At 40.9% G+C, this 72,089-nt stretch overlaps 4 protein-coding genes and 1 long non-coding RNA gene across 5 annotated transcripts; 4 read left to right on the top strand and 1 right to left on the bottom strand.

Annotated features, from left to right (window-relative positions):
* Positions 1–3,782: 3,782 nt before the first annotated feature.
* Positions 3,783–4,923, top strand: LOC131528406 (uncharacterized; the record flags this gene model as incomplete). Its single annotated transcript, XM_058757487.1, has 2 exons — positions 3,783–3,930; positions 4,127–4,923. Coding segments are annotated over 2 exons (945 nt in total), but the record flags the coding sequence as incomplete, so codon positions are not given.
* A 20,764-nt stretch (positions 4,924–25,687) lies between these two features.
* On the top strand, positions 25,688–28,033 carry LOC131529176 (uncharacterized). The gene is made up of 2 exons (XM_058758745.1): positions 25,688–27,463; positions 27,601–28,033. Exon 1 carries the CDS (start codon positions 25,762–25,764, stop codon positions 26,512–26,514), a length of 753 nt encoding a protein of 250 aa, XP_058614728.1. The 5' UTR covers positions 25,688–25,761; the 3' UTR covers positions 26,515–27,463; positions 27,601–28,033.
* Positions 28,034–44,277: 16,244 nt separating this feature from the next.
* On the top strand, positions 44,278–47,397 carry LOC131528405 (uncharacterized). Its single transcript, XM_058757486.1, has 3 exons — positions 44,278–44,383; positions 45,967–46,039; positions 46,645–47,397. Exons 2-3 carry the CDS (start codon positions 45,998–46,000, stop codon positions 47,395–47,397), a joined length of 795 nt encoding a protein of 264 aa, XP_058613469.1. The 5' UTR covers positions 44,278–44,383; positions 45,967–45,997.
* Positions 47,398–48,023: 626 nt separating this feature from the next.
* LOC131528925 (uncharacterized) lies at positions 48,024–51,969 on the top strand. The gene is made up of 5 exons (XM_058758394.1): positions 48,024–48,793; positions 48,880–48,949; positions 49,451–49,619; positions 49,933–50,095; positions 51,218–51,969. The coding sequence occupies exons 1-4, from the start codon at positions 48,044–48,046 to the stop codon at positions 50,090–50,092; spliced, it is 1,149 nt and encodes a 382-aa protein (XP_058614377.1). The 5' UTR covers positions 48,024–48,043; the 3' UTR covers positions 50,093–50,095; positions 51,218–51,969.
* Positions 51,970–52,099: 130 nt separating this feature from the next.
* Positions 52,100–53,910, bottom strand: LOC131528926 (uncharacterized). Its single transcript, XR_009267954.1, has 3 exons — positions 53,725–53,910; positions 53,329–53,525; positions 52,100–53,093 (listed from the first exon to the last, which is right to left on the bottom strand). It is a non-coding gene; the product is annotated as an uncharacterized LOC131528926 (long non-coding RNA).
* Positions 53,911–72,089: the final 18,179 nt, after the last annotated feature.

Raw genomic sequence — 72,089 nt, 5'->3', positions numbered from 1 at the left:
TTGTACTGATCTGCACTACAGTAAAGGAATAAAGAAAAAGTCTAATCTGCAGCAAATCAGTACATTAATAATACATTTGTAGTGCAGTGTGTTCAGAAGGACAGTGGGATAGAAAATAAAAGTACTTGAGCAAACCTGTTCAGCTTGAAAGGTAGGCGTTGTAAACCAAAGAGAAGTGTTTAAAGAAAAAACATGAGCAAAGTCACAAAACTCATGACTGTCATGAAAGGCACAAACAGTGAAGAGAATTTTATATATATAAAATTCATTTGTTTTCTTTTTTTTTTCTTTGGAGTTATTTACTGGAGTCATCTTGAAGTGCAGTAACTTGCCTGAAGTTGTTCCTTTTGTTTAAACCTTGTTCTCTGAGGAACACATCACTCCTGATGAAGATACAGTAACATAACATATCACAGACATGTGAGGAACTAAAACTTCTGAGGGAAAACTGAGGAATACACCTGAGCCAATAGTTCCTGTTCGATTAAAGAATTACATTTACTCCATGACTAGAAGAGAGTGGGTTTGCCTGAATAATCATGTATGAGAACGCTGTGGGTTTTTTTAGGTAACCTCATCACAGCTGTCTTTCATCCCAATGTGAGAACAACTCCATTACTTTCATTAAACTTTTTATTATATATAATGTTTTTTTAATGGTAGTGTGAGTATTGTGAGTACACTCGGCCACAAATCATGAGCCTTTATTTAGTAATGAAGATTACCAGATGTTTTTTTAATTTTTTTTTTATCTACAGTCTCTCCTGATCTAGACCGATAGATCTGAAATATTGATGAGAATGGAAAGTGTAGAAGTTCAGCTGGAGGAGGAGTCAAAGTACAGTATCAGTACGTGTCAGTGTCTGCACATCAGCAGATCTCAGAGCTGCGCTGGATGCTTCCTCTCTTCAGCTCATCACAAGGTGATTACATATTTAGTTTTGTTTAATCGCTTTGTAAATATATTTTTATTAATTTAAATCTCAATGTTTCTACAATGTATGCATCATTATTATGAAAGTTGATATTCTTATCATATTTTCTTTCCAGGCACATTTTATAAATTCCAAACCACATCAATCATAGTAACTACTATTACTTTTGTAGCTCCTAAAACTTTCTGCCAGATTCTGGAAGATAATTTCTTCAAACAGTGGCACAAGAGGATGTGATGCTGGTCCTTCAAGAGTCACTCTCAGCTTATCTGTCCATAAAGCCTATAAAATATCAGTCATCATGTATTTTACTGCTCTTCAGCATGTTGTTCTTATTAAGTGAAGATCATTTTTTTAGGATTCTTTACCCAAGCAAAGTCTCTGAGAACCAGACACCTTGCTCTTCTGGAGACTCCAGGAAGGTTGCAGTTCTGGAAAATGGTGGCGCTGGAGACTAAATGGTTCCTGATGGTTTCACACCTAATTCTTCAACTTAATTCTTAATTCTTTTGCAGTTAACATGCGTCTCTTCTTTTTTTTCTGACCATGCTGACCCAATGAGCATTTTGCTGTCCATGGTCATGTCTTAACTTTGCAATTTCTGAATTACTTTATTTTTTTATATTTCTCATGGGGATTTAATCATTTTTTTACTTTAAATATTTCTTTTTTTTTTTTTGTTGTTGTTGTTGTCTCATTTCATTTGTAAAAGAAAACATGCCTAATATTTCTGCACACCTGAATATGAGTGTTTCACTTCTAGCCTTCATGGACAATTATATATCACTTTTAATTGATTACATACAAAATTAATAGTAGTCACTGAGACTGATCACTGGAATGATGATTAACTAATAAGAACCAGAACCAAACCAAATAAGGGAAAACAGGAATTTAGGAGGGCAGACACGTGACATGTGGTTTGTAATTGGTAAAATTGGTAAAAGACCGACGAGGGTAAAGACCATCGACTTTTCCTGCGCGACTTTAACCGAGCAACGACACCGAGCGACACACTTAAGTATCTTTTCTTTTTTCCCCCTTCCCTTACACACTCTCCGTTTCCATCCTCTTTCCTGCCACCTCTATCATGTGTTTCCAAAACATTCCGGTTCTCTCTCAGCCACGCTCTAACGTCCCACGCAGACGGCAACGTAATCCTGCTAACCTACGCCCTATCTCTACATCTTCCACTACACCTCTGGCTTTCTCTGTGGATCTCTGGAATTGTCAGTCAGCCGTCAACAAAGCTGACTTCATTTCTGCCTTTTCTTTAAAATCCACTCTCAGCATCTTGGGCTTGACTGAGACCTGGATTCGTCCAGAAGACTCAGCAACCCCAGCTGCTCTCTACTAATCTCTTTCTCTCATACTTCTTGTCAAGTTGGTCGGGTGGGGTACTGGCCTGCTCGTTTCACACAATTGGAAATACTCAACCCGCTCTACCCTATGCAATTACAACTCATTTGAATGTCATGCCATTACTGTATCAGCTCCGATAAAACTCCAGATTGTGGTAATCTACCGTCCCCCTGGACAAATTCTAGCCACCTTCCTAGAGGAGCTGGACGGGTTGTTGTCCTCTTTGTGGAGGATGGCACTCCACTCTTAGTCTTTGGTGATTTCAACATTCACCTAGACAAGCCTTATGCTACAGACTTCCACTCACTCCTAGCTTCATTTGATCTCAATCGCCTTACCACTACTAGCACGCACAAATCAGGCAACCAACTTGATTTAATTTACACACGCAATTGTACTGCAGATAACATTCTGGTACAACCGCTACATATCTCGGACCATTTCTTCATTACATTTACACTACATTTTGCTACCCGTGTGCCACCAACCCCCCTACCGGTTACTTTTAGACGAAACCTGCGCTCCCTTTCTCCTTCCCATCTTTCCTCTGTAGTATCCTCCTCTCTTCCCTCACCTACCCATTTCTCATCTCTGGATGTAAACGCAGCTACTGAAACTTTATGCTCTACCTTAACTTCTTGTCTAGACGACATTTGCCCTCTCTCCTCTAGGTCAGCATGGGCTGCCCCTTCTAACCCCTGGTTATCTGATGTTCTTCGTGAACATCGGACTAAACTCAGAGCGGCAGAGAGAAAATGGCACAAATCAAACAACCCGTCGGACCTGAGTAGGTATCAGTCTCTGCTCTCATCTTTCTCTGCTGATGTCCACACTGCCAAATCCTCACATTTCCACAACAAGATCAACAGTGCTCCAGACATGAGTAATCTCTTCAGAACATTTAATTATCTCCTCTGTCCCCCTCCACCTCCTCCCACCACTTCTATTACAGCTGATGACTTTGCTACTTTTTTTACAGACAAAACTAGATCGATCAGTGATCAGTTCTCACCTCCACGCACACAGGACCCCCAACCAACCACATCCACTGCTATACCTCCCATCTTCTCCTTCTGTCCCCTGACGGAGGCTGAAGTATCCAAACTTCTCCTCTCCAACCATCCTACAACATGTCCTCTTGACCCAATCCCCTCGCACCTTCTGCAAGCAATCTCTCCCATGCTCTTACCGGCACTCACACACATCATCAACACATCCATCCTCACAGGCATCTTCCCCACTGCGTTCAAGCAGGCTCGGGTAACCCCACTGCTCAAAAAACCTACATTAAACACTTCTCTTATAGAAAACTATAGACCTGTCTCTCTCCTTCCATTCATAGCGAAAACACTTGAACGTGTTGTCTTCAACCAGGTCTCATTGTTTCTTTCACAGAACAACAAACTGGACGCTAAACAGTCAGGTTTCAGGAGTGGCCATTCAACTGAGACTGCGCTTCTCTCGGTCACTGAAGCCCTGCGAATTGCAGAAGCCCGTTCCAAATCATCAGTCCTCATTCTGCTGGATCTATCTGCCGCGTTTGACACTGTCAATCATCAGATACTCCTCTCCACTCTCTCATCACTGGGCATCGCTGGAATTCCACTTCGCTGGTTTGAATCCTATCTCACTGGTAGGTCTTTCAGGGTGGCCTGGGGAGGGGAGGTATCCAAAGCACATACACTGGTCACTGGGGTTCCTCAGGGATCGGTTCTTGGACCCCTCCTCTTCTCCACATACACTACATCACTGGGTCCCATCATACAGGCACATGGATTCTCCTACCACTGCTATGCTGATGACACACAGCTCTATCTCTTTTCAACCAGATGATCCAACGGTAGCTGCAAGGATCTCAGGTTGCCTGGCGGACATCTCGGCATGGATGAAAGAACATCACCTCCAGCTCAACCTGGCAAAGACTGAGCTTCTTGTCTTTCCTGCCGCTCCAACTCTACAGCATGACATCACGATCCAGTTAGGTTCATCAACAATTACCCCATCAACTTCGGTCAGAAATCTTGGTGTAATCTTTGATGACCAGCTGACCTTCAAAGACCACATTGCAAAGACTGCTCGATCTTGCAGGTTTGCACTACACAACATCAGAAAGATCAGGCCCTTTCTGACGGAGCATGCTGCACAACTTCTTGTCCAGGCCCTTGTCATTTCTAGGCTGGACTACTGCAATGCTCTTCTGGCTGGACTTCCATCAAACACAGTCAAACCTCTACAAATGATTCAGAATGCGGCGGCACGACTGGTCTTCAAGGAACCCAAAAGAGCCCATGTTACACCTCTCTTTATCTCATTGCATTGGCTACCAATTGCAGCTCGCATCAAGTTGAAGACACTGATGCTTGCTCATAGAACAACCACAGGCTCAGCACCCGCCTACATGCACTCACTATTAAGAATCTACATCCCCTCCAGAAATCTGAGATCTGCTAGTGAGCGACGCCTCGTGGTACCATCACAAAGAGGCTCAAAATCACTCTCCAGAACATTCTCGTTCACCATTCCTGGCTGGTGGAATGATCTTCCCACCCATATTCGGAGTACTGGATCCCTGTCAATCTTCAAGCAACAGCTGAAAACTCATCTCTTTCGACACTACTTGACTTCAACCTACACATAAAAAATAAAAAATAAAAAAATAAAAACTCTTTCTCCTTATTTATTCCTTCCCTTGCTAGCTTGTACTTATTTAAACAATGCCTGAGACTTGGTGTTACAAGCACTTCCTTTGTCGGATTGCCTCTTCAAGATGAATCGCTTCATGTGTTCCCCAAATTGTAAGTCGCTTTGGATAAAAGCGTCTGCAAAATGACTAAATGTAAATATGTAAATGTAAATGTATATTAGAAAATAAAGGCGTCAAGCTTGAACAAGTTTATAAACACCTAGCTTATTACAATTAATGTATCATGTAATGAACAACAGCCTAATCAACCAAAGTAACATAACCCATTGTAAACAACATATTTTAAATACTGCAATGGTTAATAATATTTGACAAAGGTTTGTACATTGTAAATGTAAAAAATGTTTTTCAAAATATCGTACTTTTCCAAATACTAAAATTATAAATACATAAATATTTAAAATATAACCATGTGTAGGCCTACTGCAATATAATGTACATTAAAAACCTACTAAAAGTGTAATCATTTTATGTTCTTACACAAAGTACACACAAAATATATTTTAAGTAAGAGTAACATAAGTGTGTTTTTTGTAAATACACTAAAACATCACTAAAAGTATGCTTGTGTTTAGTATATTCCTTAAAAGTGTAACTAAGAATATATTTATTAACATAGTATTTCTACTATACTTTTTAGAAATATAGTAATATTGTGCTTGTGTTTAGCATATTCCTTAAAAGTGTAATTAAGCATATATTTATTACCAAAGTATTTCTAGTATACTTTTTATAAACACATTAAAAGTATGCTTCTGTTTAGCATATTTCTTAGAAGTATAACTAAGCATATATTTAATACAAAAGTACTTCTAGTATACTTTTAGAAATATATTAAAATGCAATTCAGTATATTTTTAATGCACTTCAAATAAGCATGTTGGGAATACAAATTTATTATAAACATACTACTTGGATTTCAAGTATATTTTGAATACATTTAATACTATGTCTTTTTCACCTGGGGAGTATAGTAACATACTGTAAATGTATCAGGCTATATGAACACTTATTAATAAATTAATCCTTTCTTGTTCTGTACATTGATAGATTTAATTTAAATGTCTGTGGGGGGAAAACATCTAAAGTCTGATATGATTTGAGGTGTTCTTTGTGATTTTTCTCTGTCAGCTGTTGATCTGCTGTAATACTGATGATCTGACTTTACTGTCTGTCACTCAATCATGATCTCATGCATGACAACTTTATAGAGAAACTTATAGAGAAACAGCCTCGACTTTATACGTATTGTTCTGTATCTGTCATTTAAAGCATCAAAAACAGCCTCGACTTTACTGTGATAGTAAATGTTTGGGAGTTTGGCTATGAAAACTTCACAACTGAAAAATGAAGTGTAGAGATGAACAGCAGTTGTGTTATTCTGAAATGATCAAATGTATTTGATTGATTTTCAAATTGTTCTTTAAAGGCATTTATTTGATCATTTATTTTTGACGTGTTTTTTACATGCTCTGGTAATTAAAAGATGTGTTTAGGACTGTAAATGTGAATTGTAAAAGTGCAATCAGTGTAGTCATGTTGTGATTCTGATATCAGGTTTCCAAATGTTATGAAATGAGGTTTTGATTTCCTTAATTGTTTCCAAAATTAAACAAAATTGCATGGATCATAAAGGCTGTATATGCAAATATTTATACCATCTCAGATTTTTAATTTAGTGTGAACTATATTTAATTTAAATTCTGATTGCTTCTGTTCTGATGGCTCATACTCCTCCCTCTACTGGACGCATCAGGAACAACAGGGTGTAAAACTGTCTGGCTGTAGAGCTGCCTGCTCCAGGGGTCTGCAGACTCCCCCTACTCGTTTTTTTTTCTTTTTTTTTCTTTATACAAGCTTCGGAGCTTCTGTGTTGAGCAACATCACTAACGTTAGTCGCAGGACCAGTTACTGACAAAGTAAGTGTAATTCTTGACTTGTATTACTGGATGGTAATGAATACTTCTGAAACTATTGCCTGTGATGTCGTTGGTGTTTCGAGATCTTTATGATTATTAGTTCATCTCGTGAAGCGCATGTGGAAGTGTTGCTGGCATTGCTGATTATCTTGATAAAATTGGCAATATTTCACTTAAACATAGGCCTATTTATGATTCTGTAATATATCCTACATTTGTTTTACTTTAATTTCATAATGAGGACGTTTTATAATGTACCTTAAGTTGTTTGTATGTTGCTTTATATTCTGTTTAGATCCAGTAATTATTAGTCTGCTAACCGCCCTTTAAGAATTTGTTTGATATTGTTTAATTTGAAATGCGACTTTTACTGTAACAGTATGTAGTATCAGTATCAGTATGATGTGCATTTATGGTGATGAAGAATGATTCCTACTCTCTGATCAGAGTGCTTTAGTGATGACCACCATTAACAACAGGTAAACAGAACCTGAATTTAGCGCAGCAGTCCCCAGCAGCAGGAGGTACAATGTTAAACAACTCATTGAAGTCACAAGACTTCATCACATATAATGAATGGTTATGCTCAAATTATTCTTGACATTTCATCTGAACATCAGGTTTTCTGAAATGTATTCTGTTAGACCAGTTTTGAGATGATGGTCTATTTTTGTCTTTGGATAATGATCTGTTAATTTTTTAAGTTTGTGAGATCTCAATTAACTAAGATGAGTGACAGTAATTTAATGATTATAAGGAAGTTTGCAAATGTGATTTTGATTTTATACAATAGTTCAATAAGTTAATATTAAGTGACTTTCATTTTTGTAAGACTGTTATCTCATTTTGCTCTGTTTAGTCCAACAGTTCCAACAAATTCACAGCTGAGCACCACACATCTCAGAGCAAACACAACGGTGTTTCATTTCTGAATGATTTTTGAACGAATCTAGTGAGTCAATGATTAAATAACTCTTTCATAAAAACAGTCACTTGCTTCGTTCCTTAATTAAACAGCTGTTTAAAAGAATCGATTGAATGAATGATTTAGTAACAATGACAGTGACTTGCCGCTACTTACTAGCGGGTTTAGTTTTTGTCTTAAATTAAAGTATCATTTCAGTTATTTAAATGTAATATTTCTATATTCAGAACTTTATATTTAAAACATTAATCTCGTAACATTGTTATTATGAAAAATATTATTTGGCCATTTTTGAGACCCCCTTCTTAAATCAGGCATGTGATTGGCTAAAGTCAAAAAGAAGGAAAACTGGACACTTTGAGCAGCAAATCAGTATATTATAAAGATTTCTGAATGATCATGTGACACTGAAGACTGGAGTAATGATGCTGAAAATTCAGCTTTGCAACCACAATCAATCAATTACACTTTACTATATATTCACATACAAAGCATTTATTTAAAATTGGAATAATATTTCACAATATTACTGTTTTTGTATTTTTTTTACAAATAAATGCAGCCTTTCTGAGCAGAAAAGACTTCTTTTAAAACATTAGAAAATATTGCAGATCCCAGTTTGAACACTATGTGTGAATGTTAAAATAAATGTATTAATAGAGCTGTTGTAATTATTATTATCATTACTATCTTACTTTTTTTTTTTTTAAAGAACAACTGTAAAATGACAATACTAACATTTATGAATGTTGATGGAGTTCTTGCTTTTTCTCAGCTTTTATTTTGGCGTAAACCCGCAGGAAGACCTCAGCGCTTCTTTTTGTTGACAACAGCAGATTTATAAATTATTCTCATTACGAATTTGGGAAGATGTTTGTTGCAACTATCACAGTCACATCCATGCCTTGTAAAAATTCATAAAAATGTTACTGAGCGACTGATGAGTAATACTGTTTCAGCGCAGATTTTCCTCGTGTTTTGGACTTTGAATCCTGGCTAATGAGCTCATGCAGTGCTGTTTGAACACATGCAATCTGTGTGTGTATAAGAAAACATAACATTCTGCAGTTTATTTACTAATTGTTTAAGGGCATTTCATGATTTCAATCATCATACAGTAACCAGCAACAGCCACCCTTCCTCTTCTCATCAAAGACATGTGATGCAGTGCTAAACAGTCTCTCGCTGTCGGTGCTTGTAGTGATTTTTGCATCTTTCTCAGACAGATCTGATGTTCCCACACAGATGTGGGCAGTGTGGAACATTTAAACGCTGCTCACATGTTTGCTGCATTATAAAGAGTACGTGCCTCTCTCTCTACGCTGGTTGCTATTTGATCTTGTCACCAAAAATGTCATTGTTTGGAACAATTTATTCTGTCTTTTCGCTTAGGCCGAACACCGAAAGAGCTTTTTTTGTTATTTTTGGCCGAATAATGTCTGTTGCCGAACATTCGGTGCATCCCTAGTATTTACTTTAACTTCTCAGGTAATATCAATGGTTTGTCTTATTTCAGATGCGGACAAAATTACAACAACAGTCGTTACATATACATATATTTAATTATTTGATCAAAATTATTGCTAGGGACAATTTAGTAATTACTGGATTTTGGTAGCGACATGTTCCTAGCTTCCTACTAAATTTTGTACACCCTTGGATTATAAAGATTTTTATAATTAAATAAATCTGAAAGGTCATCTAAAATCAGTTCATGTAGCAGAAATGCTAAAAGTAGAAGAGAAAGTTGTTGTTCCAGTTCTGTGGGGGAAATGAAATCTGTGTTCTATTAAAAGTGGGGCAAACAAGTCTATAGCTACACTGTTTTGCAATTATTGTGAGTTTCTTAATTTGTATTCTTGTTCGTCTCAATGCTAAATTTTTTTTAGCAGTGATGCACATGCTTAGAGACTGTAGTGTCTCAAAGACTATGACTGTAATCAGTGGTGTAGTCTAGTTTTTTGTAGTGAGTATACTGTGATTTTCCCTCCCAGCCTCATACTCGCTCGTCCCAGAGCGACAACCCATCAGCACCACCACACTCACTAAATACAGTATGCATCTACATATAACTGAGAGCATTCTGAAAGACTGCTTATGTTTTATCAACATTCATTATAAGCAACATTATAAGACTTTAACAGCCAATGACATTTACAGCTGGGGAGACTGCACTGATTTTCTACTGTTTAGTGTTAATAACTCAGCCAGTTACTGTAAGAGCTACATTTATCCTTAGATGTTATATGAACATGGTGCCTGGAGCACAGGTTTTATCAGCTGGGAATTTTCAATGCACATTTAAATGTGCCTGTTTTATACTCCGTAGCCTGACTTTGTCCACAAGGCTGGCCAGTAGTTCTCATCTCTCTCATCATCTGAAACAAGGAGATATTTAACATTGTATTCGGTTTACTGCTGTACACAGACACACACATACACAGTATCTAAGTTATCTCTCCCCTTCTCCCGCATACATTGATCCACCACACTAACATTAGTGAAGTTATTAGCTAGTTATGTTGGCTTGAGAAAACTATTTAAATGTTTTATTATTCTTAGACCGGATCTGTAGTTTGTTGCTTTATCTTTTCTAACTGATTGGTCTTACAGCTTTTCGTATAAATAATTATCAATATTCAAAAATTTAGCATAGACTTACATTGGCTGAGCAAATATTGTCCCCTATAGAGGACAACTGCAGTCCACTACAGAGAGCCACATAAGAAATCATTCAACTGCCCTCATTTACTTTTTTCAATCTGTTAAATTTACAAATAAATGCAAGGCAAGGCAAGTTTATTTATATAGCGCATTTCATACACAGTGGTAATTCATACATTTCCTTTATGCTGCCAAGCAAAAAAATATTTGTTCATTATCAGGTCAGATTTCTAGAATAATGACTGTCCAGAGGCCAGTGTGAAAGACACTCGGGATTCGGGACAGATGACTGATCTGTCACTGCTCCGATCCGGGCAATGCTGCATCCTCACATAAATTAGTTATTTGCACGTCTTTTAAAGCCTTGCTAATTAAAACATTCAAGCGATTTTACACCATTTAAGCACAAGATCACATGAAATAACTCAATTCAGTGCTTGCGAGCTGTGTTGTGTGACACAGAGAGCCACGCCGCATAGCTCTGACAGAGCGCGAGACCCAACGAGCGTTCAGTTTCATTTCTTCTGGCGCTTCATGTCAAAATACATGATATCATACCGAATATCATCAAAAACAGTTGTGTATTACTCAAGTAAACAAACTGTTGAGAAATAAATGGGATGGATCATTGGATTATTAAAGCGACCAGCTTTTTTTTACCTGCTGCTGGCTGTATTTAATGTTTATCCAACGAAAAAGAGAAACTCATTCTTATATGCCAACAGTCCCCTGCTGTTACGTTAATGATAACATATATGCTACATCTACTTGCCAGGTAATGTTACTATAGCATCGGGCTCTTTTTCTGCACTGCCTATAGCATCAGCCTCACATCTGGCTAATTTTCTGTAGTTTCTGTAATGTTCATGCCATCTGCTGCAGCTGCAATAGGCACATTCCCATTACAGATTTACGCATAACTTTGGTGATATTTTGTAAATGTCGATAAAAAGTATTGCAATATGATGACTTTTCTATTAACCAATGTTATGTGACTAAAACTTTTTTCCTCTCGCGATAAGTCATGGCAACGGATTTTGATGGGATTTTGGCTACACTAGCCATTATATTTAACCCTCTGGGGTAGAAGCCTGCACCGGTGCGGTCTGTCTCGTGTTTTTTTTATGACTAAAATACTCCGGCATTTTTGATCGTACAGATAAGAATAAGTTATCGTTTGAAACTGCAAAGGGTCTGCTTTTATTTGTGTATAGTCATAATAACAACAAAACAATGTGCTTTTGTAAAATAAAGAAAATGAACAGTGTGCATTCTCTGCCGTCTCGGTCTCTGTCACCTCTCTTCACAGACAAGTAAATAAAACAACCTGAATCTCAGTGAATACTTGCCTCAAAGACATGATATATATATATGTATAGAAAGCTTGAAATGTCTACTTTTAAATGAAGTAAATCATGCCAAAACAAATATTCTCTGATGAAGTAATCCATATAAAACCAATGTGATGTCCAGTTTTTCCCGTCTCAACTTATTATCACAATTTGAAGTGTAATGTCACCCGAAGTAGCACCGGCTTCAAGGCAGGCTTACAAAAACATTAGCCACATTTCCATTACCCTTCAAATTTCACAAATTGAAATTGCGAATGAAAAATATGCCTAATGGAAACATGTCAATTTTCCAAAAAATGTTAACGCTCGCATGAGGTGCGACCTTTCCTAGTAGGTATACGGTGTATACCTGCGTATCACGTAGACTACACCACTGGCTGTAACTTGACTGTAGTTTTAAACCAGTCTGTAGTGTAAAGACTGTAATTTCCTTAATATCAGGAAAGAACTTTATATTTGGACATTCCCATTTGACGCATTACCCCGAGAATGTGTCAATGTTATGAAAATGTCAAAAGCTCGCTCCCTCAACCAGTGGGAAATTACAGCATTGCTTGTAGCCAACTGATCGTGTGTTAGGTGTTGGATGACATTTCAGTGGAATCTACTCACAGGCTATGTGTGTCATTTGTCATCAGATAAGCGATATTACCTTGGTTATAGCAGTCCATTGTCTATTGTCAATAGTGTAGCGATGTATGAAGCACAGCATAGATAGAAGTACTTTCAAACCATTTCCGTCTGAATCTGCCAGGTCTGTGTTTTTCCTCACACAACCTCTGTAAAAAATTCTACTTTTACCGACAAATTGGTCCACTAAGAAATCTAATCCCATTCAAATGTGAATAGGCATTTCCTGATCCCAATGGTTATTCCGCCCTTATCGGAAAGTCATACATAGCAGCTGGTCAGGCAGGCATGGCTCTTCATACTATGGCCATTCTCCAAGCCGACCATGTGGATGTCCTTAAAGGGGTCATATGATGCTATTTTTAAAGATTATTATTTTGTGTATTTGGTGTAACAGAATATGTTGACATGCTTTAATGTTCAAAAAATGCATTATTTTTCAAATACTGTAGATTATTATAGTTGCCCCGCCTCTCTTAAACAGATTTTTTTCTACAAAGCCCCTCCACAGTCTGCTCTGATTTGCCAGCTGACCCATGTGGTGAATCATTCTCAAAGTCTTGGGGTTTTGATGCCAGAAGAGATACTTTATTATCATCAGGGACAATAAGGCCGAGAAAACTCTGCATAGAAAATCTCCAGAATCTATTTCTGTAACCTCTTTTAATTTTTTCTCAAGGCGTGTTCAATACATTGTATACATGTTTGTTATGAGATCATGATGCAGTCAGGAGGCCTTAATTTTATGTTCCGTGAAAATAATGGCCCCATTATATATTTTGCCTAAAGGATAAACAGGACACGCAGCCTCACCATATGTCTGCATATTCCATTCATGCAGGCTTCTACACACAGGCAGATGCATGAATGATCATACTTGATTCATTTATATTTTGATTAATAAAACTCTTCGTCACCCATTGCATTGTGATTGGCCGAACACCACAAGCACACATCGGAAATGTAACACCCCTTACCATAATCGCGGGCTTCAGCTTTCAAAGTAAATATCAAGACAGTTAATAATGTTGTTAGTTTTACCATCAGTTCAAGCCTGAAAGGGGAACGAAGTCGCGTGACAGACGGAGTATGCTGGATGATGCTCGTATGTATTTGCAGTACACAAGCCGACGTGCTGTGATTTCTGACGGGCTGTACACTCCGCTGTGATGTGACCCTGTTCCCTACACACACACACCCCTGTGAAACTTCTGCTCAAGTCGCACATGTAAAGTTGGTTCCCATCGATCAGCTTGGTCATCTGCATTTTCAGGATATGATAACTGAACTGACATGGTCAAACTGACGACAATATGAACTGTCTGAATGGCTGCATATGACAATGCTCCAGTGTTGCTTCAGCTCTGCTTGACCGGCCAGTGTGAAACAGAACACAGTGCATCTATGTTTGTCATCTTCTCGCCGCCAGTTATAAGCAGAGAACAGAGGATATTATGTTCGTAAGCATAAATCCATCTCTGCACATGTGATCGTAAAACGACACGTGCAGCCAACGACAGAACATTTAGCATGTTTTCCGCGAACTTTGACCATGGCGTCAGAGAAAAAAAAACGATGGAGGCTGAGCGCCATGGGCGGAAACGTGCAGATTAATGGGCGGTAATATTATAATAAGAACCCCTTCCTATGTCAGAAGGGGAGAGAAATCTGATCGTCTAATTTTCTCGTGGGCTTGCAGAGAAAGGCTTACAAAACCTTACAAAATTTACTGGGTTCTTCTTTTTCACATTTTCTGAGTTGGTAGATGCACCGGGCACTCATTTATAGCAATTAAACATGACCCAGGAGATGGACGAGGGCGGCGGTCTGACCCCAGAGGCAGTCAAGGAGCTCCGCAGAGCCACAGACTTGGCCCTGAGAGCCACCAAGCACACCGCGCTCACTATGGTGGGCTCGGTGGCTGCAGAGCGCCACCTGTGGCTTAATCTCACAGAGATGAGAGAGTTTTTTTCTCATTGACGCCCCATCTCTCAGTCTGGGCTATTTGGGGAGGCAGTCTACTCTGTGGTTGATCAATTTCGGGAAGCCAAAACCCAATCAGTGGCAGTTTATTCCCAGGATGGCACGGGAGCCCCCTACCCAGTCAGCAAACAAATTTGGCCCAGACTTGGCATGCATCTGGCACAGTTGGCATTCATCCGGCACTGGCATACAGCATGTGGGCCAAACATGGCCCGGGTTTGGCAGAGGTGGTACCGGGTTTAAGACGGCACACAAGACATGGGCCAGATGTCAAATGTAGTATTTGGCCCAGATGTCAAATGCAGATATGTGGGCCACATAAGTATTGCCGATCTTGACCCACATTTAAAATCCATTTCAAATATTTTTGAGTAAAATGCCAATGTTTTCCCATACAGAAAGGTAATATATTCACATATATGTGAAACTGTTAAATATATTTTTAAAATATATTTTTAAAATGCATAACATAAAGCTCATACTGTGTGTTATTATGTGTTTGTATGCAAAATTATATTCATGCCTCGCGATATTATATAATATATGATATTATATAATATATGATATTATATAGTAGGGGAGCGCGGGGAACAAACTAACGCGGGGCAAGTTGAAACACGGACTTTTTATCCGGACGCACAAGTCAATTTCCACCTACTTCCGCCCACTGGTCCGTATGAGTGAGGAGATACGTGTGGAGAATTTTCAGAAGTTTCGACGGCGATTTCACAGAATTATTCGAAAAAGTGTGTTTTGGCACCATGTAAGTAAATTTTTCCATGTCGCTAATTTTTTGTTTAGTGAAGCATGTGTGCAGGTCACCAAAACCATTCATATATCATCATCTACCGCGTTTTCTTAGGTAAAAATTGTACCATGCTAAAGCTTGTAGCTAGCTCGTAGCCAGTGCCAGCTAGGTAAGAGTCAGGAGACTACATGAGGGGTTAATTGTAACACAGTGTTACAACTAGGGCGACATAAAATAGGGATGCAAACCTGTCACTTTTGGTGAAAATAGCCATTTTAAATGCAAAATGGGCCATTAGTGTTAACAATATTGTATTTTGTCATCTTTCTTTGCATGTTGTCATCTTTTTAGTGGGTGACCATATTTTGTCTACCTCCTTTTATTGTCAATATAAAGCACATCATATTGAAGCGAATACAGTTTAGAACAATACAAAACTGAGCACAATCATAACATTAATTAATTAATTTATTAATTAATTACACAAAATAAAAAGTAAATAAAATAAAAAGTAAAAAAATTAAGATAAAAAATAAAATATAGGCTAAATAAAAACAAAATCTCCCAACTTTGTTTTCACAGAATGAGGTCAAGAAAACGCACCACAGAGAGAGGTGTGTCTAGGGAGCTGCTGATAGCTGCTGCCAGGGATGTTGAGAGTAGTGGCAGGTCAATCAGAGGGTGGCCAAAGCACTTGGCATCTGCCATGTCACCCTCCACCGTTTTATCAGCAAGAGGAAGGAGATGAAGGGTGGGGAGGGAAAGTGAACAGCAGGCTACTTTACAAATGGTGACTGACCAAAGTCAAAGTTTTTGTTAGATTAGTTTTCTGTTCAGTTTTGGAGAGCTTTTGTCATTGTAATGACTGATAAATGCAAATTATATTAAAGCTTTTTTAAAGGTCCTCTTCATCTTTTATTTTCTAAAAATACCAATGTTTTGTTTACAGAGTGTCTGTTAGTATCATAGATGGATAAACAATCAGTCTTTAGATTAAATTGTACTGAATTAATTGTTTAAACAAATCTTTCCAGCATGCGTTACAACTAACACCCCCGCCGTTACAACTTACCCCACCAGTGGGGTAAGTTGTAACATTTCACTTCCTCCACTTCTGGTGAAATTGTAAAAGAATGGTAAGTTTTAGAAACAAACTTTCAGTGCTCATTTGTAGCAGAGATGTGTGCGTTGCTTGTGTAAAAAAAAAAAAGATCTAACTCAAATATATCTTTAGATATCAACCCAAAAGCAAAATCTGTTAGGTTGTGCCCCGCTCTCCCCTATATTATAGAATAATATATTCTGTTGTTATATATATATTCATATATTCATCTGCCATTCATCCAGCACTGGCATACAGCATGTGGGCCAAACATGGTCCGGGTTTGGCAGAGATGGTACCGGGTTTAAGACGGCACACAAGACATGGGCCAGATGTCAAATGTAGATATGTGGGCCACATAAGTATTGCCGATCTTGACCCACATTTAAAATCCATTTCAAATATTTTTGACTAAAATCCCAATGTTTTCCCATACAGAAAGGTAATATATTCACATATATGTGAAACACTGTTAAATATATTGAAATACATTTTGAAAATATATTTTTAAAATGCATAACATAAAGCTCATATTGTGTTTAATTGTGTTTGCATGTGAAATTATATTCATGCCTCATATGATATTATATGTTATATTTATAATAGTATATCCTGTTGTTTTATTTATATGCAACTGACTTCAAACGTTTTGCATTCACTGCTTTCATATTCTCATTCAATTTACAGTTTGATGTAGGCCTACTAAACAATACATGATGAAATTTCAGGACATTTTATTTGACTTTTGTACTATTTATGTAAATGCGTAACTTTGATGTGTTTTAGGCCATGCTGGCCAATCAGAAGCCTGACAAAGTTTCAAGTAGGCGGAGATAACAGTGCAGGCTCTGGCGTCACAAGCCAAAAACTCCGGTTCCCTATCTGTCGGTCACTACGAGTTATGTCGTGACGACATAGGGGATTTACTTGGGAGCCCCAATCATCTCTGACTTAAGAAAACGCCAATGAATATTGGCTAGTGGATTTGCATACCTCGCCACTCCCGTGCACACGGGTATAAATAAGGCGGCAGGTGCATCCACTCATTAGATTTTTGCTTCGGAGCCGAGTGGATGAACGTGTTGATCTCCACAAAGAGCCATTCATCATCTGTCTGGAAGCTGTTCTGGTTGGCGTTACGGTGCGAACAGCGGTGTCCCTGTCTGCAGCGATTCCCCTGGGCACTTCAACTAAAAAGAGCAGATTTCCTAAAAGAGCAAATCACGGTCGGTTCGCGTCTTTTTAAAGACGCCGTTCCGGCCGTGTCCTCTTGGTTGCGGTCGTTTCCTATCCTCCATCCACGGCCACGATCATTGTCTTCAGTGTCTGGGCATCCAGCGCGCTGAAGCTGCGTTCGTGGATGGTTTATGCGTTCGTTCTGAGCGTGTAACCATGGCAGCGCTGCGATCGCGCCTCTCTCCTCACGGGATGGGAGGGGCTCCCTCTGTCACTACCCGCGCTGGCTTCTCTGCCACGAGCAGAGAATCATCGGCTAGTGCTCTGGGCGATCTGAGGGTTACAGTGAGAGCCTTTCCGCCGGGCCAGTCCCCACGGACCTCTCACTCCTCCCGCAGCAGCTGTTCTGTGCGGCTCCCCGGTGATTCTGCTGTGCCATCTCACGGCGTGCCCAGCGTTTCATTTGGTGCGCCGATAGAGGATCAGACGTCGATCGCAGCATCGGGGGATGGGCAATCGTCCTCTGAGTATGAAGATTCGGCGGGGCTGCCTCCCTCGGGAGTCGCGGCCGCCGCCGAATCGGACCCAGAGTTGACGGCCGTGCTTTCCCGGGCCGCCGCGAGCATCGGGCTGGAGGCGTGCACACCTCCTAGTCCTGAGCCCTCGCGGTGAGATGATTGGTTCCTCGGCACGGGCCGTGGTTCGCGACCACGCCCTGCCCCGGTTCCTTTCTTCCCGGAAGTGCATGGGGAGCTGACGAAGTCGTGGATGGCCCCTTTTTACGGCCAGAAGCGGCTCGTCTGCCTCCCCCATCCTCGCTACCCTCGACGGCGGGGCAGCTAGGGGGTACGTTGACATTTCCCAGGTGGAGAGTGTGTTTGCGGTGCACTTGTGCCCGCAATGCACCACCACTTGGAGGAATCGTCTCGTCTCCCGTCCAAAGCCTGTAGGCTGACGGCCGCCCGCGGCCAAAGCTTACAGTGCTGCGGGCCAAGCTGCCTCTGCCCTGCATGCCATGGCTGTCCTGCGAGTACACCAGCCAAAGGCATTAAAATGCACGAGGGTAGTACCAACCCGAGGTTGATGCAGGAACTGTGCTCGGGGACTGACTGTGCCCTTCGGGCGATGGAAGTCACAGCGCAGTCCCTCGGGAAGGCGATGTCCACACTTGGGGTCCAAGAGGGCCATCTATGGCTCAGCCTTGAGAAGAGCGGTGTCGCCGCTCTCGTCTCCCAGGCTGGACTGTTCGGCGACACTGTCGAGGACTGTGCCCAGCAGTTCTCGGCAGTACAGAAGCAGACCGAGGCCAATTGGGTAACAGGTAAGTAGCTTGCCCCGGCGTGATGCACCGCTCCGCCGCAGGGCAAGCCCCAGTCTGCTTGTCGCCGTGGGCGCCCTCCGCATCCTCCAGAGCTGCTCCGCCCGTGCTGAATTGTCCCATATGCCGGTCGTCGAGCCTCGCAGGAGTGCGGCGCCTCCCGTGTCCCAGTTGGCCCCTAATCGCCCAGATAGGCGACAAAGCGGCCCTGACACGGGCAACCCAGTGATGTGGGAAGCTGCTCTTTCTCAGGAGACGGCAGGGACAGCGCTCCTTCCCGGAGGAGGGCCGGTGGAAAATCTCTGGTTCTGTTCCGCCGCTGGCTCAAGGGCCAGCGGCCCCACTTTGTCAAAAGAAAGAGCAATTTCCCTTTCCTCTGGGTTTTCAGGTCCACGGGCCGACAGTGTGCGACGCGTTGCCTCCTCACTCTCGCCCACGACCCATCTTGCCAGCGGCCAAGAGAGTGCGGTTCAGGGGACGCAGTGCCTCCCCACGCACCTCTAGCCAGTCCCCTCTGGGACCCAGGGAGTTTTGCGAGGATGCCTCAGAACGCACAGCCTTCTGTAACATCCCGCTCTACTCCCCTTCGCTGCACCACCACAGGTACGTCGATCGTGCCGTTGGAGCCACTTGCACGGCGTTTGGAGGCGTGGCTCACGCTGCCCAGCCCATCTCGTTGGCTCACGCGCACGATTCGACTCGGCTACGCGATTCAGTTCGCCAGGCGACCTCCCAAGTCCAGCGGCGTTCTCGAGACTTCAGTGGTAGCTCAGAACGCTCCTGTCTTGCGCGAGGGGATTGCTGTCCTCCTGGCAAAGGATGCAATCGAGCCGGTCCCTCCAGCCGAGATGAGGCAAGGGTTTTACAGCCCTTGCTTCATCGTACCCAGGAAAAGCGGTGGTCTTCGACCAATCCTGGACCAGCAAGTCTTAAACCGGGCCATGCATACAGGCTCCCGTTCAAGATGCTGACGAACAGGTGCATGTCAAATGCATCCAGCCCCAGGATTGGTTTGCAGCGATCGACCTGAAGAACGCTTACATTCATGTTTCGATCCTTCCGCGACACAGACCGCCTACAGTTTGTGTTCGAGGGTCGGGCATGGCAGTACAGGGTCCTCCCCTTCGGGCTGTCCCTATCCCTCCCGTGTCTTCGCGAAGGCACGGAGGCGCCTGCCCGCTACGGGAAGTGGGCATCAGGATCCTCAACTATCTCGAGCATGGCCCGCGTGCGAGAACAGTTGTGTGATCACAGGGACCCAATGCTTCAGCACTCAGCCAGTTGGGGCTTCAGGTCAACTGGGAAAAGAGCAAGCTCTCCCCTGTGCAAAGAATCTCTTTTCTTGGTGTGGAGTTAGACTCGGTGAGTATGACGGCGCGCCTCTCGGAGGATCGCGCCCAGTCAGTGCTGAACTGCCTGAGTTCCTTCAGAGGCAGGACTGTGGTTCCTCTGAAACAGTTTCAGAGGCTCCTGGGGCATATGGCATCCGCAGTCGCAGTCACGCCGCTCGGATTGCTTCATATGAGACCACTTCAGCACTGGTTGCACTCCCGAGTCCCGAGGTGGGCATGGCGTCGCGGTACACTTCGTGTGAACATCACACAGGAGTGTCGCCACTCATCAGCCCCTGGACGGACCTTGCCTTTCTACGGGCCGGGGTGCCCCTAGAACAAGTGTCCCGGCATGTCGTTGTCACGACGGATGCCTCCAGTACGGGTTGGGGCGCTACATGCAACGGGCAGGCAGCCTCGGGGCCCTGGACAGGGCCTCGACTGCTTTGGCACATCAACTGCCTAGAGTTGTTGACAGTGCATCTAGCTTTGCGTACGGACAACACTGCGACTGTTTCGTACATCAACCGGTTGGGAGGTGTACGATCACGTCGCATGTCTCAGCTCGCCCGCCATCTCCTCCTCTGGAGTCAGACGCTGCTCAAGTCGCTGCGTGCTGTCCATATTCCGGGGGAGCTCAATCGTGCGGCCGACGCGCTCTCACGACAGCTCACGTTCCCCGGAGAATGGCGACTCCATCCCGAGACAGTCCGGCTGATCTGGAGTCGATTCGGGGAAGCTCAGGTAGACCTGTTTGCTTCCCGCGAGTCCTCCCACTGCCAGCTGTATTACTCCCTGACCGAGGGCCCCCTCGGCACGGATGCACTGGCACACAGCTGGCCTCGGGCTCTGCGCAAGTATGCGTTTCCCCCAGTGAGCCTGCTCGCACAGACACTGTGCAAGGTCAGGGAAGACAAGGAGCAGGTCCTGCTGGTCGCGCCGTACTGGCCCACCCGGACCTGGTTTCCCGAACTCATACTCCTTGCGACAGCTCTTCCCTGGCGCATCCCTCTGAGGAAGGACCTCCTTTCTCAGGGGCTTGGCACCATATGGCACCCGCGTCCAGATCTGTGGAACCTCCACGTGTGGCTCCTGGACGGGACGCGGCAGACTTGAGCGGTCTCCCACGGACTGTGGTAGAGACCATCACTCAGGCTAGAGCTCCTTCAACAAGGCAAGCCTATGCACTGAAGTGGAGTCTGTTCGCGAACTGGTGTTCTTCTCACCGAGAAGACCCCGAAGATGCGATTGGAGTAGTGCTTTCTTTCCTGCAAGAAAGGTTGGGCGTAGGCTGTCACCCTCCACCTTGAAGGTGTATGTGGCTGCTATTGCGGCCCATCACGATGCAGTGGATGGCGGTCCCTGGGAAAGCACAATCTCATCGTGAGGTTCCTGAGGGTGCCAGGAGGTTGAACCTCCTAGGCCACCCCTGATGCCCCCTGGGATCTCTCTATTGTCCTGGCTGGGCTTCAGAGGGGTCCCTTTGAGCCGCTGGACTCAGTTGAGCTTAAGTTCCTGTCTGCTAAGACAGCGCTCCTGACAGCTCACTTCCATCAAGAGGGTCGGGGACCTCCAAGCATTTTCGGTGAGCGAAGAGTGCCTTGTGTTCGGGCGGTCTACTCTCACGTTGTCCTGAGACCCCGGCCTGGATCGTGCCTAAGGTTCCCACCACGCCCTTCCGCGATCAGGTGGTGAACCTGCAAGCCCTGCCCTCGGAGGAGGCAGATCCAGCCTTGGCGTTGCTGTGTCCCGTAGGCGTTGCGCATATCGTGGACCGCACACAGAGCTTTAGAAGCTCTGAGCAGCTCTTTGTCTGCCACGGAGGTCAGCAGAAAGGGAAGGCTGTCTCCAAGCAGAGGTTGGCCCACTGGATAGTGGAGGCCATCGCCTTGGCGTACCAATCCCAAGGCGAGCCGTGCCCCTAGGGGTGAGGGCTCACTCCACGGAGTGTTGCCTCCTCCTATGCGTTGGCGCCTCTCTGCCAGACATCTGTAGAGCTGCGGGCTGGGCGACACCGAACACCTTTGCGAGATTTTACAATCTCCGCATCGAGCCAGTTTCTTCCGTGTGTTGGGTAACAGGTAAGTGGCGGGAAGAGCTGGCGGTGTCACGCTTGCTGCGCCATTCCCCTCACCCGGGATACGGCGCCGTTTTCCTCCTCCAGTTCAGTTCCCGGACGGCAAACCCTGGTGGAGTTCCTCCAGCACCCCGGCAGTCAGACTGGGCGGAGCAGTCTGACGCCAGGCCCAGTATTTGTGTTAGCTCGCCTGGGTCTCCGGTCAGCCCCTGTACTGGGCTAGGTGTCCGTATGGCTTGATTCCCTTCGGGTAATCCCATATGTGTATTCTACCATGGTAAGGTTTCCCTCACGGTAAACCCGTGTCTTCCCTTTGACAGAGCCTTCTGTCAGGCCCTGCTGGCAGCTCTCCTCCCTACCCTTAGGTAGGATCTGCCCCAGGGTCCAGTCGTATGTAGTACTGCCCCAGGCCTGGGTCAGTCCATATCAGTGTCTCCACATGTTACCTCCCTTCGGGCAGGATGTGGCCTCCGTAGCGCCCTTCTCTGGAAGGCTCGCTTCCCCGTCGTTACTGCCAAGCTGTAACAACAAATAGGAAATACTTGAAGCTATCTTTCATTGAAGGTCGAAATCCCTTCCGACTTCTGTGGGAAAAGGAACAGCGGCAGCTATCTCCAGCAGCGATGTACTCAGTGGTCCCTGCGGGCACCCAGGTTAGCGAATTTGCGCTGGGCGATGGGAAGGTTGCGACCTTTCGCATGGCATTTGTCTGTCACGCCGCTTGTCAGCATCTGCATGCCACAAGGTTGTGACGGGGTTCAGGTTGTGGCGCTTTCCATAAGACCCCTATGTCGTCACGACATAACCGTAGTGACCGACAGATAGGGAACGTCTCGGTTACGTCGTAACCCTCGTTCCCTGATGGAGGAACGGAGACGTTATGTCCCCATGCCACAATCTTGAACCATCGCTGGTTGCCAGGGACTCGTTCTCTGCTCCTCAGCGTAAAACCTAATGAGTGGATGCACCTGCCGCCTATTTATACCCGTGTGCACGGGGAGTGGCGCAGGTATGCAAAATCCACTAGCCAATATTCATTGGCGTTTTCTTTTAAGTCAGAGATGATTGGGGCTCCCAAGTAAATCCCCTATGTCGTCACGACATAACGTCTCCGTTCCCTCCATCAGGGAACGAGGGTTACGTACGTAACCGAGACGTTTAGCTGTCTACATGATAACACTGCAGCCAGAGTTTTTTTAAATCTTCACCCTGGCAGGAGTTTTTTCAAAATGTTCGGTTTCAGTGACCTGGTGCAGCGCTTGCGTGAGGACGAACGGAACAAACCGCACAGAAAAAGCTGCTGTTTTGAAAATAACCGCGTTCGTGTGGACGACCAATGAGCGTGCGCGTCGAGCATTCAAATCACATTTAAACTGAAGCTGAGGAGGTTACCATGGTAACAGTGACTTAGATAAATGGAAGTCACTATAAGCTAATTAATTTAACCTAAAAGTCTGCACTGTGGGGTCAATCGGTGACGTCACTTACATGAACTAATGGGCTGAAACTATTTCAAACACATTTTGAACTTTCATTGCAAACAAATATTGATCAATTGTACTATGATTTCAGGAGCGTCAGAAAAAAATACCTAAAACAGGGGAAGTTACAAAACAATTTGTAATGAGAGCTGCTGACAGAAATACAGGAAACACAGGTGATCTGAGAAGTCTTATTAAATAACTTTATATGAATTTTTCACAGTATATTTCAACTATATCATCATGCATCTGTAAAACCTAAAAATATGAATTCTGGTATCTTAAGATTTTTGTATGTTTTGTATATTATTATTATTATTATTATTATTATTATTATTGCATTTCACCTCTCCTGTAGTTTGTTTATTTCTAATAATCCTGACATTGAATACTACATTTGTTGGCTATGTGACATATTGTTCCTATTCTTCCATGCTGATGGCTGTGCTGCAGAGCTGGAGCGGAGCAGATCTCCTGTCGAAGAACATCTCCAAAGCACCATGAACCATCTGACTAGTAAGTAAAACCTCAAACATTCAAAGTTTGTCTAATATTCAAAAAATATATCAAATAAATATCAAATATTTCCCAGACAGCAAGCAGTGTCGGCCCAGATCCGGCCCACATCTGGCCGCATGGATTTCACGCGGGCCAGATGTGGGCCGGATCTGACACTATGTTGCTGTCTAGGAAATATTTGATATTTATTTGATATATTTTTTGAATATTAACACTATGTTGCTGTCTGGGTTCCTGTATGTCCTACAAGGCCATCTTGTTTAACTCTGCTCTGAGGACACTTCATATACAACAACCTACAGAGGGTCAATCATAATTCAAAAAGACACAGATGATAATAAAAAGTTCTTTGAAATTAAAATTTATAACAGTAAGACAGAACCAGTATTGTGAATGCACCTCACTTCAAACTGTAACGGTCTGTATATTATTTTCTAAACTTTAAATGTAGTGAAATTTTTGTTCAAGCAGACTTTGTTGCTCGTGGAAACCTCACGAGCCTGAAAGATACTTAAAACTTAAAATATTATTTGCACTCTTGAAGACTGTTCACCAAATACTAAATTTCAGTCCAGCAGAATTTTCTGCACACTTCACCACCGAGGCCAAAATGAGCATTGTGAATGTAAGAGCCTCACACTATATTGTTTGTTTGAATTGTATTTCAGGGCAGTTCGTGAAGACAGATAACCTGGACAGAAGTCGGTTCCAGATCCAGCCTCCACACCAGACTTCTCACTCACAAGGATTGCTGTCTACTAGATATTATGTGTACTCTTCAGACTTAGGTTCATGCAGATATTATTCAGGGACATGAACACTTGAATACTGCAAAAATAGAGAAACTACCTTATTTAAGAATTTTGTGTTAATTGCGTGAACATTAAACAAATATATTTATTTTACTGTTTTTTGTTTTGTATTCCAAAGCACCTAAAAGCCAATTCACACTGCCATACTCCAACAGGGTGAACACACTGACCAAGCAAAACAAATAAGCATGTTTTTATAGTTTTGTGAAAGTGTGAACTGACAATGCTGTATGTTAGGTGTGAGATTCATTCAACTTGGTTTGCTGATTAAACATGATTAAATATTTGTTCAGAATATTTTGTTGTTGTTGTGACTATTTATCTAGGAGGGGTGTGTATCAAGTGGCTTGGTTATGGTTTTGTTGAGGCTGACATGTGGAACCCATCTGATCCAGCGTATAGGACCAGAACAGGGCCAGCTATGGTCATACAGAACCTCAGATCCCACATAGCAATTTTCTCTGGCCCAGCTCCGGCCCACACAATCAGCTTTGCTTGGCCCACATACCGCAATGACTTACGGTCCTAGTGTGTACCAGGTCTGGATTCCAGACAAGGGCCACACATAGGCCAGAACTGGCCCAATTCAGGGCCAGTTATGGGTAATTAACTTGGCTGAGACTGTTTGCTCCTAGCTCCCTCCAACAAAGTAACCATCGTGTTTTCCCCTCCGTTTTGTTTCCGTGTTTAACCCAGTGTTTTTTGTTTCCGTTTTGTTTCCCCATGGACCCCCTCCTTCGCCCGGAATATCTCCTCCTCCTGCTGGAGCAGGGGGAGAGATCGCTCGAGGGCCACACCAAACTGTTTCTGGTCCTCGCAAGCCTCACCACCTACCCGGATGACGCGCTCTGTGCGTTCTACGACGCGAGTTTGAACATCGCGTACAGAGCGCCGTCATCCGAGGACGGCCTTCGAGCGAACTTTACCGCCTTTGTGGAGTGGACACTGGTGAGAAACCGATCTCTGTTCCCCGCCTGTTCCCAGGAGAATCTCGCCAGTGCCACTCTCGACCCAGTGCCCAGCCCACCATCTCCCCGCTGCGCGGAGCGCATGCCTGAGCCCACCGGTGACGGAGAGCCATCGCCCGCCGCGACCGACGAGCCACGGAGCGACAGAGCTGAGGTTCGCACGGAGCCAGAGCTGCAAATGACGTCAGTCAAGGTGCGTGAGCCGGCTACAGCGCCCGCCTTGAGGGAGAGCGCCACGGACTGTGTGAGCACGGAGAGGAGCTCCGCCCCCTGCACCGCGGCTGAGGGTGAGCTGAGTATGGCGTGTGGATTGTGCCACCGTGAGGGTCGGAAGGCTCCTGTGCCTGCTCTCCGTAAGCGTCCTCCAGAGAGCCCCCCAGTGCCTGCGCCACGAAGGTGCCTTCCTTGCTCCGCGCTTCCAGAGCGCCCCCCCAGTGCCTGCGCCGCGAAGGCGCTCACAAGAGTCCGCGCCTCCAGAGCGCCCTCCAGTGGTGGCTCCTTGTCCTGAAGTCTGCCCTGGAAGTCTGGAGGCTTTCATATGCCCACTCCTGCCTCCTCCACCGCTGTCGTATGGCAGCCCCTCTGCTCGCCCTCAGCCCACCATCTGTGCGGTGCGAGCTTGGCGGGACTACCATCCTCCAGCGTTGCCGTGGTCAGAGTTTCCCTCGACTCCGCCTCCAGCCTCCGAGGCGTTGACCCGTCGGCTCCACCATGGCTCCTAGCTCCCTCCTCTCCGCCGTGGCCCGGTAGTCCACTAGCTCCGCCGGGCTCCCTCGTCCTTCCGGCTCCACCTTGGTCTGGCGTCGACCATCCTGCACCTCGGGACTCCACTCCTCTGGCTTCGCCTCGTCCCTTCGTCCCTCTGGCTCCGTCAGGCTCCTTCATCCCCTCGGCTCCTCCTCTCTCCTCTGTCGCTCCGGCTCCACCGCGGCCTCCCGTATCCACGTCCTCCGCCTTTGTTCCCACCCGTTCCCCCCCCCCCCTCTCTGTTGTTCTACGGTGCGAGGACGCACCTTCCGGGAGGGGGGAGTGATGTCACACCCCTGGACTGTTTTGTTGTGTTTTTGCTCCCCGTGTGTGCCCTGTGACCCAGTTTATGTCTCCCTTTGATTGTTTAATTTGATTCCAGGTGTGTCTCCTTAGTTCCTTGATTGTCCTGTCCTTTTAAGCCCTAGTCTGTTCAGTTTGTGTTTGTCGGGTCTACCAGTTACGTTCGTGTGTCTTCCCTTGTTCCATGTGTGGATATACCCTGTGTATTGGAAATAAAGTCAACTCCGTTTATCCACGGCTCCGTGTTCCTTTCCGGCAGCGACCGTGACAGTCACTGCTTTTATTGCTCATGTACTGAGACTGTTTTTTAATTGCGTTTGTATAGGAACAGAATTCAGAGATACAGTGTGTGATGTCTGTCCTGGCGGTTCATATTCAGATGGTACATTCTGCAAATTGCATACAAAGTAAGTATTCATATTTTAAAACACTGACACCTTCCTTAAATTAAATTTGTTGTTTTATAATTTGCTTCAGTAGATTTTTTTTTCTCACAAGAGATATATTTGTAGTTCAACTTGAGTACTGTATCTCTCTCTAACAGCTGTGAATCTCTTGGCACAATAACAATCAAGGAAGGAACCAATACGGCTGATGCTGAGTGCAGTAATAGAGCACCTTCTTATTTACTGACACTGATTCTGTGTGTGTGTGGAGTGTGTTGGTTGTTTATTGTCATAATTGTAATTATTGTAAAGAAAAAATATATGCGAAATAGTGGATTAAATCTAGTTACAACCCAAGATGTGGACCTGTAAACTTTTTTAATCATGTAATTTTTTTATTTTTTATATATATGGTAAGTTGCATAGATCCCCCAACAGATCTTTTAAAGAAGATTCAGTCATGTTTAGTGGACATTTTTTGGGACAAGCTGCACTGGTTACCAAAAAGTGTATTGAACCTTCCTAAAGGAGGAGGACTTGGACCGGTGCATCTACAAAGTCGAACAGCTGCTTTCAGAATTCAGTTCATACAAAGACGGGATTGGATATACAAAAAATGTATACTGTATTTTTATTCAAACACATGCATATCCATATATTTGTGAAAATTACATGATGATCCTGCTGTGCTGGACTGTATATGATACATGATGTAAGTCTGAGTTTGTGCACAGATGCATCTCAAAAAACCGTGAAAAAGTTTTTTCTTAACTTATTTCAAAAAGTGAAACTTTCATATATTCTAGATTCATTACATGTAAAGTAAAACATTTCAAAAGTTTTTTTGTTTTAATTTTGATGATTAGAGCTTACAGCTCATGAAAGTCAAAAATCCAGTGTCTCAAAATATTAGAATATTTCCTAAGATCAATCAAAAAAAGGATTTGCAAACCAGAAAAGTTCAAGTTCTTTAAAGTATGTTGATTTATGCACTCAATACCTGGTCAGGGCTCGTTTATCACAAACTCCAGCATCAGTGAGGTGCGGCATGGAAGCGATCAGTCTGTGGCTCTGCTGAGGCACTATTGAGCTTCAGCTCGTCTGGATTGTTGGATCGACTGTTTCTCATCTTTCTCTTGAAAATATCCCATAGATTCCATATGGGTTTCAGGTCAGGCATGTTGGCAGGCCAATCAAGCACAGTAATATCATGGTCAGCAAACCACTTGGAAGGAAATCAGCATCTCCATGAAGCTTGTCTGCAGATGGAAGCATAAAGTGCTCCAAAATCTCCTGGTAGACAGCTGCATTGACTTTGGACTTGACAAAACACAATGGACCAACACCAGCAGATGTCACAGCACCCCAAATCATCACTGACTGCGAAAACTTCACACTGGACTTCAAGCAGCTTGGATTCTGTGCCTCTCCACTCTTCCTTCAGACTCTGGGACCTTGATTTCCAAACGAAATACAAAATTGACTTTTATCTGAAAAGAGGACTTTGGACCATTGAGCAACAGCCCAGTTATTTTTCTCCACAGCCCAGGTAAGACACTTCTGACGTTGTCTCTGGTTCAAAAGTGGCTTGGTAGCTCTCTTCCTGAAGATGTCTGAGCGTGGTGACTCTTGAAGCACTGACTCCAGCTTCAGTCCACTCCTTGTGAAGCTCTCCCAAGTGTTTGAATCGGCTTTGCTTGACAGTATTCTCAAGCTTGCGGTTGCTGTTGCTGGTGCACCTTTTCCTACCCAGTTTCTTCCTTCCAGCCAACTTTGCCTTTAATATGCTTTGATACAGCACTCTGTGAACAGCCACCCCTTTCAGTAATGACCCTCTGTGACTTACCCTCTTTGTGGAGGGTGTTAATGATTGTCTTCTGGATCATTGCCAAGTCAGCAGTCTTCCCCATTATTGTAGTTTCAAAGAACAAGAGATACCCGGAATTTATACTGTAGTTTTATGGTCATTTAATGAAACTCAAATGTAAATATTCTAATATTTTGAGATACTGGATTTTTGACTTTCATGAGCTGTAAGCTCTAATCATCAAAATGAAAACCAAAAAAAACTTTTGAACTGTTTTACTTTACATGTAATGAATCTAGAATATATGAAAGTTTCACTTTTTGAAACAAGTTACAAAAAAATTTACTTTTTCACGATATTCAAATTTTTTGAGATGCGCCTGTATGTATTTGTGTGTGTAATTGTAATAGACATTGTGCATTTAACTAGTCCACAACCATTAATCAGTGCACTAATATAACAAATAATTGCCTGTGTCTGTGATGTTCCTCATTTTTAAGATACTCTGAATAAAACTATGTGCTAAATGAATAAATGTCAATATTTTTTTTTTTTTATAAAACTTTATGTACATTTTTTCAACAAACTACACAGAATCTTACACCAACTGTGGTAATGGAGACCCATTTGGTGAGAGCAGCAATGCAGATTTTCCTGATGGTGAGTGTGATGAACCCACTATGGGTCATATTGGTTAGTTGTTGGTTCTTCCCTTTATTTGTTTTGCAGGATGGAGATTGGGTGAGTGACATCATTATGGCTGAGGACTTACACCTGTGTTTGGAGCTGATGCCGGCAGATTTAAGCAGTTCCCTTCAGTTGTGAAAGGGCTCGTCTTCCTTCCTCGTGTTGTGTTTTGTCCCGTCTTCCTAATTTAATCTTACTTTAATAAATGTAATTATTTTTATTTACCATGTTCTAACGTGTTATCTCCTTTTTTTTAGTTTTAGCAGTTTTAAAAATGCTCCCGCAACCTTTCAACGACTTATGAATAGGTTTGTTTTTGGGTTGGAGGGAGTCGCGGTTTATTTAGATGATGTGGTGGTTTTCAGTGATTCATGGGACCAGCACTTGAGTCGTATTGCAGACCTGTTTTCTCGTTTTGGAGAGGCTGGTCTGACGGTGAATTTGGCTAAATGTGAGTTTGCCAAGGCCACCGTGACTTTCTTGGGTAAGGTTGTTGGACAGGGCTGTGTGCGCCCAGTTCGGGCCAAGGTTGAGGCCATTGATCAATTTCCTCCTCCTACAACGAAGAAGGAGTTGATGCGTTTTTTGGGGTTAGTGGGTTACTATCGGGGTTTTTGCAGGAACTTTTCTACCGTCGTAGCCCCACTCACTGATTTTCTTAAAGCAAAAGCAGTTTTTGTTTGGACTCCTGTCTGTCAGGAAGCCTTTGAGGCAGCTAAATCATTGCTCGTTTCTGCTCCTGTTAGCAGCTCCCCAATTTGATCGTCCTTTTAGCTTGTGTGTAGATGCTAGTAACGTGGGTGTGGGAGCTGTATTGTTACAGGCTGATGATGTAGGCATTCTCCGTCCAGTTAGTTTCTTTTCTAAAAAGTTTTCCTCTTATCAATTAAATTATTCAGTGGTTGAGAAGGAGGCATTAGCTTTGATTTGGGCCCTGCAAAATTTTGAGGTGTATGTGGGATCTGTGTTGAACCCATTGGTCGTGTATACTGACCATAATCCGCTCGTAATTTACATAATCGACCATAATTTATTTACACTCTTTGAGGTTCCCAAACCAGCGATTGATTCGTTGGTGCCTCTTTCTGCAATCATATGCCCTTGATATCCGACACATCAAAGGGACGGACAATGTGGTAGCTGACGCATTGTCTAGAGCTCCTTACTCCTTTTAGCTGTTGACTTGTCCATGTTTTGTTTTACTCCTTTAATTCTCTTAAATTGCTTCTACAGGGCCCGTAGTTGCTGAGGACATTGAGTATGACAGAGTGATTGATGCTCTCCAGTGTGTGAGGGGGTTATCGGGTTAGGTTGGGTTTCATAAATGGACACCCTTTTCTATGGGGGAGGGTGTTATGAACCCACTATGGGTCATATTGGTTAGTTGTTGGTTTTTCCCTTTATTTGTTTTGCAGGATGGAGATTGGGTGAGTGACATCATTATGGCTGAGGACTTACACCTGTGTTTGGAGCTGATACCGGCAGATTTAAGCAGTTCCCTTCAGTTGTGAAAGGGCTCGTCTTCCTTCCTCGTGTTGTGTTTTGTACCGTCTTCCTAATTTAATCTTACTTTAATAAATGTAATTATTTTTATTTACCATGTTCCAACGTGTTATCTCCTTTTTTGTCGCGGCTTGCGAGCCGGCCATGACAGTGAGGAGCTACTTGCTGACGAACCTACCAACATGAGTTCACCTTATAAGTGCCTTTGTTCTATTCAACATCATACAGAAAAGCTGTTAAACGTACAGTAAAGTTTCACTATTTTTCTGTTGGATAATTCAGGAGATCATCAAGTTACCTACAGCTGTCATGAGGCTTATCAATTTCTTAAAATGTCCTGTGTGAATTTTCCTAATCTGTGACCTCCATTTAGAACAAAAAGAATATGTTAAAATTGACTGCAATGTACATTAAATTTGAATTGTACTATTTTTGAGGGACATGAAATGTTTTAAAGTTCTAAGATATTAAAGAACTGGAATTGGGAAATGGTGCCTCAAAACACCAAGGTGGTTCCTGACCATTCTTAATAAAAGGGTTCTTCCAGGAACTGTTAAAGTTCCTCAGAGAACCACCCCTTTTGAAAGGGTGCCTAGAGGTTCCACAGAGGGTTCCGCCGGTGTGGCAAAGTGAAGAACCCCAAAAGGTGCTTCCAGGAACCTATAGTTTTTACAGTATTGTCTTAATGTTTTGAAACAATCTGTTTTGCATGAAGCACTGTGACTTGATTTGTGCTCCCTGTTTCATTTAAGGATTTTTGCTCAAATAAATTCTGTTTTTGCTTTTTATTATAAGGATTATGTCTCATACCTGGCGGAAGTGTGAAAGGTTCTGTTTCCTTAAACGAGTTTGTCATGCATTTCTTTTTCAACAGATTTACAGGTAAATCCTAGTATTTTAAATTTGTGATTAATCATCATTAATCGCAGTCCGAGACTGTGATTAACGCGATTAAATTTTTTAATCGATTGACAGCACTAATTCAAATATAATATAACTATGGTAAAAGTGAAAGTGACATGAGGCCAAGTATGGTAATCCTTACTCAGAATTAGTGCTCTGTGCTAGTGGGACTTCCCCACATTCCCCACATAGTCATTTGGTAAAATATGCAGACGATACTGTGCTTCTGTCTTTGCTGTCGTATCCAGATCAGGAATATAGTCTGGTTTTGGGTGATTTTATTCAGCAGTCCACAAAAGTTATCAGAAAAGTTCACTTCAGGGATTAACAAAGTTGCGTAAAAGAGTTTGAAGTTTGGTGTTTGACAAAACAGAGCAAACGGAAACAGGTGGTTTCATAGGGTCCAGGAAGGGGCCAGCTAGCAGTCTGGGGTGGCACAGAAATCTTCATTATTTCAATATAAAAATGTCTATAAATGACTATAAAGAACTGGACTGTTTTGGTGCCTACAACACAACTGAATACAATCAATTTGTACTTAATTGTAATTGAGATATAGCCTATAGTTGTGAATTAGATCAAGTACTGAGTGAATATGACAATTTTTGTATTATTCTTCACCTCCAGGTATTTTAATAAAGGGGCTCACTATAGTTTTATTGCTCAGTCAGCTTGGTTCTGGTTCTCAGCACCTCCAAAAGCTTGTTCTCCATCACTGTATACTCATACATGAGGCATGATGCAGATAACTACATAGTTCAAAGTTTAGTCAACCTTCACTGAATTTGATATAATCAGTGAACTCTGAAAAACAAGGGTGTTGTTTTGGTTTGAACATTGAGGGGTTGAAGTGTGAACTGTGTTTTTTTATTTTTTTTATTATTATTGTTTAGAGTCTTATACACTATAGTTTGACAGAATGTTCTAATTCAACCCAATCGCATGAAAGTGCGTATAAATAGTACGCTAAATAAAAATGAAAACTCATATTTATATGAGTATTGAAACGCAAAAATTGAAATTAGGGTTGTGGGGTAGATGCGTATCATATGTATGCGAAAACATCCATCACAACTCTGAGATCCCTGCTGATGTTGTGCTGTCTGAGCTTCAGAAGGGGGATTTTTATCACCTCATGATAAGACGCACATTATGGCTTCGATTGTAAGAACAGGAAGACTCTGAAGTTCTTACTCTGATATTCTGCAAACAGAAAAAGGCTTTAATACAAAGAACAGGAAACATGCCAGAATGGAGAGGGTGTCTCCAAATATCATCATTGTGTCATTTGCACAAGAAGAAGACATTCTGAAAAATGCTCGTAGTTGAAACCATACAGACACAGTGGGCTATACTTTCTTCATGCAAAACATATAATTTACTTTCCTTCTTGTGGCAAAGTAGAAATAAATTAATCAGTTCCTTATAGGAATTAAATATTGTTCAAAATAAAATGTTTCTATAACAATCATGTAAAAGATATATAAAAGCATTAAAGAATATTGGTGCTGCCCTAGTTCAGAAGCGTTTTGTTCCAATGCTTTCCACATGAAATAAGTCCAATCATCTCTAGCCTGCCAGACTGTTGTTCTTTTGTTGTAGTTATTATAATAGACTGCTATAAGTAAGCAATTCGTATAGGCCGTGCTGTATTTTGATAGAGAGAGGCAATACTATAGTGATGGTGGCCGTACTGTATTTTCATTATAAGTCATAAATAATGACAGCATATGAGTCACAGCTGAAGGGCATTGTTAGGTCTATCTTTATTCATGAACTGCATCAAAGGTTTTGCCTTTTGGGTTGCAGGCAGGGGCGGACTGGCCATCGGGAGCACTAGGACAAAATTACCAAAAGGACATACATTACCATTGTAAAGAGTAGAATTTAGCAGACAAATATTCACATCGTTTTGTAACAGGTTTAGAGGGAGCTAAGGCAGACAACAACACAATCCTTAAAGGGTTAGTTCGCCCATTTAAGACATGAAGTTGTATGCAATCCTTACCAGCACTATAGTGCATACACACTGACCCACCCTTTAGTCACCTCCCTGGTCAGAGTTCTGGCCGCTGGAAGTTTTTCAAGATAGTACTCCCGGTTAGTTTCCGGGGCCTCAAAACTGTGCGTGAAAAAAGTATTTGCGTTTCAAAGCTTGAATAATTTACATCACAAAAAACACGCCTGACAAAATTCATACCTCAGTTTTAATCGGCACTATTTTCTTTCCATTTCTATCAATCCGCGCTGCTGTCAACGTCAACAGTGCGCACGTTCAGATCAGCTGTTGATAGCGCGACTCGCTGACAACATGTCTGACTACGAAACTTCTGATGACGAAACCAATTTTAGCACAATGTCAGACGGAACAGATGATGATGAAAGTAATTATCAGCTTGTTTACCGTACAGTTTAGACATTGGATCATAAAGTTAGTAAATAGAGCTTACCCGTGGTACTGGTACAGCAAAACTCTTTAAAATATTTTTTTTTCTTTTTCCTCCTTGGTTGGGGATGTAATCGTCTTCGCTGAAGTGAGCACTGCACACACGGAAATCCTTGATTCTCGATATTTTAGCTCCCGCAGAGTAGCCGATGGCAACCAGCCAAAGCTGTCTCGTAGCTATATCCGAAACTGGAAAACGATGGAATCTGAACGGTTATCCCGGCACATTCTTGTGGTCACAGCCTGGGAATTTACAAGTTCACACCATTGTTCATTTTCTACTTTTTATGTCGTTGTCATTCGATTGTGTAAACACTATGGAACAGCTGATCTGAACGTGCGCACTGTTGACGTTGACAGCAGCGCGGATTGATAGAAATGGAAAGAAAATAGTGCCGATTAAAACTGAGGTATGAATTTTGTCAGGCGTGTTTTTTGTGATGTAAATTAATCAAGCTTTGAAACGCAAATAATTTTTTCACGTAAAAACGCACAGTTTTGAGGCCCCGGAAACTAACCGGGAGTACTATCTTGAAAAACTTCCAGCGGCCAGAACTCTGACCAGGGAGGTGACTAAAGGGTGGGTCAGTGTGTATGCACTATAGTGCTGGTAAGGATTGCATACAACTTCATGTCTTAAATGGGCGAACTAACCCTTTAAAACCAAAAACCATGGATAGTTAAACCATGGTAACCACAAATTAACAATGGTTTTGCTACACAATAGTTTCAACATGGTATTTGTAGTAAAACTCTGGTTACACAAATGGTAATCAGTCCACCTTTGGTCTTTTGGTTCGGTGTGCATGTGTGCGTGTACCGTTATAACACTATTGTTTACATTCCTTATTCTGCGACTAGATTTACAGTGATAAGGGTCTTAATCACATTGTGTTGAGCTGAAGAGAGGAGACATCCATCACAACTCTCTTGTGATGAAAAACAAAACAAAACAAAAAGGATTTGATGCAAACAGTAACGGGCGAGAAGGCGTGGTTATGGATGAAGTTTGTTTTGATTGGCTGCTTGTGGTGTTTGCTCTACATTTCAACAGCTCTGTGACCATGAATAACACTCCAGAGCAAGAACTTCCTTCTCAAGACAAGGAAGTATAACGCATGCGTTCACAACTGAAAAACCAACACCATTCGAGGTAACGGAGCATTCAGCCGCGTCTTCTCTCTTTCACTCTCTCAAAGCCACATCAGCACATCTCGTCTGCAATACAACGAGCTGCTGCAGGCTGTGCTGATCCAAGACTTTCGCTCGCATTTCAGGACAGTTCACAGAATTGTCACTTGCTTAATCGGGTCATTGTTGCATCTTCACAAAAATACAGGTCTTTTTAAACTAATCGGTACTCGCGCTCCAGAGGCGGTCTCAAGGCTGAGCGCTCACAGTCGCTAGCGAGTATCATATCGAGTTATTTTTCATAGTTTGTTGTTGAGCCTAAGTGGCCAAATACACACAAAATTACGGTCGAAAATGGGCACAACACCGGATCAGATTTCGGAGGTGCAAATTAAGCCCTGCTGATGGCTGATATAATGCTGATATTGAAATTTAACTGAGAAATGATGTACAAATTAGTGAAATACACTCTCAAAAAAGATGCTTCTTTGAAGGTTCTTTACATGCAGTAACGGTTATATTTAGACCCACAGCATCCTGAAGAACCCTTTTATGCTGAAATGGTTCTTTGTGTTTCCTGCCCTTTTGTTTTTCAAATCTGTAACTGTCAAAGCTGGAGTTCAGTGACACAGCTACACAGACTCAACACACTCTCAACGGGTACATGACTTCATTCTTAAATTTAAATACAAATTTAAGTTTAAAAATTTAACTGGTTTCCAAACAAACATGTTCTTTTCTCTTTTTAGTTTTTTGGTCACACGTAAGTCCTCATTCATCTTCAGATCAGATCTCTTCTCATACTGTAACCTGAAACTAAAGGCCTTTGAGATTGCGGTGAAAAATCTACTTGCGCCATCTACCGGACAAAGATGGAAACAACAGTTTCCATCCTCAATGCATTACAAAAAATATAAATATTATTAATTACACATTTTTATTTACAATGCCTTTAATTCTATTTAATACAAGTTACATTTTTGATAGTTAATTCAGTGAATGTCATCCAAAAAATAGGCCTTATGGTGATTTTGCATTTTGCATTAAATGTCAGCAAACAAACTTTTAGCAGTTTATGCTATATTATAATAGACACTCTATTGTTTTTAAACATTAGACCTTGATGTGAATCAGGTGTGTTTCATCACATATTTACATCTTCAGCTCTGTGTCGCAAATTAAACCTTCAGACTGAGATCTGAAACTCTACAAACAATATGACTGTGTCTGAAATCAGAAATCAGAGTAGATACATAAATAATAATTACTACACAGCCAAAAACTACTTCACAGCCATGTTCTACATAGTATGAGTGTATCAATTTATTTCCTCTTAGATTAAAACACTTCTGTATAGAAAGATTTGCATTATTTTACTTTAATATTTGTAGCTTTGAAATGAGGAAAACTTATAACTAAAGCATTTATGAATGAGCCATGATTTTACACATATTCTTCATTTAAGAGATGATGGAGATTTGCTTGATATGAAACATCATCTACATCATCAGATGAATGCAGAAAGAGTGTCTGGTAAGAACAGAAGTGCTTCTCTTGATTTGTGATGTTTTATTAACAAATTTCGGGAGGAGCACGCGCAGATAATTAACGCAGCCAATTCATCATCAGCAATCACACCATCTATCCAATCAGCTCGACAGAGAACCCCTATAAATAATCAAAGCAGTCTTACCTCCATCAGTTCTAGTCTTTCAGCATTCGGTTCGCTCCTTTGCCATTATATCACAGACCCAATTTTTTCCCATCCAAACAACGTGACCTATACTCAAGATTTTCGGATCCTCTGCAGCAAATCTGCCGGCCCCAGGATCACTCCTCCTCCGCCAGTCAACGCCGTCGAGCCCCAGGCTCCATCGCGGCCGCCGCTCTGCTCGACCAGCCACAAGAATCCCCCGACACCGAGGTTTAACCTCGCCTCCACTGCCTAACTTCCATCTTCCCCAGCATCCTCGTATCATTCGGCTGCGCCAATAAATTCCTCCGATCGGAAGTGGTGAGTATTTAATCCAGAGGCAAACGCTGATGAATTCCGACGCTCCATTCTCGCAGAGAACAAACAAACGGGTTTGTACGATCTATTCGTCACCCCACAAATCAGCCAACCTCACTCCTAAATCCACTCCAGCCGCCAAGGCGACTAATAGCTTGAGCAAGCCCCGAACTCGTCTTGCTTGACACCATCATTGTCCCGCACAAAACCCGGCTCTCCGCGAGCGTCGGGTCGCAGAAGCAGGCCTTCAACAAGCCTGGGCCGCGCCCAGTCCTTACCGCAGCAAAGCCTCACTCGCTTCCTGCTTCGGCTCAGCCTTCACCGTGGCTCTTCCGGCCGCAGCGCCGCATGCAGCCGGGCCTCTAACTACCGTTTCTAGACGCAAGCGCGAGGCTGCCTCCGCTAGCGGCACAGGTCACCAGTCTTGCCAAACAATGTTCAAGGTAAAAATCGCTAAAGGATTTGTCATTTGTTGTTTTGTTGTTAAATGACGTCACGACATCATCGGATGTTAATGTCATTACGTAACCACGACGCAAGTGCTGAGAATACACACTGAAATTACTCTTATTTTCACCAGCATTTTACCCGTATTTAATTCACTCATTCCATTTTGATAAATGGATAAGTCAGATAATCAACAGTGAATCTTCTTTTCCACTGTTGATCTTAACCAGGAATTAAAAAATTTATCTCAGTGGACCAACAGTAATGATTAACAATCATGAGTACAAACGAAAAAGTTAAGGCTTAAATAAACATTATTGAGCAAATGCAACCTGCAACTTAATTCATATATGAAGTGCATACTGCTAGGCACCTCCCTCAAAGTGTCTACGTTACCAGCCGATGTGCCGCTCGGCTGGCCAGCTGTTTCAGTATGTTTTCCTTTCGTGTGGTTAAGAGGAAATCGCATGCCTTTTACCATTTATCACTTTTCAAAGGTTTCCAAATAAAAAATTTTTTTTAAATGGCTACATTTGTTGCTAGTTGCTTCGAAAACCAGTAGCTAGGGCAGTCCGAGAAATCGTTAGGTTGGCAACGCTGCAGACTACCCCGACATTTCAGCATGTCCCGCCAAAGTCACAAACCACTCCCCTGTTTTCTGCAGCTGACAGCTGCAGAAGCAAGCATGTGGCTGCCTTCGCTTGCAACGCAGGCCATCTCAGACTTTCCTTCTACTTCCCCTAACTCCTTTTCTTTTCAGCAGCCTCCAGATCCTGTCGCAGGTACTAACGCGAGGCCACCTCTACTAGCATTGCAGGCCGCACAGGCTCTACAGCCTTTCTCTCCAAATGCCACAAACCCCCGTGTCATGCAGCTGAAGCAAGCGCAAAGCTGCCTCCGCTTGCAACACAGGCCCTCACATGTCTTTTGTCTTTTTCTCCTGTTACTCCTAACCCCTTTCCTTTTCAGTTGCCTCCAGCTCCCATAGCAGACGCTAGCGTGAGGCTGCCTCCGCTAGTGGTACAGACCACAGGCTCTCCAGGATGTCACAAACCCCACTCCCTTCCCATGAGTGAGCTACAGCAGCCGAAGCAAGCGCGTGGCCCCCTCCGCTGGCAACACAGGCCCACATATCTTTGTCTTTTCCTGCCACCACTAATAACCCCCTTTTCCTTTTCAGTGACCTCCAGTTTCCTTAGCAGACGCTAGCGTGAGGCTGCCTCCGCTAGTGGCGAAGACCCATCCATATCAAAGAATCTCACCGAACCCTCATCAGCAGACCCTTTCAACGCCAGTCCATCCCTGTCCACTCGAACCTCGGACCCACCATAGCCATCCTCTCTAACACCACGAAATCCACCCATAGTGGCTCACTCCACTCCAACCATCCCAGCAACACCCCGCTCCTGCAGGAGACTTATCTGATTCTTCTCCTTGCCGCAGCAGTACTCGATTCCGCAGAAGCCGCCTTCTCTTTTTAGATGCTGTAGCAGCGACCGCTCCCCCAGAAGCCTCCTCTTTTCAGATGCCTCCGCAGTGACGGCTCCCGCAGTTGTGACCATTTCCACAGAAGCCTCCTCCTCTTTTCAGGTACCGTAGCAGTAACTGCTCCCGCAGGAGCTTGCATCTGCATTTCCCTACTGCCGTAGCAGTGACCGCTTCCTCAGAAGCCTCCTTCTCTTTTCAGATACCGTAGCCGTGACCATTTCCACAGAAGCCTCCTCCTCTTTTCAGATACCGTAGCCGTGACCACTTCCACAGAAGCCTCCTCTTTTCAGATACCGTAGCAGTGACCACTTCCTCAGAAGCTTCCTTCTCTTTCCAGGTACCATAGCAGTAACTGCTCCCGCAGGAGCTTGCATCTGCATTTCCCTACTGCCTTAGCAGAGCACGCTTCCTCAGAAGCCTCCTTCCCTTTTCAGAGGCCGTAACAGTGCCCTGCTCATTTCATACTGCCGCTGCAGTGCCCGCTTCCGCAGAAGCTACATTCTCTTTCAGATGCCGTAGCAGTGCCGTCTCAATAGAAGCCACATTCTCTTTTCAGATCCCACAGAAGTGCTCACTCCCGCACGACCTTCTACCTCTACTTCCCACTCATCTCTATTTCCCACTGCCGCAGCAGTGCCTGCTCCCGCAGGAGCCCGTATCTCTACTTCCCACTCATCTCTACTTCTCACTGCCGCAGCAGTACCTGCTCCCGCAGGAGCCCGTATCTCTACTTCCCTCTGCCGCAGCAGTGCCCGCTCCCGCAGGAGCCTGTATCTCTACTTTCCTCTGCCGCAGCAGTGCCCGCTTCCGCAGAAGATACATTCTCTTTCAGATGCCGTAGCAGTGCCGTCTCAATAGAAGCCTCATTCTCTTTTCAGATCCCACAGAAGTGCTCACTCCCGCACGACCTTCTATCTCTACTGCCCACTCATCTCTATTTCCCACTGCCGCAGCAGTGCCTGCTCCCGCAGGAGCCCGTATCTCTACTGCCCACTCATCTCTATTTCCCACTGCCGCAGCAGTGCCCGCTTCCGCAGAAGCCACATTCTCTTTTCAGATGTTGCAGCAGTGCCTGCTTCCGCAGAAGCCACATTCTCTTTCAGACGCCGTAGCAGTGCCCATCTCAATAGAAGCCACATTCTCTTTTCAGATGTTGCAGCAGTGCCCGCTTCCGCAGAAGCCACATTCTCTTTCAGACGCCGTAGCAGTGCCCATCTCAATAGAAGCCACATTCTCTTTTCAGATGTTGCAGCAGTGCCCGCTTCAGAAGCCACATTCTCTTTCAGACGCCGTAGCAGTGCCCATCTCAATAGAAGCCACATTCTCTTTTCAGATGTTGCAGCAGTGCCCGCTTCCGCAGAAGCCACATTCTCTTTCAGACGCCGTAGCAGTGCCCATCTCAATAGAAGCCACATTCTCTTTTCAGATGTTGCAGCAGTGCCTGCTTCTACAGAAGCCACATTCTCTTTTCAGATGTTGCAGCAGTGCCCGCTTCCGTAGAAGCCACTTTCCTTTGTTTTCCAGATGCCGCAGCAGTGTCCGTTCCCACAGTAGCTAAACTCTCTTCTCTAAAGGCCACAGCAGTGCCGTTACTCCAAGCGACGTCCAGCACCCCACCAACATTAAGCTCTGCCGATTTTGGGGGGTATCAACACACCTCTTTGGCTGCTGTCCCGTGCTTATTGCATCTTTGGGGGGAACGCTCTGGGTCCGGGCTAAACGCAGAGCTCGGACCCCTCTCCCCGTACAGGGGGAGTACCCTGGGCTCGGGGGTAAGTACCGAGCTCAGGGCCCTCTCCCTGGACAGCACGCCAAATACGCATAACCTTTACTCAGTTTATTATATGTAAGTGTGAACTCGTGAAGCTGTAAATCTGGAGAAACAGAGAGATGTTGTGTGTGAAATGAGAGATGAAGCACATGAGAAAGCTGAGAATAAAAGTGATTCTTCTGTCAGAAACAGCATCGATACACAAAAGCAAAAGCACAGATGAAATACTGAGCAAAGGTTTGGAGTGAATCATGAACAGAATTGAGTGGAAATGAAAGAGATCTGGATTCTGATCAAACCATTCAAAGCTTCAGAAGAGATGAAAACAGCAGAACTGATCCATCAGAGTCACATTTACATCTTTGTGTTTCACAAACTTTTCTGTCTGTGTTTAGTGATTTCTCAGAAACTCTTTATTAAATGAATCCAGTAGATAACATCATATCAGCTGATGAAGTGTGTTTTCATTGCTGTTGCTGTAAAATACTTTCAGATATATTTGTAGATCTTTAACTCTGCTGTGATTCTGATGATCACCTCACTGTGTTACAGGGGTCAAAGTCAGAATGGTGTGTGTGTGTGTGTGTGTGTGTGTGTGTTTACTATTGTGTGTGCACTTGGATGGGTGAAATGCAGGGCACAAATTTCAAGTATGGTACACCACACTTGGTCAGTTTCTCTCTCATTTAAAGAGACAGAAGCAGACAGTAGCGCAGCTGCTTTGTTTACGGGATGCTATGCTTCGCTTCCCTGCTGTAAGAAAGTGAATGTGCTTATTTACACGCAGCATTACAGCCGAGTTTTAACTAGATGACTGAAAAAGTATTCTTAAAATGCATTCTAAAAACCTGAATAAATAATTATTCACAGTAATTGTCCATGATAATATCATGCATGTTCATTATTGTGATATTTTGTTTGTGAACAATGACACGTCTTCTGATACCACTGATATGACATAAATACTTTTGGGGGAAAAAGCTACATTTTCAGGCTTTTGCAGGTGATCTGCTGTTGGTGTGTGCTGCTGTTGGTTACAAATAGTTTCTATAAAAACACTTACTCCTTTTGAAACGTTGAGGATGATTTGAGAAATCTACCAAAGCGACTGAGAAAATCTGCAACCTGAAACTAAAGGCCTTTGATTTAGAAAATCTAGACAAAGATGGAAACAACTGCTAATCTTCTGTGTATTAAAATAGAAAATATAACACATTGTTGTATTTAATATATTTATAATGATCGATTTATTTCATGCAGCTGATATTCTGTAGCCTTGAGTAGAACACATAGATCTAAATACACTGTATCTATTCACTAATTATTTTAATAAAAAAAAATATATATTTGTATTTATTTGAGGGACACTGGGTTATAGCCACAAAACATCACTTTTAATTCAGTGTCAGAAATGCAGAAAGCTAACGAAGAGGATTATAGGTTGTTTTTATATGTGTGAATGCGTATTAGCTTACATGGAGAAAAAATGGCCAGGTTTAATTTCACCCAAAATTCAAATGATCCTTTTTCATGAAAATCAAGCATATGTCCGGTACCATTAATACCTTATGGTCATGATAATTAAGTTTTACCTCCAAATTATCTTTATTGAAATGTGTCAGAATGTGGGATTATGGATTTCTCTTTGATTCTCATCACAGTAATATAGTTATTTTTTATAAATGTAATGTTTTTTTTAAATTAAAATCAGTATAAATTAAAGAGTGAGTGTAATAGGCCTGCTGTGCTTGAATGAATCATCTCTTTATCATTAATCTAAGGACACAATATAATAATGTTACCATTTATAAAAATCTTCAGGCTGATGCATGTTCCTCCCATAATTCACAACATTTACTGATTTCATTCAATCTCTTGTGAAGTCTGATCTGATAGATGTGTATGTGATGTTGTGAGCTGTAATATACTGATGATCTCCAGCAGAGAGCTGTCTGTCTGTCTCTCGTGATCATGATCTCCTGCTACAGTTCAGACTGAAATATCCAATCAAACTCCGTTCTCCAGTAAAACCTGCATCATATAAAGTCATGGATGTGTGAATATGAGTGATGAATCAAGGGATTTTTTGTTTTAATAGACCAACAGATGAATCATCAGCATCAGTGTGTCTTGTGATATACACAAGAATCACTTTCTGTCCTGAACCGGTTTTCAAACTGTGTTTCAGGGTCTTTGCGTCTGTAGGTTAAACAAATTTTACAGAAAAGTCCTGTTAAAATGTAAAAATAAATTTATTTTTGACATTTTTTTTACACATGATTTCTGTTTCATTCTATTAAATTAATCACATTAATTATACTTTAGATGTTTATCTTCAGGTTTATACATCAATAACTCTAATGCTGGATAAAATCATAGCAGTGATTAGCCAGATAATGTTTTACACATACTTACAATACATTTTTAACAGTATAAATATAAATACTTTAAACAAGACTGTATAAAGCTGCCCTTATATTTTAGGAAGGTGGTTTGTCACTAAAGGATCATTATATTTAAGTACACTGTAATGAATTGCTGTAAAAATTACAGCACTATTTTACAGCAGCTGGCTGTTTTTTTAATAATACAGCATATTGCTGTAAACCGCAATGCATTCTGGGGTTGCGTGGCGGTTTGACTCAAATTTACAGAATATTGCTGTCAATTTCAAATCTTCAGCGCCATCTTGGGATCTTCAACGGTCGAGATTCTGGGAGCGGCAAGAAGAGTGATTCACAACTGTGGTAAGTGACTTTTATTTTTTTATTTTTCATGTTTAGTAACTGTCATAGACTAGTATATGAAGGTATATACATTCGCGGTTAATATTGGTAACGTTAATCCCGGATTCACGCTTCCTCCGTCTGCTGTGCTCCAAGGAGACTTGCGCGAGGTTTCAGCAGCGCGGTCGCGGTAGGATTTCATAGCATCTATGGGTAGAACATAGAGTTCCTAAATTATGAATTACATGATTCAGTGACACCTGTGGGTAACGTTATTCACGAGAACTTCGTGTTGATCAGCACACTTCGTCGTGATTATTTTATGGTGTAAAATTTGCACAGGTAACTTAGTCATCTATTAACTCGGCCGCAGAAATGAAAATGCGTTGCTAAAGCCTCGCAGTCAGCCCGCTCACGGGCGTTGCTGAATGGGAGAATGCTGCTGTTCCAAGCGTTTGACCAGCGAGTGGATTTGTGGGCCTTTGTTAACTTCAGGTAATGTGAACACTTTAACATCTGTTTGATATAAAGTCTGCCTTGTATAGTTAATGTATTACTATAACGCAACCGAATATTTATTTACGTTTAAATACGGTATTTACAGATATCTGTGTTTATGTCTTCGGCTGTCAAACTTGTATTTTGCAGAGGGCACTTTATCAGTGCTGTGACACTTGAACAAATGAACTGAGCATGCGCAACGCCGACCTATAAACAAACGAGTTGACTTATTGTAGTTGTAGAATATTTTTCTGGAGTTTTGCTTCTGGGTTCTTGCTCGAATCTGTTCTTGACTTGCGTTTGTGCAGTTCAGTTGGGAAGTTGGGAGGGCAGTTCCAGTTAGCAATAAAGATAATTTACTTATAGGTGGCTGTCGCATTCGTTGGCTTGTCGGCTGTAGATGAGATTTGCCCAGAACATGTAGATGATCACATGTTTCTAAAAAATCTGGCCCTGTTTTATCTGAAGTTACAGGCAAAGTTGATGCTTCCTACGTCTGTTATTCAAACAATCATTGAAGGACTCCAGGATATACATGACATCAGCCTGTCAAATTTGCTGTGTAAACTAAAAGACAAACTGATTCTACTTGGAGTTCCTGAGACAGACATAGAAAGAGTGGTAGATGAGATTAAAGTGGATGATCTTCTCCACACTTGCAACACTCAGATATTGAAAACGGATCAGAGGAGGAAAACTGTGTTTAAGCAAAGTTTCAACTACATTGAGCCAGTTCCAATTTGTTTAGGGAACAATGAAGCTGGAAATGAATGCTTTGCCCAGTACATTCCAATAAAAAACAGTTGCTAGTCTTTTCAAGAGCGAGTCCATGCGGAGCAGCACAGCAACACCTGTTTGCAGGCTCACAACAGCAATGTTTTTAAGGACATTTGGGATGGAAAAGTAATTGCAGAAAATGCATTGTTTAAGTCAGATCCCATGTCCCTGGGCTTGATTCTCTATCAGGATTCATTTGAAGTTGTTAATCCATTAGGTTCAGGGAAGAAAACACATAAAGTGCTGGCAGTCTATCTCACTTTAGGAGACATTTTGCCTCATAATCGGTCAACCACTGACCATATGCAACTTGTTCTACTTTACAGAGAGCAAGATTTCAAGTTCTTTGGACATGACATGGTGATGGGGCAGCTGATAAAGGATCTCAAAGACCTTGAGGTGAGTGGTATCCAAATGTCCAGTGGTGAGATTAGGAAAGCAATTGTGTGTGCCATTGCCGGAGACAATCTTGGCTCACATGCTATTGGGGGCTTTGTTGAAAATTTCAGCACCAGTTCCTTCTTTTGCAGATTCTGTGAAATTGATCGACCAACATTTGTGGCAGACTGGCCAAGGGGCCAAGCAGGACTGTGCAGTCATATATAGGTAATGTCCAAGCAGATGATTTGCACCTGAAAAAAGGGGTCAAATTTGACTCTCTTTTCAATGACTTATCACATTACCATGTCTGCCAGCCTGGCTTGCCTCCATGCATTGGACATGATCTGTTTGAAGGTGTTGTGTCCTATGATTTGGCTCTATGCATTAAACATCTGGTCAGAGTTGAGAAACAGTTTACATATGTGGATCTAAATAGAAGGGTAAATCAATTCAGATACCTAGGTAATGATGCACATGATAAGCCATGTGAGATAAATGCTGGGAGTGATAAACTTGGAGGGCATGCGGTTCAGAACTGGTGTTTCCTGAGATTACTACCAGTGTTAATAGGAGATAAAATAAGGGATCCAGCTGACAATGATGTGTGGCAACTTGTTTTGCAGCTCCGACAGATGGTTGAGTTCATTTGTGCCCCTGCCATTTCTTCAGGACAGATCGCCTACTTAAAGGTAATGATTGAGGACTACATGTATTTTCGAAAGAAACTATTTCCTGACCATCCTCTGAGGCCAAAACACCATTATGTTACTCATTATCCAGAACTAACAGTCCAGTTTGGGCCACTCATTCGTCTCTGGACCCTCAGATTTGAAAGCAAACACACATATTTCAAGCAGTGTTCAAGAAAGTTGCACAATTTCAAGAACATTTGCTCTACTCTTGCTGAAAGGCATCAGCTATTTCAAGCTTATTTAAGTGCTGGTAGTCTGTTCCCACCCCATGTTGTTGTTGAAAAAGGAACAGAATTTTGCCCATCGGATTACAATGATGATATTAGAGAAGCTGTTTCACACCTTAACTGTCAGTCAAGCACACTCATTTCACATGAAACAAAAGTGAAAGGGACTAAATACAAAAAAAATATGTTTCTTGTGCTTGATCAAATTGATGATGGAATTGTATTTGGCAAAATAAAAGCCATTCTCATTCAAGGAGATTCCGTCAACTTCATCACAGAAAGATATAACTCTTCAACTCTCATTGATCAGGGCCTTCATTGCATATCTGAGAAACCTGCAAAAAGGCTGTGTTGTGTCAGCCAGGAAAACCTATTGGACTACTATCCCTTGCCCATGTACAAGTTGTGTGGCCTGTCAGTGCTTGCTCTTCACCACTCTTTTCCTTCTCTAGAATGATGTCTACAACTTTGGGAGAGGAAATACAAAGGTCATTTCAAAGCGCTGCCTGGTCTTCTTGAAGAAAAGAAGGAATAGTTGCTGCAGAGACTTCTTAGCTGGGGTGTGGAGAGCACAGATGATCTTAAGTATGTAGAGGGAGCTCCTGGAGTGGACCTGTCTGATTTACTCCCGCCCATCCAGATTCGCAAACTGCTAGACAGCTTTATGAGAGGTTATTTTTACATTCTGTATATGTATAAGTTTATGTATACATATATATATATATATATATATATATATATATATATATATATATATATATATGTGTGTGTGTGTGTGTGTATAAAGTATATTTTTGTTACACTGTAAAAGTTATTTTATTTTTCTGATAATAGATCAGAATATTAGCACAGTTACATAACACTGACATGTTGATGATATATTTTTTCTATCAGCTGGAGAACAAAATCAATCTGGTGATGTCCTCCAACAATACCTCCGCCGCCTTCCACTGTCACATTAGACACCATTAGCCCACCAAGCCTTTCTTCAACCACAGCAGTTACTTGGCCTGAGTCATTTCAGGTTCCTTGGAACCAAATGCAGAGCAGTGCGCAGTGCAGTAGCGAATGGAAAGAGACCACTCCCCCCAGATCGCCGCAAAATGATTCGTATAATTGTTGATGAAATTAGGAAACATGAAAAGAATCCAAGCAAAGCACAGTGCCTTGCTGTAGCTCTCAAAATTGTCAAAAAGTATCCAAAGAGCTTTTCTGATTTTGATGATACTCAAGAAAAAAATGAAATTGGGTACTACTCCCTCTTGAAACAAATAAAAACCCGTGTAGAACACGTCAATAGAGATAATACTTTATCACGCAGGCGACGGATCAGTGGAGTAACTGACACACCTGAGAGAATGCAATGCAGAGAACCAACAGCCACATACGGATGCACACAATGGCAGCCTGAGCCTCCGCTTGCAAATTCTGATGATGTACTTGAGGAAAAAAGACAAACTTTAGAGAATTTGTACCAGCGATATGGAAAAAGTGGAGCTGACAGGAGTGATGTTTGTGCCTTAATGAAGGAAACTTATTATTTGCAAAGAAAGCACATCAATGACACACAAGTACTTCCTATCAAAGACCTCAAAAGCAAATGGCCATACCTGTTTGTGCAAAAGCACATATATGCACATTTTGAGGAGCTTACCAGTATCGCCATACACAAAAGGCTCAACCAAGCCATACAGGAGTATGGTAAAGTCCTCGTTGACTTCTTTAAGAGCAAACCCACAAATGAAGTTGTCAAGAAAATCTTGTCCAGCGAAGAAGAAGTTGGACCCCTTGTGATCAAACTCATCCTGGCACATTTCCGAGAGGATCTGGATGGTCTTCTGCTTCTTGCGAATGTAAGTATATTGCTGAAAACCACTATTTTTTTGTTTTTGTATGTTCTTGTATTAGTTTATATGGACAGTTAATGTTTTTTTTATAGCGGTGCGCCACAGCAGCTGACCTTCAAGCGACACACACCATACCTGGGAGCCCACGACTAATTGTGCTTGGTAAGTGTACTCTCTTAATTGACCAGAACTTGGACTTGACCAGAAAAGAAAATCTTGTATATGTAACTACTACTTTAACTGTGTACTTTGTACCTCTGTACTTTGTTTGTTTGTTTGTTTTTTCTGGTTTCTGTCTATATTAAGGATTTTTCTTATGTTGTGTTCCTCCATTTAAATTTCAGTGGAGTATTTTTGTAAGGCTGTCTTGTTGGCTTTATGCTTGCTGCGGTACTCGGTGTTACCAGTATTACATTACACTGATGTTCTGCCCCCATTGTCGTTTTTTTTTTTTGCCTTTTTATATAGAATTGTTTTGTTTTTTTTGTTCAGTTGGACATTTGCTCTAATTTGCTTATTGTTTGTTTGTAATGCCTCTTGTTAACTTTGGTTTAAAAGAATGAGTTCATGTACTCTTACATATTAAAATATAGTTTAAATGTAAAAAGCTGAAAGATAAAAATGGTATAGTTAAAAGTGACTTGTAACATGTGGTTGTTTTAGGAGACACTTTGACGAGTGGACACTGGATGCTGACTATTGAAGGCGAGGTTGTGTGTGAGGGCATTCAGCCCAGCTTCATGTCTGGCCTTGCCACTCTGTTCGCATCGTACTATATATTCAATCTTGAGTACCAGGAGGAGGCAGCATGTACCTTGGAGTTCATTCAAAGGTAATGGTTGAATTCTAACAACTTCAGTACCAGTATTTTACATATGTTGATATGTTATATCAGAACTTTCATTTTATCTATGTAGATATGTTATGTGTTATATCTGTTGAGGCCTTTAACACAATGCTTCTCAACTCGAGAAGACATACAATTTTCAGGGCAAATGATTTAGATGTCTCCTCATTTAACACCAGCAAGCTAATGAGTTAAAACAGGTGGTTTAATTAGTGGACATCTAAAACTTTCTGGGAGGTCCTCACTGGAGTAGAGAAACGCATCTTAATTACATATTGTCTGTTTCATGAACCTTTAGACGCTTTGTTGGTATTAATCCGGAGAGAGGAACAAAGAAGTCGAATGGAAAAGTGCCATCTAAAACGACCGGGCAAATGGTACAGAAGAAACAGGTTGCAGTGAACCCACATGTTGCCACTCTTCTTTGCAAAGTGATGGATTTTCAGTGGAATTTCTGAAATGTAAGTACACACACATCAAGATCTAATTTTCCTTTTATTATTCTCTGTCTCTGACTGTATCCGTCATTCTCTATCTGTATCTGACTGTATCTGTCATCCTCTGTCTGTATCTGACTGTATCCGTCATCCTCTGTCTGTATCTGACTGTATCTGTCATCCTCTGTCTGTATCTGTCATCCTCTGTCTGTATCTGTCATCCTCTGTCTGTATCTGTCATCCTCTGACTGTATCTGACTGTATCTGTCATCCTCTGTCTGTATCTGACTGTATCTGTCATCCTCTGTCTGTATCTGACTGTATCCGTCATCCTCTGACTGTATCTGTCATCCTCTGTCTGTATCTGACTGTATCCATCATCCTCTGTCTGTATCTGACTCTATCCGTCATCCTCTGACTGTATCTGTCATCCTCTGTCTGTATCTGTCATCCGCTGTCTGTATCTGTCATCCTCTGACTGTATCTGACTGTATCTGTCATCCTCTGTCTGTATCTGACTGTATCTGTCATCCTCTGTCTGTATCTGACTGTATCCGTCATCCTCTGACTGTATCTGTCATCCTCTGTCTGTATCTGACTGTATCCGTCATCCTCTGTCTGTATCTGACTGTATCCGTCATCCTCTGTCTGTATCTGACTGTATCCGTCATCCTCTGTCTGTATCTGTCATTCTCTGTCTGTATCTGACTGTATCCGTCATTCTCTGTCTGTATCTGTCATCCTCTGTCTGTATCTGACTGTATCTGTCATCCTCTGTCTGTATCTGACTGTATCCGTCATCCTCTGTCTGTATCTGACTGTATCTGTCATCCTCTGACTGTATCTGTCATCCTCTGTCTGTATCTGACTGTATCCGTCATCCTCTGACTGTATCTGTCTGTATCTGACTGTATCCGTCATCCTCTGTCTGTATCTGACTGTATCCGTCATCCTCTGTCTGTATCTGTCATTCTCTGTCTGTATCTGACTGTATCCGTCATTCTCTGTCTGTATCTGACTGTATCTGTCATCCTGTATCTGTCATACTCTATCTGTATCTGACTTCTCTCTATCTGTGTCTGGCTGTATCATTATGTTTTGTAATGTATCTAATATATTGTCCTCTGTTCTTTGCAATATTTCTAGCCACTCTTTGCATCCTGTGGTGTTCTCCTTTTTTGGATCAGAAGTTTGTTGGACTTGGGGCCTTGTTGTTTGTGGTGCCATGGTCTGTTCATGAAGTGATGAAGAGTCATCGGAATCTTTGTGGTTTTTATAATTATTTTTATTATGACCATGTTGGTCAACTTGTGGTTATAAAGTAACAGTTTGCATATTTCTTCTTTTTGTTGAGGGTATATGATTGCTAATTATATGTTTCAAGTAATTTAAAAACATTTGAAGGGTTAGTTGAAAATACTGTCATTACTCACCCTCATGTCGTTCCACATCCGTAAGACCTTCGTTCATCTACAGAACACAAATGAAGATTTTGATGAAATCTGAGCGCTTTCAGTCCCTCCATTGGATGCAACGCAACTTGCACATTCTAGTTCAACGACCTTGAAACCGGTCGATCCACATAAAAATATTACCTCTGAGAGGGAAATGCCCTTTGTCCTAAACAATCAAGTGGATCCTGAGCAGGTGATTTACCTCACAGTCACTGACACGGATATATTTAATATGAAGCTGAACATGAAACAAAACTGTATTCTCTATCTGCAACTTATAGTTTATATATTTTAGGTTACATTTTAATCTCAGATTGAAATGTTCTAACACAGAAATATTGGCATCACCTCAGTATTTTAATTAAGGAAAATGAATTATATGAGTCTTCTTGTAATGCATTTATGACTGATCCATGATTTTATGCAATTTCTGATGAATATGAATGAGCTATGAGCTAATGTTTTCTGTTTCTAAATCTACAGGACGTACGTGAGTAAAATTACTCAAAAAAACAAAACAAACAAACAACAACAACAAAAATGCTTCTAAATAATACCAACACGGCACAACTGATTGTCTTTAGAGAGATGTTTAGTTATGATCTTGATGAGCAACAGGCAGATATTATTTTAGATAGAATGCATATTATTTCGGCATAAAACATTTTTTACAGTTAGTTACACTCTCAGAAAAAAGGTGTAAATCTGTTAAGTTACAAAAGACAAAAATGTCTTTACTTTACACTCTTTACATTATTTGCTGCTAAATGGTAAGTTTTAGTATCTTAAACATACATATTAAAACTTTTAAATTACCCATAAGAATCTAAATTGTACATCTTAGTACCATTTGGGGTAATGCTGCAGAGTGACAGTTTTTTCTGAGAGTACAGACACTTTTAAGGCACTCAATGATCTGAACTACAGTATAAATGTGTATAAGTATGTTACGGCAAACACCAGCTCTGGACAAACACTATACAATTGAATGCTGTCTTCAGTATGAAGTGAATATCACTTGCTTGATAATTCTATCAGATTTACAAATTTGAAAATATAGCAAAACATTTATTTATAAATATTTCAGTTTTGCGTAATTAAACATGTAAAGAATCCAGATGAAATGTACTGAACTTCTCCAAACATAGCAGCAGATTTCTGTTCATATTAACTCAAGCTTTGTCTTTAAGGAAGGATGAGTAATAAATGCATGTAAAACAGTACAGAGTTATACAAAAATATATAGAGAAATATAGAATCTATGAACTGTATTAAAATATAAACATACATAAATACTAAATATACATGATGAATGAAATGTAGACGAGAAATGCAGAATATTGCAGTCATAAATATGTGAGGCAGTGCAGAATACTGAGTGAAACACGGCAGAAGCAGAGATTGAGTGTTGATGCAGAATGTTGTCAGTAAAGTGCATCAGAGCAGGATTGAGACACAGATCTGAGAGAAAATCTGTTCATGAGTCTGTTTGTTTGTGATCAGATGAGTCTGAAACCGAGTCCAAGAGCTGTTGTGATGAAGGATAATGTTCAGGTCTTCACAAGAGACTGGAAATCACAAACATCAGATTATCCTCATTGTTCTGGATTTATGGGGTTTTTATGTTTTCAGTCTTCAAATAATCCATCATGTAATTTATACACAATCAGACTGAGCAGTAAACATTCATCTGTGTCTGATGTATCTGTCTGAATGTGCCACTTTAGAAAACAGTAGTAAATCTAACACGGTAAAACTACAATGAGATGAAGGAATAAAGCTTCACGATGAACAAACACTTACGGTCTGGCTTTATTTTCCCCATGCTCTCACATCTAACAAATCTCTCTGCCTTTCTCTTGTGATTCACTGGTTAGTGTTTTATTTCTGTCCTCCATTTCTCTCTCAGTCCTGCTGTTTTTTGCTGGTCTGTGGTTTCTGAAGCTCCAGCAGTTTTCTGCATGCGTTGTTTCTATTCTACACTCCATCTGCATCTGTTTCTGTTAAATCAGGCAGAAACACAGTTTAAAGTCAAAGTCAATGTACAGTAAAGTCACATCAAGTACATGAAATCAAGTCCTGATCAAGCAGTGGATTTGAAATTAAAACGTGAATAAATATTCCTAATAAAGCTGATAAATGTGACACTGATTGCCTATTATTCACTGTTTGTATCTGAACTGATATTCATCTACTCACTCTTATTTCAGGCCGGCTGATCTGTCTGAAAAGCTTCGCTAGATTCATTTTTTTCACTGTTCTGTCTTCATGCGTTTCTTCCTGATTTAAACAAGGATTACAATATCACAAACAATAAAATAACAAATAATCCAGTCATCCATATGAAAATATTTGCCTGTAAAGCTCTTCAGTGAAGTAAGTTATAATGAAAAATGGAATCAAATCTTTAGAAACATGTTTCTTACCTGCGAGAAGAAGAGAGATGCAAACAGTAGCTGAAGAGCAGTATTTATAGCCAAACTCAAACCTGCTCCTTAAGGAGGATCCGGGCTGATATGTGGACAGTAAACACGGGAAATAGTCATTTTAGCGTTTGAGTGAAACATGTCATATGGTCAAGGACACATGAACTGTAGCGCAGTGTTTTTGTGAATCCACACGATTAGCTGCTAATGAAGGTAAATGATGATGAGTGTGAAGCTGAGAGGTTTGTGTTTGTAGCTCCGTGTACCTTCGCTTTTTATTGAATCTCTACTTTACTTTCAATCCCTTTTGTCTAAAGTGATAATATATAACTTAATTCCCACCATATTTCTGGTGTTATCTTTCAAACTAATCTAACTAATTTGATCGTTCTCCTTTAAAAACCGCGAGTGCAGCTTGTTAGCCCGTTAGCTTGTCACTCGCGGTTCCATTTGCATTTCTATTCGCGCCTATTATTATTTTATTTTTCCTCGCTCCGTTTTCACGAGCTCATCAAACAACAGTGGTAAGTGGTAAGTTAAGTTGGTATCATTCATCAATCACGGTGAGTAATGGCTTCTTCTCCTGCTATTGTTGTTTGCACTGTTTGCCACATGTATAGTTTATCTGTCTCTGTCAGCAGCGAGGATTCACATGTGATAAATGCAGGGAAATAGTTAGGCTGACAGAGAAGGTTTTAGAACTAGAGACACGCATCCAAACTTTAGTTGAGGACAGTAAGAATGTGAGGGCTGTAGATACTGCTTTGGATGCGACTAGCTCAGGAGTCCTGTACATTGTTCGGTTTCGGTTGAGCCCGTGCAGCAGGGCAACTGGGTGACAGTGAGGCGGCATAGTCGCGGGTCAAAACACCACTCTTCCGTTCCGATCAGAACATCAAACAGGTTCTCCCCACTCAGTGAAGCACCCACTGAGAAACCTGATGAAAGTGCTCTAGTTATTGGCGATTCTATTGTACGGAACGTGAAAATAGAGACACCAGCCACCATAGTCCATTGTTTACCAGGAGCCAGAGCGCCTGACATCTTGGCAAATTTAAAAGTGCTGACTAATGCTAAACGTAAATTCAGTAAGATTGTTATCCACGTCGGCGCTAATGATGTTCGACTTCGCCAGTCGGAGATCACCAAAAATAATGTTAAAGAGGTGTGTGAACTTGCAAGTACGATGTCAGACACTGTAATATGCTCTGGTCCGCTCCTGCTTACCGGGTGATGAGATTCATAGCAGACTGTCGTCACTTAATGGCTGGATGTCTAAGTGGTGCCCGCAAAATAACATAGGCTTTATAGACAATTGGAAGAATTTTTGGGGCAGACCTGACCTGTTGAAAAGAGATGGTGTTCATCCCTCCTGGGGTGGTGCCGCTCTTCTCTCTAGAAATATGGCACATAGTCTTAGAGTTTGTACTTGACTAACTGGAGCCCAGGTCAGGAAGCAGACAGACTGGCTAAACCGATCGTCTGCTAGCCGCCTCACGCCACCAAAGTCAGTTAACTCTCAGCACATAGAAACTTTTCACCTAGATATCACTCTATAGAGACTGTGTCTGTTCCCGAACTAGAAAATACAGAAAACATCCAAACCAAAGTAATAGTAACAATTTAATTGATGTTCAACAAATAAAAAACGATATAATACAGATAAACACATGATAAAGCTTGGCTTATTAAATATTAGATCCCTTTCTTCAAAAGCACTTTTTGTAAATGATATGTTCACTGACCATAAACTAGATGTGCTTTGTCTGACAGAAACCTGGCTAAAACAAGATGATTACATTACTTTAAACGAGTCTACACCCCAAGATTACTGTTACAAGCATGAACCGCGTCCAAAAGGTAAAGGGGGAGGTGTTGCTACAATTTATAGAAATATTTTCAGTATCTCTCAGAGGTTGGGTTTCAAGTATAATTCGTTCGAAGTAATGGTGCTTCATATAACGTTATCCAAAGAAACAAGTGTTAATGATAAATCCCCTGTGATGTTTGTACTGGCTACTGTATACAGGCCACCAGGGCACCATACAGACTTTATTAAAGAATTTTCTGATCTTCTATCGGAGTTAGTGCTGACTGCAGATAAAGTCCTAATCGTTGGTGATTTTAATATCCATGTTGATAATGATAGAGATTCGTTGGGATCAGCATTTATAGACATTCTAAACTCAATTGGTGTTAAACAACACGTGTCAGGACCTACTCATTGTCGAAATCATACTCTAGATTTAATACTGTCACATGGAATTGATGTCAGTGGCGTTGAAATTTTGCAGCAGAGCGATGATATCTCAGATCATTATCTAGTCTCCTGTATATTCCATATAGCTAAAGCTGTAAAGCCAACTTCTTGTTACAAATATGGTAGAACCATTACCTCTACCACAAAAGACTGCTTTATAAATAATCTTCCTGACTTATCTCAGTTCCTCAGCATATCCAATAGCTCAGAACAACTTGATGATGTAACAGGAACTATGGACTCTCTCTTTTCTAGCACTTTAGATGCGGTTGCTCCTTTACGCTTAAGGAAGATTAAGGATAAGAGTCCAACACCGTGGTATAATGAGCACACTCGCCCTAAAGAGAGCAGCCCGGAAAATGGAGCGCAGCTGGAGGAAAACTAAATTAGAGGTATTTCGTTTAGCTTGGCGGAAAGTACCCTATCCTACAGAAAAGCATTAAAACTGCTAGATCTGATTACTTTTCGTCTCTTCTAGAAGAAAACAAACATAACCCCGATATTTATTCAATACAGTAACTAAATTAACGAAAAATCAAGCATCAACAGGTGTTGGCATTTCCCAAGAGCATAGCAGTAATGACTTTATGAACTACTTCACTTCCAAGATCGATACTATCAGAGATAAAATTGTATCCCTGCAGCCGTCAGCTACAGTATCGCATCAGATAGCGCACTATAGACCCCTGAGGAACAATTCCACTCATTCTCTACTGTGGGAGAGGAAGAATTGTATAAACTTGTTAAATCATCTAAACCAACAACATGTATGTTAGACCCGATTCCATCTAAACTACTAAAAGAGCTGCTTCCAGAAGTCATAGATCCTCTTTTGGCTATTATTAATTCATCATTGTCATTAGGATATGTCCCCAAAACCTTCAAATTGGCTGTTATTAAGCCTCTCATTAAAAACACAACTTGACCCCAAAGATCTAGTTAATTACAGACCGATCTCAAATCTCCCTTTTCTGTCAAAGATACTAGAAAGGTAGTATCCTCACAATTATATTCCTTCCTAGAGAAAATGATATCTGTGAGGAATTCCAGTCAGGATTTAGATCGTATCATAGTACTGAGACTGCTCTCATTAGAGTTACAAATGACCTGCTTCTATCATCTGATTGTGGTTGTATCTCTTTATTAGTTCTACTGGATCTTAGCGCCATGCGTTCGACACTATCGACCACAACATTCTTTTGAATAGACTACAAAACTTTGTTGGCATTAGTGGAAGTGCCTTAGCATGGTTCAAATCGTACTTATCTGACCGCCATCAGTTCGTAGCAGTGAATGAAGAGGTATCATATCGATCACAAGTGCAGTATGGAGTACCTCAAGGCTCAGTACTAGGGCCGTTACTTTTCACGCTCTATATGTTACCCTTGGGAGATATTATCAGGAGACATGGTGTTAGCTTTCACTGTTATGCTGATGATACTCAGCTCTATATTTCTTCACAGCCCGGTGAAACACACCAAATTGAGAAACTAACGGAATGCATAGTCGATATAAAAACTGGATGACGAGTAATTTTTACTGCTAAATTCTGAAAAACAGAGGTGTTAATTATCGGACCTAAAACCCCACATGTAACCTAGAACATTATCTAACACTTGACGGCTGCTCTGTCAATTCTTCTTCATCAGTCAGGAACCTAGGTGTGCTGTTCGATAGCAATCTTTCATTTGAAAGCCATGTTTCTAGCATCTGTAAAACTGCATTTTTTTCATCTCAAAAACATATCTAAATTGCGACCAATGCTCTCAACGTCAAATGCAGAAATGTTAATTTATGCGTTTATGACCTCAAGGTTAGACTATTGTAATGCTTTATTGGGTGGTTGTTCTGCACGCTTGATCAACAAACTACAGTTGGTCCAAAATGCAGCAGCTAGAGTCCTTACTAGAACCAGGAAATATGACCATATTAGCCCGGTTCTGTCAACACTGCACTGGCTCCCTATCAAGCATCGGATAGATTTTAAAATCTTGTTAATTACTTATAAAGCCCTGAATGGTTTAGCTCCTCAGTACTTGAGCGAGCTCTTATCGCATTATAGTCCTCCACGTCCGCTGCGTTCTCTAAACTCCGGCCGTTTGATAATACCTAGAATATCAAAATCGACTGCGGGCGGCAGATCCTTTTCCTATTTAGCACCCAAACTCTGGAACAGTCTACCTAACACTGTTCGGGAGGCAGACACACTCTGTCAGTTTAAATCTAGATTAAAGACCCATCTCTTTAGCCTGGCTTACACATAACACATTAATACGCTTCTATTATTCAAATCCGTTAAAGGATTGTTAGGCTGCATTAATTAGATGAACCGGAACCGGGAACACTCCCCATAACACACGATGTACTCGTTACATCGTAAGTTGAATGGCATCTGCGCTAATGTTTGTCTGTTTCTTTCCTAGTCTGTTTCTCGGTCCGTGTCCGATCAGATGGTGGGTCGGCGCCGGGAGGTGACGTCTGCGGCCCTGATCGTCGGCGGAGACCAGGACGCCCGGATGACCCCCAGAGATATATCCCCAGATAGATCAACCAAAAATAACAAAATAACTAAAATATAATAAAATACCTAACTACATAATACTACTATTGTTAGAAATTGCAACAAAATTAAAATAGAAATAGAAACTTTTGAACTGCGGGTTTCGTCTGGTCAGAGGAGAACTGGCCCCCCGACTGAGCCTGGTTTCTCCCAAGGTTTTTTTTTTCTCCATTCTGTCACAGAGGGAGTTTTGGTTCCTTGCCGCTGTCGCCTCTGGCTTGCTCAGTTGGGGACACTTAATTTCTAGCGATTATCGCCGATTTGATTGCACAGATACTATTTAAACTAAACTGAGCTAGACAATGACATCTCTGAATTCAATAATGAAATGCCTTTAACTGAAAATTGAGTGTTTAATCTTATCATTATACATTACTGACACTCTATCCTCCAATTTGATACTGTTAAGTGCTTTGACACAATCTGTATTGTAAAAGCGCTATATAAATAAAGGTGACTTGACTTGACTTGAAGCAAGAGAAGCCAGGACTGCATTCACTGGGTTTAGATTGACTCGACATTAACTAGATGAGGTGAGAAGCCCTACTGACTAAAGCAGGGGTTTTAATGTCATGCATTTCCTGTTTGACACTGTAAAGTTCTCAAAACAAAGACACATTTCTCAAAACTTTTAACACATTTCATCTGTTTTCACACACGTTCCAATTTGCTTAATCTTTTCTACAAAACTCTACACTAAAAAGGCCTCATTTTGCACAGGTTTAACCATGCTCTCATTCAGAAAACACAAGTACACAATATAATTACCTCAAGCATCACACAATGAACTCAGATAGCACACACTTATCTGTGTGTAAACATTAAGTACTAAAACTGATGACACACCGGTCAGAATCTGAAGATAATGTAAATAAGAGCGCAGGTGATGTGTGTTTTGGGAAATGAATCCTGGTGTGAGACAAAGAAGAAGGGGACAGAAAAATGAAGGGGACGGGGTCAAAGGACATTTGTTCTTGATGAAATACACAGCACTATAGTTGACCATGTTCTTCTGCATGAATGAGCATGAGGGAATTGACCTACAGGCTCCTCTACAGAGTTTCTACACACATACAGTATAATCACAGGACAGGTTTTTCACTGTTCTGTACAGTAAAACCTGCAGCACATGTTGTACACCCACAAACTCATAACTGCTGAATTCAGGGCCAACATTTACCCTAGAAACTGTCATCGTATGGCAGAGGATGCTGTATTTATTTATTTTGTATTGTACAGTAATTGACAGTATACTGTATTGTTTGTTCATATTCAATTCTTTTTCGAACTATTTGAATCTCTTCTGATGCTTTTCATCTACTGTAAGATCAGTTTACAGTAGTGTAATGATAATGAACTTTTCTTAGCTCTTATTGCTGAATTTCACTGTATCTGCACTCCTTTGTTTATTTTGTATGCTGTAGATCAGTGGTTCTCAAACTTACTGTGGCGTACCCCCTGGGGCATTTCACATTCTTCTGAGTACCCCTACTTAGACCGCAGTCACATCTTTTCCATTAAGGGACAATATTTGCCCCCTTAAATTGATTTACAGGTGAATTTTTTTACCTTTAGGGAGGCAAAGTTTTTCTAGCCTTATTATTAATTGTATATTATGTCATATTCTTAACATGCCATTAAGTGTATTATTAATATAATAAATAAAGCAATAAACGATGGCAAAACGAAGAGAAACCTGTAGATTTAAAACTAAAATCGCCAGTAGGTGGCACTGTCTTAATGAGCGAAGCATCACGTTATATAAAATAAATGTCACAGTTGCAATCGTTTGAATATTCAGGGAAAATTGCATTCTTGGTCATATTTTAAAGATGAAAAACAATAACTCGCACAGGGTATGTTTCTGTATTGAAGAGATTCTTAAATCGATCTCTATGTATTTGTTCTTCATGCTATAAGAGCTACAAATCTACTTTGAAGATACAGTGAACAGCGTGATTTGCTAAAGCAGCATAATCTGCGGGCATCCTTATAATACTCATGAATGCTTGTGTGGATGCAGTCAGTTTTGACCGCAAAAGATGAGGTAATTTGATGTCATTTGACCGTTTATGGCACTCCGATTTCCCTGTTTTATATTAGAAGCAGCATTTTGCTTGTTAGAAATACATGCTCGGTTTTAATACTACTTTAAGTTGGTGTAGAATTAAATGAATGCTAAAGCTCAGCAATTTGTTCGCGTACCCCAGTTTGAGAACCACTGCTGTGATGTAGATGTGATGTTCTGAGCTGTAATACTGATGATCTCCAGCAGAGAGAGACACTTCACTGTCTGTCACTCAATCACGTGATCATCATCTCCCGTGAAAAGTGAAAACAGTGAAGAAAAAACGACAACAAAAAAACAGAAGTATGTCTCTTTGACTTATTTAAAATTGCAGATGATATGAAGGTTGTACATGGAGTAATGCTTTGCAGATCTCTAGTATTACATACATTTGTGTTGTGCTCTGCTGTAAAATGTGATAGTGAGTTCAAAATTTAAAGTTTCAGAAAAAAATGTGTAATATGTAAATATACATTTAAATAATGTATTTTTTGTTTTTACTCGAAGAATTTAATACCTATACATCTAACATTAACTCTAATGTGGATAAAACAGAGTTCATGATTAGCCAGATAATACTTTAGACATTTTTACAATGTATTTTTAACAGTATAAATAAGTCTGTCTACATCACTGTCACAGTTGCTTGCAATAAGAGATCACACGAAGAAGGAAATTACTCTGGAACAGACTTTAATAATAAATACTTGTAGATCCAACCAAACAAACATGGTCAGAGACTAATGGAGAACTCAGGCTTTAAATGTATGGATGCAACGAATGGAATAGAGATAATTAGTAAACACCAACGAAATGACTAATGAATTCAACAATCAAAGAAACAAACTACAAACTGGGTCGAATAAAGAAGACAGACAGACAAAGCATATGTTACAATGACAAGTTAAAGCTGCCTTAATGTTTTGTTTTAAACTCAAGTTTAACATACAGTACATAGCTACAGTAATGACAGTGATTACATTAGTGATTACTGTAAAACAATTAAACTCAGAAAAAAACATACTCTATTTACAAATATCAAATACATTCACACACACTCAGATTATATGAACTCTGCAGTTCTGAAGTGCAAAAACTGATGAAATGTATGCAACCTTTGATGCTGTTATTAGTAAATTCACTTACGAATACTGTGTATACTAATATGGAATAATGTATAATGTCCAAAAATCTACAAAACCACACCAAATGAAGTCAGAAAATCAAGTGTTTTAAATATGTACTCGGTACAAACATCAAACACTGAACAATGAGCCAATGTACGTTATGGTGGGAAAAAAGAACAGTTTAGTCTTGGGCTGCATGATAAATCACAATAAAATCTAAATAACAACATTGCTTAGTGCGATTATGAAATGGCAAAGGCTGCGATTTGATTACAGTTTTTCTGGATTGCTAACACACTGTAACTGATTCATTTGGCACAATTTTCCAAACCATTCATACAGTTCTCCAAACAAAGACACGTTTCTCAAAACTTTTAACACATTCCACATGCTTTCACGCATGCTCCAATTTGCTCAATGTTTTCTGCAAAACTCTACACAATAACATTTAGAAAACACAAACACAATATAATTAACTCAAGCATCAAAAAAACTCAAACAGCGCACATTTAGGATGATATGCACAGGAGCACAAGTGATTATGTGTTTTGGAAAATGAATCCTGGTCGTGGGAGACAAAGAGGAATAGGAGGAGAAAAGAAAAATGAAGGGGATGAGGTCAAATGTCATTTGTTTTCTGATGAAATACAAAGCGCTATAGTTGACCGTGTTCTTCTGCATGGACTGACCGTGAGGGAAGATGGCCTACAGACTCATCTACAAGGTTTCAATACTACTGAAACAATATAATTACAGTACATAGCAGCAGTACTTCAGATGAGACAACTTTCATTATTCTATGTACAGAACATAATGTAGCACACGTTGTACACCCTCAAACTCATTACTGTTGAATTGATTTGTAGCCAAATAGTCCTTACATCTACTCTATTTGTGCAGAACTGAGAGCTGTCTGTCCAGGGAAGGCAGAGAAATCTTTTTTCAGAAGACTAAGAAACCGCTATAACAAATAAGGATATTACCAATACTGTAATGCAGTTTGGCTGAAGATGCTGAATGAATGAATGAATGAATGAATTTACTTATTTAATTATTTATTTACAGTAACTGACAGTATAGTCCAGTGTGTGTTTACTGTATATTCAGTTGTTTGGTCTTTGAACTTTTATCTTCTAGTGCTTTTCAGCTACTATAAGATATCTTTACAAGAAGTGTAATGAAAGTAAACTTTTCTTAAAGTTTATTTCTGAATTTTACTGTATCTGCACCCCTTTATTTATGCTGTATACTGTAACAGACATTGACTAGCAAAAGGATTCCTGTTTCCCAAAAGGAGGTTTTTGTGACAGTGTTTTGAATAGATCTCACTAGTGTTCTCTAGACAGGGACGTAGTCTGAGTATTTGACAGCTTTGTGTATCATCTGAGGCCAAAGTTTGAGTCTGACAAAAGAGAATATGTTTTTGACTAAACTATTTTATTTTGACCTGGAAGTTTGAAGTTTGCACAAGTTGGTGTGTAATTTTGAGATTGTGTTTATAGTTGTGAGAAAATGGTGAATTGTTTCATGAATTGTGTGTTAGCAATTGAGAAAAACTGTAAATGAGAGCTTCATGATGAATACTTCTACATCACTCTCGTCAACGTAGTCCATAGTTACAATTAAAATTTATCTTGACTTTATCTTGCAGTTGTTTTGGGAAAAACAGTAGGGGGACGGGGGACTTTCCACAACACCGCTGATTGAAGATCAAACACTCACAGTCTGGTGTTTCTATATCAACGCTGCTCCGTCTGACTCGTCTCTTGCTCTGGTTCTCTTCTGTCTCTCGTCCTCTTTGCTCGTCATTTCGTGATTCCAGCATGTTTGTGATGCTCCACAGATGTTCTGCCATTCATTTCTGTTGCAAAGTAGAGTTAAAATGAAGTTTGATAATTATGTAGCGGATTTCACCCAGCACCACAAATAGACCACCGACACCAGGCTCTTTGGGGAAACGAGTCTGCAGTTTATTGAAGGAGGACAGACAATCAACACACACCCCTTCAGACTCGCTGATTGAGCTGACTCTCTCCAGTCACAGGCTGTTCTGATGTTCTACACAAAGTTTTGTATCACAATGAACATTGTCGTTCTGTGTCTTACTTATGGGAATTGACATTTACACAAAACAAATTAAACAATAAAATTAACTTAATCAACAGTACATTCATTTACTTCGACATCATGGCTAATACATCTCAATTTGTTAGTTTGTATAGTGGTATCTTTTCTTATTTTGTTACACATACCTGCAGTTTATTGAAAGAGGACAGAATTAACACACCACTTCAGACTCTGAAGGATACAAAAACACACACATTAGTATCGTCCTCCTTAACAGCAACTGTAATTCGTGTACACAGATTTCTCTATAAACATACATTCTGACATTAAAATAAGTTTCCCACATTTACTGCACTCAATGACATTCCCGCAGACTCAATCCACCAAAAATTATATGATAGAACATCTGTGCACAAGCGTAGCGACGAACTTCCGCTGTCGCCAGAAGTCGGGATATCAGTTTCCGGTTTTCATTGGCGTCGCCCAAAATGTCAGTATTTACTAGATGTCTCCGAGATCTGCCAAGTAGAATCAGCGATGTCCATCGCATCATTAATGCCTGGTCCCCTGCTCCAATACACAAACGAAACATGGGATTCAAACGCATATAGACCTATCGAGTTATATGCACAAATAGTTTAATCTAATTTGTTATTTCGGCATCTAGCGGCTAAGCTAGCGACATGTTCATTTTAGAAGCTTTTCTTTCTCAATTTTCTGTTTTTTTTTTTTTTTTGTGATAATTGTATTATCAATTGTATTAAACATATCCCCTCTCAGTTTCTAATAGAGATCAGGGCACAGGTGAAGCATTGTCTGGTCATTGTGGTCATCTACAGGTCCATTTAAGTGCCCCCTGTCAACAAGCTTATACCCCCCTAAATTTGGAATCATATCACACCAAACTATTTTGGGTGAAATGCGCAGTTTGTCCTGTAAACTATATAAAAAGAAAAACCACTGTTAAATTCAAATCTGCTTAGCTGGCTGGCACAGAGCCAGAGACACACACGTTTTTTAAAGCACTGCGCATTATAACCAATCACATACGATTCTGTTGAGCTTATGAATGCAAGGACCAATCAGAAGCGTTGAGATGAGTCATCGCAGGAAAGCGCTGCTATTTCGTCATCGCGCGCGCTCGCTGACTGAATTCTCTCCTCAGAAACAACAAAGTGAAGATGTACTTGAATGCAAGTAAGATAATAATTTCACAGTGTAAACAGCTTTAGAGATTATTATGGGAGTTTCTGAGACTGCTTGAACTCGCTGGACTGAAGTGAAAATGTTCTTTGATAATGTAATGATAATGAAAGTGTTACGGGCTAACTAGTAACTTACAATGTTTTTATTAAATCCACATAAAATACAAAGTCAGTCGTATTATATGTTTATGGTATGACACTCATTTTATGGTATGACATCTGGTACTTAAGTAAAAAGATGTATTTTTATGTAAGTTAATATTACACTATTAGGCTACCTATTGCCCATTATAGATCAACTAACATAATCTATAAACGTTCAAAATGCATTTACTTACACATATTTGAGAATCGAGATATTTCATGATATATTTTGGGAATATTTCGAATAAAAAAAATAATACATAAGCCTATATCAGTTATACAGTGGTGTTGTGGCTGCTGTGTGTCACATGACAAGCATGAGAGCCCCCCCCCCCCCCCTTCACTCGTGCCCCCTCAAAAATGAGGCCCCTGACATACAAAATTATTTGTCAAATAAATGAAACATGAAATATTCATTTTAGTTGAAATTGTTATAGATTACTTCTAGAGATTGCAATGACATGACATGGTGAAAAATGACTGAATGAATAATACTTAACGTAGGTTAGGATGAAGGTTAGGGCCCTGTCTGCCCCCCCAGTTACTGTGATCTAGAACCGCCCCTGAACCCGCGACCAGGGATTTTTTCCCGCAACTTTACAAAAAAAGAAGCCCAAAGTCGCGTATAATACTCGGACTTGGCAACTGTAGACGCAACCGGTCCATTATCAATGACGTCACTCCCGCAATAACTCAAAATATTAATGATAAATAAAAATACCTATTTTTCTCCTGTTCCATAAGGTAAACAAATAAAGATCATGCACTTAAAATAAAATATTATAAACAATTGTTCGCCTAATGAAATCAATTATTTGGAAACCATTTCAATCGATAAACACAAGGAAAAGTTTGCTGCAACAGTTACAAAAAAAAAAAAAAACACTACAATTATTTATTTATTTTGCACAATGCTTTGGTTTTAACTCTCTTTGGGTGGCGCAGTTAGAGCTCTTTTATTGTTCTGTTAACAGTCGTTAACCTTTTGTCACAACCTAATTATTGTTAATGGCTAGTCTTTGTCAGCTTGCCGCTGATTTGGAAGACAAGGAAGGAGTGGAAGAGTTTAGTAAGTCACGTGACCTACATACCTGCACGTAGATAATTTATGTATTAGACACATCAGTTTATTAGTGTGCGCTTTTTCTGTATGTTTTGCTTTGTATATTTAGTGTAGTTTATGACGCTTTTGCGTTGAAGATTTTCTTTTCCCTTTGTCTTTATTTTAATAGAATGATTAAATAAATTTAATGATTTAAGCGCCGCTTTAAATTCCCTCCTTTTCCTTTGTCTTGTTTGTTTAATAACTAATTTCTTGGGAACAATAAACCTTTTGTTGAGGTGTAATTTGTGTCATGTGTTCCATTGCCACTTATTCCCCTGGCTTATTTCTTTTATATGTCAAATTAATGTTGCCTCTTTAAAACCCTAGTCTAAATCTACATCAGAGACGTAACAGAGAGCTTCACAAACACTCATCAGTTCACCAAAACATCAAAGACAGGAAGATGACAGATGCTTCCTGAGAGAGAGTCATACATGGACCACAGCTTGTTAAAGAGGCGCTGCACGTGAGTTTAACCTGACGAGTGTCTAAAGCTTTAAGGGGCTCAATATCAGACACAACAACAGCAGCCCAAGCAAATCCAGTTTGAAACAAACATATTACCAGTTAATATGAGGAAATTCACACTAAATCTCATTGTGTTGAATCTCAAAATTCTGTTCAAGTCTGTATTCAAATGTAAAAACGTGACAAAAGGTGATTTGTTTTGATGTTGGTGACACTAATGTGATGTAATGATAAAGGAGTCACAGATAAAGAAATGTGGAATATTGGAATAGGCTATATATTGTATATACATTTGTTATTGTATATATTGTAATTATATATATCTAAAGTCAAATTATCAAAAAAAAAAAGTAGGCTCTATATATATATTTATATATATATATATTATTATTATTATTTTTGTTTTGTTTTCAAAATTCTAAACATTGTTTACTTACATTCCCCAAATGTAGTTCACCATCACCATTATGAGATTCGTGTGGGGATGAATCGGTCATCTACCTAAAGGTGCACAATTTTGAAATGTCTGGAATCGGAGACACAGTATTCGGTGGAACTGAACAAACATGAATATTCTTGCTGTTTCCTGTAACACGTTAAAGTGATTGAAAGTATTGTGTTTGCTTCCCAGGTCACAGAAACTGTGTCAAAATTCAGTTATTAACACACAAATAATAATCGTGATTTTGCTTTTTGTGTGAAATGACAGAACTTATAGCATACAAACTTTTAGCAGCTTTGATAATGAGACTCGTTGTAATGGATTTATGACTGATCCATAATTTTATGCATATTCTTCAATTAGGAGATTACGGAGATTTGCTTGATATGAAACATCATCACCATCATCATCATCATCATCAGATGAATGCAGAAAGAGTCTCTGGTAAGAACAAGTGCTTCTCTTGATTTGCTGTAAATCTGGAGAAACAGAGAGATGTTGTGTGTGAAATGAGAGATGAAGCACATGAGAAAGCTGAGAATAAAAGTGATTCTTCTGTCAGAAACAGCATCGATACACAAAAGCAGAAGCACAGATGAAATACTGAGCAAAGGTTTGGAGTGAATCATGAACAGAATTGAGTGGAAATGAAAGAGATCTGGATTCTGATCAAACCATTCAAAGCTTCAGAAGAGATGAAAACAGCAGAACTGATCCATCAGAGTCACATTTACATCTTTGTGTTTCACAAACTTTTCTGTCTGTGTTTAGTGATTTCTCAGAAACTCTTTATTAAATGAATCCAGTAGATAACATCATATCAGCTGATGAAGTGTGTTTTCATTGCTGTTGCTGTAAAATACTTTCAGATATATTTGTAGATCTTTAACTCTGCTGTGATTCTGATGATCGTCTGTAGAGGGAGACACCTGACTGTGTTACAGGGGTCAAAGGTCAATCCAGCACTTTATCTGACTGGAGAAAGAGGAATATTGAGTCTCATAAATAAATATTGATTTGGTTAACATCATTTATCTGTATGACAGTATATTGTTTTAAAGCAGCTTCACAGAGAATTGGTCAGTTTTTCTGCTGGTTGAGAGCTGGGGTCATCTGAAGTCCTCTCAGGGTCAGCATCATCTTCTCAGTGTTGTGTTCATCTAAAGTCTTCATCAGAGTCTGGATCTGATCTGTAGTCTGGTGTAATGTCTGGTAACTGATTATGAACACAGCAGATGAAGCTTCAGTGTCTTTGAGTTATTCAGTCTGAGGGCGGCGCTGTGTGCTGAATTTTAATATATTCTGCTCACTTCATGAAACCATAAAAGTTTTTGTTGAGGAATGCTGACCTTTACAATGATTGAGTTTATATAGAGGTCTGTGTTTTCTAGTGGATGAATATGTTGTTCATACAGACGAGCCGCAGCTGTTGTCCAGTGAACTGAAGACACTGATGTTTGTTTTGTCAAGTCACCTTTATTTATATCACACTTTTCGGAGGTTAAATAAGTCCGTGAACAATACAAGGAATTCTGTGAGATCATGTTGACAGTAAACACTCAGTTTTCAGTTAAAGGCAGTTCATCGTTGATTCAGTGTGTGAATTGTATGATTGTGTGTTGTGTGATGGAGCAGCCGTCTGTGTTGTGTTTCCACGTCTTATGTCATGTAATGCCTAGTTCACACTGCACGATTTTCAAACTCGTCGGATCGCTGTTGTTTTCTCACTGCGTGACTATCTGGGGTAGCATTCAGTCGCTGCTGTGTTCACATTGCACGATGGATCGGCGACAGGAGCTTTCACATTGCACGATTTCACAATAGGAAGAATCGCCGACAACTCTGTCTGATCAGCAAACTACGTATCACAACAAAACACACGCGAGAAGTGATTAGGAAATAACGCGAGAACCTGCGTGTGTCAGACCGTTGTTCTCGAGCGAGACTGGAAGTATTAAAAAATATAGCCAGCAAATTGTCTGTGCGCTGATTTCCAGCTACAAAAAGAAAGACAGATTATGCAGGAGGGAGATGCAGGGATTGTGTTCTGCAAAGAGTGGTAAATAATAATTTGCAGTAACTGTTATGCTGATGTTGTGGCTGGTCAATTGTTTGTGCTCGTTTCTGTATGATATAATTGTACATATTAAAATACTGATATGGTCTATAACTCCTCACTGAACTTCCCTCTGCCCTGTATCTTAGTCTCTCATTGGCTGAAGGTCATCGTGATGTAGTTTTCAGTCAGAAATCATTGCACACAGCGTGATTGTGAATCTCGACAGCTCCAGATATTTAGCATGCCAAATATTTCGCGGGCGTCGGCGACGTGTCGGCGATTCCCTCAGATCTCGTCTTTGGTAATTCACACTGCGCGATTGTCACTCGCGTGAACGAGCTCCGATTTGCCTCCGATGTCGGCGATTTATCAAAACCTGTCGGCGAGTGAAAAATCGGGCTAAAATCGTGCAGTGTTAACTCGGCATAAGTGTTCACTATCAAATGCAGGAAACTGTGACGTGCAGAATGTTGTCAGTAAAAGTGGCATCTAAAGAACCGGATCTGAGAAACACTGTTCATTAGTCTGTTTGATTAGATGAGTCTGTGAAAGCTGGGCTCTGTTCTTCATATGTGGATTACTCAGTTATCTGGAATTTATTGTTGATGATTTGATCCAGGATTGTTTAGTTCTTCGAAGCTCATCCTGGAGTTGTTGTCATAGCAACAGATGCATTTTCTCAAACCTGCTCCGGATCAAGTTTATTTCACGTAAACAGGATTAGACTGAATCACATTAGCTGAAAGTCTCTCTGCTACTTTCTTCCAAGTGTACATTATTCAACCAAAATTCAACCTTTTTTTTTTTAAAAAAGATTATAATTTTAAAATGATTTTGAAAATAATTAAAATGTTGTATAAGCTATAATAATAGATGCAACCAATTTTACTTATTGAAAGGTTTATTAGTGACGGAATAATTATCTCATGATTTAATTGCAGTCAAACACACATTATGTAAAATTCGTCTGAGCTGTGAGTTCACAGTAATCTCAGACAACTTCATCCAGATATCTGAATCAAATCCGTTAACTTGTTTGAAGAACCAAACGAGGCAGAGATGAATAATGAGGATGAACAGATGAAAGAGGAGATCTGAGCAGACTGTAGTGTGGATGGATGGAGTCTGTGATCATGATGGTGTTGTCTTCAGCTGCTGCTGTCTCAGGGATGTTGTGTGTTCTTCAGAACATGCTGAAGTTTCTCCAGAATTAAAGTTTACAGGTCCGTCTGGATCACGAGAGACTGGAAATCACAAACATACATCAGATTATCCTCATTGTTTTGGATTTGTTTCATGTTCTCAATCTATAATACATTCTGTCATTGACACACAATCACACATCTGTAAACTTTCATCTTACAGAAGATCTGATGAATCTGTCTGAATGTGAAGCTTTAAGACAGGTTTGTGAAGACTAGAATTTACATAAACACTTACACTGTGGTTTTATTCCCTCCATACTGTTACATCTAACAAGCGTCCGTTTGTTTTTCTCTTGTGTTTTACTGGTTTGTGTCTCATTTCTGGTCTCCATTTCTCTCTCTGTCCTGTTGTTTTTTTCCTATCTGGTTTCTGATGCTCCAGCAGTTTTCTCTCTCTGTTATCTCATTTCTATACTCATAATCTATCTGTGAAATCACACAAATGACATGAAGAGTTTAGTTAAAGCCAGTTTTAGTTCAAGAGCAAGTTCAGTTTATATCATCATGTGACTAAACCAGTAACAGTCAACAGTAACCATTCACTCAACTCAGTACGATAGAATTCATGCTGATTCACAATACGATTTTTTTTTTTTTTTTTTTTTTTTACAAAATGAGGTTTATGTCAAATTGTAAATGAAAAGGTATCCTTTTATTATTTCTCAGACAAAATGCTGCACATTTCTTTGTGAAATTGAAATGTCAAAAAACTAAATAAAGAAAGAAATTCCTTCATAAAAACAAATGAAGGCTTTGTCTGTGTGTATTGATTACTATTCGTATAACCACAGTTTAACTACAAATATCATGGTTAAACTATGGTTAGTTTAGCAAAACCATGGTTAATTTGTGTTTACTGTGGTACCTTGCGCATAATTATTAGTCACGTTGATATTCTGATCATATTTTTTTTTCAAGCAAATTTGACCAATTCCAAACCACATCAATCTTAATAACTACTATTAATTTTGTATTTAATCATTTATGAGTGATATATAATTGTCCATAAAGGCTGAAAGTCAAAAACTCCTTATATTCAGGTGTGCAGAATTATTAGGCAGGGTTTATTTTACTGACAAAATGAGCCAAAAAAAAAGAGGTTTAACTCTTCTAAAAAGTGATTAAATACCCATGAGAAATATTCAAAACAGATATTGCAAAGTTAAGGCATGACCACTGCACACTGTTTGAAGAATCTATCTTCCAGAATCTGGCAGTAAGTTTTAGGAGCTCATTTTCAGTCAATCCTGAAGACAGACATTTCAGGATAGAAGATGGAACAAAAATGAGCTCCTAAAACTTTCTGCCAGATTCTGGAAGATTAATTCTTCAAACAGTGATACAAGAGGATCTGCTGGTCCTTCAAGAGTCACTCTCAGCTCATCTGTCCATAAAGCCTATAAAAAATCAGTCTTCATGTATTTCACA

Source organism: Onychostoma macrolepis, chromosome 21, assembly GCF_012432095.1.
Source record: "Onychostoma macrolepis isolate SWU-2019 chromosome 21, ASM1243209v1, whole genome shotgun sequence".
In the NCBI taxonomy this organism is placed as follows: Eukaryota; Metazoa; Chordata; class Actinopteri; order Cypriniformes; family Cyprinidae; genus Onychostoma; species Onychostoma macrolepis.
Note: the sequence above shows the minus strand (reverse complement) of the source record. Positions and strands in the feature narration are given on the sequence as shown.

Coding starts and splice junctions, on each gene's coding strand:
- LOC131529176 (XM_058758745.1), top strand. CDS start 25,762: ATGGACCCCCTCCTTCGCCCGGAATATCTCCTCCTCCTGCTGGAGCAG.
- LOC131528925 (XM_058758394.1), top strand. CDS start 48,044: ATGATTCGTATAATTGTTGATGAAATTAGGAAACATGAAAAGAATCCA. Junction 48,794..48,879: donor GTCTTCTGCTTCTTGCGAAT/GTAAGTATATTG, acceptor TTTTTTTTATAG/CGGTGCGCCACAGCAGCTGA. Junction 48,950..49,450: donor CCCACGACTAATTGTGCTTG/GTAAGTGTACTC, acceptor TGGTTGTTTTAG/GAGACACTTTGACGAGTGGA.
- LOC131528405 (XM_058757486.1), top strand. CDS start 45,998: ATGGTGATGGGGCAGCTGATAAAGGATCTCAAAGACCTTGAG. Junction 46,040..46,644: donor AGGATCTCAAAGACCTTGAG/GTGAGTGGTATC, acceptor CTTGTTTTGCAG/CTCCGACAGATGGTTGAGTT.